Here is a 71,504-nt window from a genome sequence, read left to right as displayed (position 1 = left end):
TTTTGTTCATTCGTGTTTCAACTCCCGCCGTGTTCGGATCGGTCGGATCATAAACCCAGCATAGTGAGTGTATTTACTATTTAGTGACGCACGAGTAATAGAATCGCAGAACAAACAGGTAAGTATTGTTATTATTTATTTAAATAGTTCAAGTGTTTGTTTTGTTTTGTAAGTACTTTTGTATTACCAAAATAATATTTTTGTTTAAAATGAATAGGTATGTTAAAGAAATAAAACTTTTGTTTTTAATCAAATAAGAGAATTGTTAGTGCATAAATATTTACCGATTTCATTATTTGCATTTGTATTGCAGATGTTGTAATAATCCCACAAAAGCCTAAAGTTCTAAACTAAACACATAATATTAAGACGTTGTTTTATGGCAATTTATCTACTACAAATAACACAAAACGTATCCAACCAATCCTACCAAACGTAGTATACAAAAGGACACAGCTATTTTTTCATCATCATCATCAGCCTAACCTAACCACAGCAACCCCCTGCTCAGCATAGGCCTCCTCACTGTTGCGTCAGCTATTTTGTAGGTACTAAACTAAAATACTTACTAATTCTTGAACTGTTTGTTATAGATTTTACAACTAATGAACCAAAATGGAAACTTCCAAAGTTTGGAAATATTTCAAGAAAAATAAGGACGCCTCAAATGCGCAATGTCTAAAATGTCCTAAAACCATAGCCTGTAAAGGATCAAACACAAGCGGACTAGTGAGGCATTTAGCTCATGTACACAAAATTGATGTAAGATCCACCGAGGTTCAAATGGACACAGAAGAAGCATCTACCAGTTCGTCTAGTTCCGGGGTGACGGCACCAAAAAAATTAAGAAGTGATTTTGAAACTATGCACGTACAGCAAACACTGAAATTTGACGTTCAACCCAGAAAATCGTTAGGTGAAATTTTAGCTAAACTTTCAGCCCAAGATGGTTTTACTATAAGAGGCATTACTAAAAGTGAATTTATCCGTGAATCACTTGCTGCCAAGGGGTATAAACTTCCAAAGACCCAAACCGAAGTTATGAACCTAATATTGAAGTTTTATGATGAAAAGGAGAAAGAGATGATAAAAGAGCTTTCTCAGCTTTGCACATCAGGAAACCGGCTAAGTGTGACAATTGACGAGTGGACGAGCATACGAAACAGACGATATTTTAGCGTCTGTGTTCATACAGCAGAGGCAAAAGTTAACAATTTGGGGCTAGTTTACATACCCGGAAAATGCGGTGCCGCAGAGGTTAGAGAAATAGTAGAGGAGCGTTTGAAATACTTTGGGGTAAACTTCGAGCATTATGTCTTGGCCGTAACAAGCGACGGGCCAAATGTTATGAAAAAATTTGGCAGAGAGAGCCCCTGTGAGATGGTCCTCTGTGTAAACCATGCCACCCATTTGGCTATTCTTGATACCTTTTGCAAAAAAAAAACAGTAACTACAGTTGCTAGAAAAAACACACCTGTTAGCGACGATGAACACAGCAGCTCTGATGAAGCCAGCACTGATAACGATGACGAAGAATCTGATGATGAATCTATATTGCAGCCTATTGACGACATAAACAAAGTGCTAAATGAGACCCGTTCGATCATAAGATTTTTCAGAAAGAGTCCCCTTAGAAATATCACACTACAAAAACATGTGAAGACTGAATTCAGGGCCGAACTAGTCTTATTACAGGATGTCAGAACTAGGTGGAATTCAATGCTAACAATGATTGAGCGTTTCTTGAAGTTAAAAAATTCCATGAAAAAAGCCTTGATTGATTTAGATAGCTCATTTAAATGGAAGGAGGAAAATATTCCTATACTACAAAAATTGCGGTTGATATTGACGCCAACTAAACTTGCAGTTGAAGCATTGAGCAGACAAGATGCCAATTTACTAACTGCAGAGGCTATAACAGATGTGTTGCTAAAACAATTAGAAAGTATCGACGACCCTTTGGCTCTTCAGTTAGTAGAATCTCTTAAAATGAAAATATCAGATCGTCGGAATACACCTCTAATATCGCTGCTACGCTACCTAAACAGCCCCGATAATTTTATTCTCAAAAAGAGTGCTTATTTTACCGATAATAGCAAGACATTTTTAATTGGATACGCTGAAGACTTATTCAATCGTCTATACCCCACTGTTCCCACTACTACAGAACCTTCGACAGGAAATAATTCAGAAGTTGTCGAAGCAGGCGTAAGCGAATCAGAAACTGAACAAGACAGCTTTGCAGCTCAATTAGAGAGAGCAATAAAAGGTGTTTCGAGAAATGGTGAATCAACTAATGCTGTGGTGCTTTCCAAATCAATTATAAAAAAAGAGTTTTTGCTATTTGAAAAAACAGGCAAGAGGACCCCTAATCTGGAAACACTATACAAAGCATTAATTTCAGTCAAGCCGACTTCAACAGAAAATGAAAGGGTATTTTCCATATCGGGAAATGTGGTCAGTAAGATTAGGAGCCGGCTGTCTGATAAATCTATTAATGCTTTGGTTTATCTTAAGGCATATTTCATAAGAATTAATAAGCAGGCTTAAAGACAGTTATATTTTTCGTATTAATAGTAGATAGATATCTCTTATTTAATTACATTAAAGCTGCCAAAAATTGTGATACCATACCACCCACATAGTGAGATTAGTGAGTGATCTTTAGTTATGATGAGAAAAATTATGATTGTTTTTAGTTAAGAATTAAGATGTTTGTTTTAAGCTGATTGTTAACAGAGATTTTGTTTTTTATTAAAGATTAGTGAGATTAGTTATAATAAGAAGAAGTATGATTGTTTTTAGTTAAGATGTTTGTTTTAAGCTGATTGTTAACAGAGATTTTGTTTTTTATTAAAGATTAGTGAGATTAGTTATAATAAGAAGAAGTATGATTGTTTTTAGTTAAGATGTTTGTTTTAAGCTGATTGTTAACAGAGATTTTGTTTTTTATTAAAGATTAGTGAGATTAGTAAGTTTTATAAGAAGAAGTATGATTGTTTTTAGTTAAGATGTTTGTTTTAAGCTGATTGTTAACAGAGATTTTGTTTTTTATTAAAGATTAGTGAGATTAGTTATAATAAGAAGAAGTATGATTGTTTTTAGTTAAGATGTTTGTTTTAAGCTGATTGTTAACAGAGATTTTGTTTTTTATTAAAGATTAGTGAGATTAGTTATAATAAGAAGAAGTATGATTGTTTTTAGTTAAGATGTTTGTTTTAAGCTGATTGTTAACAGAGATTTTGTTTTTTATTAAAGATTAGTGAGATTAGTTATAATAAGAAGAAGTATGATTGTTTTTAGTTAAGATGTTTGTTTTAAGCTGATTGTTAACAGAGATTTTGTTTTTTATTACAGATTAGTGAGATGATTGGTTATGATAAGGAGAAGAAGTATGATTGTTTTTAGTTAGCAATTTTGTTTTGAGCTGATTTTTTATTGAGAACTTGTTTTTTTTTGTTAAAAATTATGTTGATTTTTTTCATGTAAAATAAACACAGTTAAATTAAAGACTCTTTTTATTAATTAAACAAAAATTTAGACGTATTTTATTTTTTCTCGACAACCCGAGAAGACCCGAGAAATCAGGCTCGAGAAGTCTCGACACCCGAGAACTAAAAAACCTCGAGAAATCGGAAACCCTAATCCAGTGACATTACTATTAGGTACAGATTGTAAATCATATCAAAAATATTTTATTTCGTAGGTAAATTGCAATAAACTTAAAATGTGTATTTTTTTCATACAGCTCGTTCGGAAGGAACCTTACAGAAGAACGAGCAAGAAACTCTTAAGATTGCTCTTTTCAAAACAGAATGGTGTTACAGGTTATTATTTTCAATTAAATTTACAAATAATTTTAATTACATTATATGCAAAGTGATACAACAAAATACACAAACGTCAATTAATAAATCACGATAAAAAATTGAGTACATATTTAATTAAACCACTATATAGTAGATGCATCAATCCACACATACCGTACATAAAATAAAGGCATTATGCGAGAGTTTTATTAGCTACTAGCTGACCCAACAGACGTTGTTCTGTATATAATAAATAAAATAATGTTTTTATATGAATTTGTCAATAATATACGAGTATCATAACGTCAAAAATTACTTCGTAAAATATGCACCCTGCTGTCGTAATGAAATTGTTTCACAGCAGAACTGTCAAACCGTGCGTCAATAAATTGTCTCATAGAAATTATGTATGGTCACATCAAAGGAAAAACAAATTTGTTATTTTTATTTAATTTAGCAGCATTTTCCTATTTATTCACCTTTTAAACCTTCTCTGGACTTCCACAAATAATTCAAGACCAAAATTAGCCAAATACGTCCAGCAGTTCTCAAGTTTTAGCGAGACTAACGAACAGCAATTCATTTATATATATATATATAGATTATATAAAAAAATATATAACTTTAAAAAATTAAGAAAAGTAAAGGAGCAGATTTAGCGTTAAGCAAGTTACTTCATCAGGAATTTTATTAAAAAATCGTATGCAGTTCTCCATAAACGAGTTGTTCACTTTTGTTAATCTAAAACAGGGATTAACTAACTTTTGCTTACCTCTTATATTTACATTATGTACATCACTTTTCTTTTCAAATTTTTTAATATTTTTATATACGAACATAATATTTGAATAGATGTATTGTGAGGGTACTGTGAGTACATTAATTTCTTTTAATTTATGTCTAAGAGAGTCTTTGGAACCCAACTGAAAAATTGAGCGGATTGCCCTTTTTTGTAACACAAATATATTGTTTATATCAGCCGCATTGCCCCACATGAGGATACCATACGACATGACACTATGGAAATAACTATAATACACAAGACGTGCGGTCGGTTCGTCAGTCAGTTGTCGTATTTTATGAACAGCGTAAGCAGCTGAACTAAGCCTTGTTGACAGAGCTGTTATATGAGGTCCCCATTGGAATTTTTTATCAATTGTTACGCCTACAAACACAGTACTATCAAGAATTTCTAAGGGCTCGTCGTTAATATTTATGATTGTTTCATAGTCTTTCACATTTGGCAAGGCAAATTTAACGCATTTAGTTTTCTTTGGATTAACTACAAGATTATTTATGCTGAACCAATTCATTATTTGAGATAGCGCATTGTTAACATCGCTATAGCTTTGTTTACACCTATCAGTTTTAAAAATTAAAGAGGTGTCATCAGCAAATAGTACTATATCACAAAAAGATTGAGCATAAAACGGTAAATCATTTATATATATTAAAAACAAGAATGGACCCAAAATAGAGCCCTGTGGAACTCCCATTTTCATTAAAGACCCATCTGACCTAGAACCATTTATGTCTATAGTTTGTAATCTTTCACTGAGGTAGGATGACACTAACACGACATGACACATCGCCTCCCTCGACCATATTGTAGGGAAGGGATCGACCCGCCCCATGTCGTCGCCACAACCAGTGGCATTAAGTGAGCACGACGATGCCTGTTACGAGAACTCTACCAAATAACAAAAGATAATGTTGATCTACATATAGCGATACTCACTAAAATGCCTTTACTTACAATTTGACCATTTTGTTTAAGTTTAAAGTTAAAAGCTTTAGGCTTTCTTATCATTTGAATTATTTAACTATAATTACATTTATCAATCTGAGACAGACATGTAACACCCCAGCAGCTCAGTCCCAAGGGTTTTTTATATCCAGATATTCTGATATTTTATAGTACCCTCTTGTATATAACTTTTTCTTCCGATGCTACTTGGACCACACTGCATTGTGATCAGCAACCGTTTGTATTCATAAATATCGTGAATGCATTATTTTAATTACTGATATATTATTGATACGTACTACATAGTTTACCACCACCTACTAACACCTAGCCCCTAAATTGGGCCAATGTGCATGTCCGTTACTCTTGTTATTCCAACCAGCCCAGACCGTCAGAAGTCTAACAGCCTTTTCATATTGTTAAAGGCACGTGGAAGTGATACTGAGGATCGGAGGATTGTGCCCGTTGTTCGGCCATACTCCTGCATTCTTTATGCATTTTGTTCTGGCGTCTCCTTTGCCTTCATGCATCCTCTGCGTCAGGGTCTGTCTATCACAAGTATGGTAAACAGATGCTTGTTTAGGAGACTGGCCGATGATAACACTTACAATTTTTAAGGCGAAACGGACAATGAACAACCTATTATTTTCGAATCGATAGAAAACGATAGGTATGTCTTCCATGGGTACTATTGGCGCTAAGTGTTGGCTTCATAGTACGGGGTAGGGTGAAGACGGCGATCATATTTATTTATTAGCATCGCCATCACAATAAGCACTAACTAATTACATTAAATATAAACTAAATAAGTCTAAGTGTTGTCTAGAATCATTAAGAGAAAAATTTAAAGAAATAAACATTTTGACTGTTGCTTCTCAATACATTTTTGATTATGTTTTGTATGTTCATAAGCACATTGAGGAATTTTCTAGAAACTGTGACATTCATAATGTTAACACGAGGAACAAACATAAACTTGTTATGCCTACTACTCGGTTGGGTCGAGTTAGTAAGTCTTTTGTTGGGCGATGTATATGCTTCTACAATATGATCCCAGAAAATGTACAAAACAAATGTGTTACGAAATTTAAAAGAATTGTTAAAAAACGTTTGTGTGGGAAAGGTTATTATAGCATAAACGATTTGGATATGGACTGGGATTAAAGCTAACACCCTCAGGCTCTTTAATTATTAATGTTTATTGTACGATATTACATTGTAATCCATATTTTATATATAAAAAAAAGCCCGCTGTGTTTCTTGCGCCCATTCTTCTCAGGTCTGAGGCAGTCTCTTTTGAATGGGTGGTAGATTTTGACGTTCAATAAGTGATTATAAATCCTATTTTGAATTAAAATATTTGAATTTGTTATTGCACTTACAGACAACGACCACATGCAAGTAAAACATACATAATTATTGAATTTTAACAACATAAGAACTAATACTAAGATACAATATAATACAATTATAACTTATTTTACTTAAATACGGCAGAGCTAAAATATTACATTAAATGAATAATTTTTGTTGAGTAGCAAATTATATTCCTGTCTAGCAACATATCAATTTCCGAATTTTATACCGATAAGCAGAGAGCTTATCATTAAAAATGTCTATACTTCGATCAAATTTCGGAAGGCTATTTATTATAACTACGAACAATTCTATTAAGTTTTATTTATGAAAGTGACCTAGGCTAGACTGCAGTATTTGTTGAAAATGTATCGTGTTTGCTGATTCTCGGGAGTCTCATGGGAGCGGATACATTAATTAACGAGAGAATTTCGGGGCAAACAAATCCACTATTGAAAATTTTAGATAAAAAGAGACAATCCAATATATTCCTCCTGTTGGCGCAACTAGAACACCTACAGGACCGGTTCTCGCGTCAAGCCTACGTCGCGATCCCCGCTCCGGTACCGACCAGACTGCACCGTACAATCGTAGCGGCGACACGACCCGAGATATTATAATTAAGAGAAATTGTATATTATATTCCTTACATATTATTAGTAATAGTTAATAATAAATTCAGTTCGAGTACTATCCTGAAGTTTTAATATCAAGAGAGCTTAGTTGAGGAGTACACCGAACATATTTGGCGACCGCTGCTTGCTAGACTGCGGTTCTCAGTCGAGTTTTATTACGGAATCACTAATGAATAAATTAGGTATACAGGGTGAGCTTGTCGATACAGTTCGGGTGACGGGTATCAATAAAATTTCGTTTAATGCATTAGAAAGGTGTTGTGTTTCCATTCAACCGCGCCTAGGTAGTAGTAAAAAGCAAATATGTATGCAAGTAAATACCTACGTTATCCCTCAGATAACGGGCCAGTTACCAACAGAAAAAGTAGATGTATCGGATATTATTGTACCTCAAAATATTACCCTTGCTGATCCTAGCTATCACAGTCCTTCTCAGATTGATCTTTTGCTTGGAGCGGATATTTATTGGGATATTATTAGAAGTGAAAAATTAAGGCTTGGTCGCAATAAACCAATGTTGCAAAATTCTATATTTGGTTGGCTGATGGTAGGACCTGTAATAGTAAACAGCAATACTAGTATGTCGCCAAAAGGTACACACTGCAGTTTTAGTATGGAAATTCGCAACCAGCTTAGAAAGTTTTGGGAGTTGGAACAAGTACCAAATGCACCAGTGTTGTCTCCGGAAGAGGAGGCGTGCGAAGTACACTTCAAGCAAAACACACGACGCTTAGCTGATGGCAGATTTTGTGTTACGTTGCCTCTTAGGTATACTCCAAATTCGTACAGGAGCCAATTTCATTCTTTGGAAAAACGTTTTAGACGGCAGGCTCAAGTAAAATCGCAGTACGTAGAGTTCTTGAGAGAGTATGCCAAGTTGCAGCATTTATCAGAGAGTGAGAAGCCAGAAAAAGCTTATTTTATGCCACACCATCCTGTTTTAAAGGAAAGTGAGTCGACAAGGTGTCGGGTAGTGTTTAACGGCTCGGCAAAGACTGATTCTGGCTATTCACTTAATGATATTCTTATGTTGGGCCCCACGGTACAGGATGACATCTTTTCTATTCTTTTAAGATTTCGTGAACATGCGTTTATATTTTCCGGAGATATAGAGAAGATGTATCGACAGATAGACCTTGAGCAGTCACAAAGATACCTTCAAATGATTTTGTGGCGTGAGAACGAAAGCGAGCGAATGAAGTATCTAACGTTAAATACGCTGACGTATGGTACTTCAAGTGCACCGTTTCTCAGCACTAGGTGTCTGGCACAGCTAGGACATGAGAGCAGTGATCCCTGGGTACGAGAAGTGATTATTCATGATTTCCTAGTTGATGATTTGATTACTGGGTTAAACAACGAAACCCAATTAATTAATCTTTACCAAAAAGTTAACAAAACACTAAAATCGGCACGATTTTATTTGCGAAAGTTAAAAAGTAATTCGAAGGAATTTCTAGATTATAGAACTACAACTAGTAGCTGTTGTCAACAGGATAACTTGAAAATATCAAGTCTAAGTAACACTTTAGATGTAGAGTGGAATCCCAATGAGGATAACATTCTTATTAAATGTTCAAAATTGCAGTTGATAGGTAACCATGTAAAGTACACTAAAAGGACAGTCCTTTCTGTAGCGTCAAGTATTTTTGATCCTTTAGGATTGTTAAGTGTATGTGTTATTTTATGTAAAATCTTCTTGCAATCACTCTGGTCACAGATATTGAACTGGGATGATGAAATTCCCCAGGCGCCGAACTGTATCTGGACTAGATTTATAAACAGAAAAGCTTATTTAAAAGAAATAAGTATTCCACGTCACGCAATCTGTAAAAATACAGTGACAGTGGAAATCCACGCATTTTCGGATGCCTCTTTAAAGGCATATGCTGGATGTATTTATTTAAGGTCCATAGATGAGTTAGGAAATTGCACTGTTCGACTTCTATGCGCTAAGACAAGAGTCGCGCCTCTAAAAACCATAACCATTCCCCGTTTAGAGCTTTGTTCGGCTTTATTAGTTTCGCAGTTGTGTGAAAAGGTTGTACAAGCTTTACGATGTAATATCACAGACAGGTATTTTTGGTCGGATTCTAAAATCGTATTGGGTTGGTTACGCATTCCATCACATAAGTTATGCACATTTGTTTCACACCGAGTTGCTGAAATAAATCACAAATGTTCAAATGCCGTGTGGATGTATGTCCCCTCAGCCCAAAACCCTGCTGATTTGGCTTCTCGTGGAGTATACCCGGATGAGATTCAGTCGTTGTCACTGTGGTGGGAGGGACCTGCATTCCTGCAGGATAATACATAGCCATTGAGAAATCGATACAAGTAGTAATAGATATGTCAAGGTATTCAAGTTTTCTTAGGTTGCGTCGAGTATTTGTCTATGTGAATCGGTTTGTCGATCGCTTGATGCATAAACAAATTAATGGTTCAGATTTGATAACGGTGGATGATCTTGAACGAGCAGAGACGAAGCTCGCTTACTTGTCACAATGCGAAAGCTTTCCTAACTTTAATAATAATGCAAGATCCATTCCTGGTTTGTGTAAATTAAATCCGTATGTTGACGGCTCAGGATTGATTCGTGTTGGTGGAAGGTTAGATAATTCTAGCTATAATTTTAACAAAAAACATCCAATCATTTTGGATATAAAGCATAACTTTACAAAGTTGTTATTTCGATATTACCACCTAAAGTTAATGCATGCACCCCCGCTGCTTCTCCTTTCAATAATTCGAGAGCATTATTGGCCTTTAAACGGCAGAGTGCTTGCCAGGCGTATTTATTATGATTGCACACGCTGCAAAAGGATGAAAGGAGAAGTCGCGCAGCAAATAATGGGTAACTTACCACACTAGCGCATTACACCTGGCTACGTCTTTGATGTGGTAGGAACTGATTTTGCAGGCCCATTCTTAGTAAGTGACAGGAAAGGTCGTGGTGCAAAGCTAACTAAGAGTTACTTGTGTGTATTTATAGACTTCAAGGTGAAGGCGGTTCACCTGGAACTTGTAAGTTCTTTAAGCACAGGAGATTTTATTTTAGCGTTACGTCGATTTATATCTCGGCGAGGACCACCTCTAGAGATATTTTGCGACAATGGGAGGAATTTTGTAGGAGCTAATCGCGAGTTAGGAGAATTTCTCAATGCTGCTTCCAATTCTGTGTCAGATGCATTTGTAGATGACAAAATTAAGTTCCATTTTTCGCCTTCTTATGCTCCAAATTTTGGAGGGTTATATGAAGCCGCTGTCCGGTCCGCGAAATTCCATATGAAAAGGTTGATAGGCAATACCCATTTAACTTTTGAGGAGCTAACTACTCTGTTTGTACAAATTGAAGCAATACTTAACTCTAGGACCCTCTACCGTATGTCCTCATCACCACACGACCTAGCTCCCCTGACCCCTGGGCACTTCCTCATTGGGAGACCACTTACCTCATTGCCGGCACCTGACCTGCAAGATGCAAACCCTAACCGCTTGCATCGATATGCCAGGATCGAGCAAGAAAGACAGCATTTCTGGTCAAGATGGAGCCAAGAATACATCTGCGAGCTACAACAGCGCACCCGATCGCAGCAACGACGACCTGATATCAAACCTGGTCAGATGGTCTTGATAAAAGATGAGGCGGCGCCACCACTGAAGTGGCCATTAGGACGAATACAAGCTGTGTATCCTGGCACCGACGGAGCATGTCGAGTCGCAGATATACTTACTGCTAAGGGCACTGTGCGTCGAGCACTAAACAGGATCTGTCCATTCCTCGACGAGGACAAGGAAGCTTAAAGCTGGATCTTTAAGAGGCGGGAGGATGTTGGCGCAACTAGAACACCTACAGGACCGGCTAGAAGCCTACGTCGCGATCCCCGCGCCGGTACCGACCAGACTGCACCGTACAATCGTAGCGGCGACACGACCCGAGATATTATAATTAAGAGAAATTGTATATTATATTCCTTACATATTATTAGTAATAGTTAATAATAAATTCAGTTCGAGTACTATCCTGAAGTTTTAATATCAAGAGAGCTTAGTTGAGGAGTACACCGAACACCTCCTATCAGTCAGTGTGTGCATCTATAATATCGCAAACGTTCTGAATAGTTTTCTAATAGATTGGATTGATAAGAAAGATGCCATATAAAACGTCTTTGGATTTTTTCTAATCTACTATTGTATATTTGTTTTGTATTGTCATCCAAGATAGGTTTGTTACGACACATAGTTATAGGTGAGATAGGTGAGAGTCGCGAGGAGGCGAGAGCGGGTCGCGGCGGAAGGACACCGATTCCAAAAATAACAATAATCGTAACTAGAATTAGATTAATTAATTAGATTGTATAAAAATACGCAATTATTTTTATACTTTTTAGTGCACATTATATCTATTGTTTTGGAATAGTGTTTTTGAAGGCGGTTGTTTTATGGTTAATTTTTTTTTACAATCAGTCGATTTGATCTCCACCCATACATCTTCGCATTTGGATTCAAGATGCGTTAATCTTTGCGATTGCAATGACGTAGTGACTGCGATAAGAACCCCTCCCTCATTTTTTTTACCATGAAACCCTGTGGATTCGCGATTTCTCCGATAGACTACGTATTGATTGACATCAAATTATTCACTGTCATAAATACCGGTATTAAGCCATGTTTCCGACAAGATAATTACATCATAGTCACAACAAGATACATTCATGAAAAAATCAATCGTTTTAGTTTTAAGACCTCTTACATTCTAATAATATAAGTATTTTTAAGGTATTTAATTTAAAATGATAAAAATCAAACTAGAACACCAAGCGTATTATTACAAAACTAACATTAACCTAAACGAGATAAAGTCTGCATATCACGAAGAAAAACATAATTAGTATTTTCATCTTGTCTCATAAATATCTTTCCATTGCGAACCCAAACAGTATCCCAGTTCTTTAGCTTTTTGCCTCGCAGCTCCGTGAAATTGTTTGTTTTCAGGGCTAAGGTGTTCCGTAACGAAGACTGGCTGTTTATTAGTTTCTAGAAACTAATAAACGACTAGCGTTCGTTAGGAAATGACTAGCGTTCAATTTATCAGTCTTGTGCTTCTTATTAAATTTGACAACTCCAGTTAGAAAGTTATCTCGTGTGCGTGGACTTTTTAGCTTAAATAGGATCGAATGAGGACGGTTGCTCTTTGGGTTTGATTTAGCAAGCCTAGACACATAAAAAATTTCACTGTCAGAGACTAAAGAGAGAGAGGGGACATTTAATAGTTTGACTGAGCTGTTTTATTATGAAAAGAAGATTTTCATTTTTACGTTCATGCAAGCACTGAATTTCTACGTTTACATTTCTTGACAGTTGATCTACTTGCCGTAAGCGAGATAAGAGATCATTAATGGAGATAGCGAATCCTCAAAAGTATTCAGTTTCTCTTTTATTTCCTGCAGTTGGGGTAGTAGCGCACTTTGCAATTCTTCCCTTATCACGCATATGCTTGGAGGACACACAATTGCAGTTTGATTTTTTAGAGCGTAGTGTAATGTTATTATCTCGCTTAGGTTATTTGCTTCGGCATACAGGGAGATATTAACAAGGTAGTTTGATAAAAATTAAAAATGGAATATTTTGCGTTACTATTTCAATTCTGAAAGTAAACGTGTACTTACCAGAGGAATCTAAAATATGTAATCATACGGTCCGCCTTAGATCGTTTTCTGATGCGTTTTGTCTATATCTATACTTATTGATCTCGGCATTGAATTCCATGAACTCTTCGAATCGAAATGTTTCTGTTATTGGTACCTAATAATACTAGTATTAATGTTATATCATATCAGACTGCCCTTGTTGTGGCCAATTAATATCTGCTCATATCATCTGCTCGTTCCAACACTCGAGCTTCTTAAGCACGGTAAGTCGCACCCAGCGGTCACCGTTCGATTCGCGTCGCGATCCCTGACCGTCGAGTGTGTTGACATTAGATAGTATTTCAACCAATTTTTTCCTCACTATTAGTAAATAAAACAATTTGAATTAAGTTATTATTTTATTATAATATCCTAAACACAACGCTTAAAACATAATATAACGTTAAAATTCAATAACACGAAGCTTGTTCTATTGCATATCACATTTATTAATATTATTTTATTTTGCGAATATTCACCACTACCTTAATTATTTCAGCGTATGGAACAAAGGCAATGTCAGGTGTAAATTGACATTAAATTATTTAATGTTAGGACAGAGGGCGCCACTATAAGTTACCTATATCAAATGCCAAAACAAACAACTTTTGAAGACAAATATGTAAATTGAAAGAATATTACATAATTTTGTATAGATATAATTACATAAATAACATAATATCACATATTTCCCGTACGTAAACTAACGTAAAAATGATTTATATTATTGATTGAATAAATACAATCACAGATTAAATACATCTCTATAAAATACGGATTTAATGGCAACACTACATATCGTCTACGCTATATGAAAACACTTAAAAGCAGGAGCCAATGCAACGGCAAAAGTGCAATGATTTTATGTTCACAGTCGAATTGGGACGAGTGTTTTTATTTTAATGAAAATACGGGACGAGACGAGCAGGTCGTTCAGCTGATGGTAATTGATACGCCCTGCCCATTACCAATGTAATCAGTGTCACTCCGGATTCTTGAAAAGCCCAAAAATTCTGATCGGCACTATAATTGCGCTCGTCACCTTGAGACATAAGATGTTAAGTCTCATTTGCCCAGTAATTTCACTAGCTACGGCGCCCTTCAGACCGAAGCAAAGTAATGTTTACACATTACTGCCTTCACGGCAGAAATAGGCGCCGTTAACAGTAAAGTAGTAATAGTTACATTTATGTAACTGTTGTGTAATAAGAGGTATTAAAACACGAATATGGTTTCGGTTGGGTGGGTTTTATTGGGTGATAATAGCATTACATGAGTGTTGTGTTTTAATAAGCAACTACCAACTGTTGCATACAAGACTTTATCTATACCCATACGCATAAACCTACTACATAAACACGCAATCGAACACTAGCCTTGTTTTATGAAAATTTTAGGCGCTGCAGTAGACTTAGCCAGCAACCAGCCACAACAAAAGTTACGAGTTATTTATAAACAATCATAATTATATATATTGTAAATGTTAGTACTCAATTAGTTCAGAATAAGAGTACAGATAACACTTGAGTTGAATGCAGAGTAATCTTATATCATGATATCAATTTCAGACTTTACTATGAGCCACATCGAGATGATAACCATAATAAAATAAATTTTACCTTTATTAGCTGATACTTTAGGTAGCTGAATACCAAAAAACGACTAGTACGTTCATGTGGATAAGTTATATTAGACATATTTCTGTATTTATTTATTTTTGTAATGACATAATTGATAAATAATAACTCGATTCTCTTCCAAACTATTTAGTTAAAATTTTTAAACTTTCTCCACTAGCTACGACTCTTCATTTAACTCGTTATAAATCGTAGAATAATATACATAAAATTGATAAATATAAAAGCCATTACCAAATTGGTTGTTCTTCTTTAAACATTGCTTCAAGTTTACCATTTTACACTAAATTAAAATGATGGAAAAAATATTTTATTAGTATTTTCATGATTTTAACCTTTTAAATAAATCTCAAATTTTTGTTCTGGCTTTCCTCTCTCCTCCTCCTTTCCTCTCTTCCTAAAAGCATTTCTCGTGCTTGGCGATGAAAAAAAAATTTTTTTGGAACGGTATTTATGGTCTTGGATCACTCATTATTAAAATAAAAAAAAAAAACATTGGATTCGAAACTTTAGTATTAACGTGATACCACGGTGAGTGACGACTACGACACAACACTACACTCACTGTACTCCTGTGTCACTCCCCAGGCCCCGACTGCATTCAACTCCCGCGACTATTACTGTGGTTGTATTTGTAAATGTGGTCTCAACCACACGCCGTCTTTAATTCTTCTTTTAATCACGTCACCCTTTTTATATCATTTCAATATATCTCCTGTTGTTTTGTGAGTATTTACCGTTACTAGACTATAGTATATTTGTAGCGCGAACAAAAATGATATACCGGGGATGCGAGAAATCATGCGTTATACGGAAAATATTGTAAGAAAAAAGCGTTTTTCCCATTTTTCTTATTCGGGTTTGAATGCTAATGAGAATGATATCGACACGAACTTACTGATTAACGGCGTTCTTACGTCAATAACAAAAACACTTAAAGACATCTATACCGCACTTTGAATATAGTAGCAATGGATATATTAAACGAGAATTATCTACATTGTTGTAAAATACTTTTGATAAATTAATTTGTCTGCTTGCGCGATAACAATGGATTCTTGCATAATAACTCAGTTATTAATAAATATTTCGGGGGGATAAATTCTAGATAAAACTATAACTACAAAATAATATATCGAAATAAACTTAAACATTTCATTTCACGCAATAAAAATGTTCGACGATTATAATTTTGTAAATTAGTCGTTTAAACTCATTTTAAACAATTGTAAAAATAAATCTTAATAATAATAATAAAAATTAATATATTACATAATAGTTCAACATGGAATTCGTGTTATTTAAATAATAATTTAATAAGATTATTCCTATTCGTAATTTTTAAAATGACAATGTAATGTCCAAATAATTTGTAAACCAATTTTTCATATATGTATTATAAAAATACTTTTTTTAACAAAATCTTTTCCAAATTTTGTCCTTTGTCTGAGTGATGGTTTGTGAGGGAGACAAAAGATAACAGATTCCAACTTAAAATAATAATGTGCCTTAGATAATTTATAAGTCTAGATAAAGCCTCTTACTGCTAGACAACCGAAGAACACAGGCCAGATTGATTCCTTTAGTGTGAATGACAAGTTACGTCTTTCTACTTTGTGTTTGTGTGCGTGCATTGCTCAAAATAGAAGTTAACAGTCAACCTTAATTTTTTTGGTCGTTTTCACAGCTGTCGTCGTCTATCTAGACATATAATAATCTAAGTTATATACTTATAACATATTCATAACGTGTGGCGATACTTTGTATCAAGTTATCGTATGGCATTGAAACATTTATTGATATTTCACATTTTCCGAGTTAATCAAATTGGTCGAGAACGTTCTAAGGCACACATCACACAGAACACCAAACATACGCGATAATAACGTAATTCCATAATACTGGTCGCGAAGTAGCACTTAAAACATAGCTCCTACAAAAATCAAAACATGCCCATTAAGAATTTATTTCTTCAAAAGTATTTTTAATTATAACACAACTTCTAAGTCACTATTATTATTATTACTGGTTAATGATAAATACTTACAAAACGGTTAGTTCACAAGCATACGAATCTTAGGCTGGGTTGCACCAACTAACAATAGCAATAACTAACATGTTAATAAAGTTACCGATTAAGCAAAAAAAAATGTGTTGTACGATTTGACAATTTTTCGATGACATCATAACTTTAACTATTAACCGTTCAATCTTCACCGGTCAAAGCTAATGTTAATATTAAATATCTGACCTGCGACCTGTCAAAAGTTTCAAATAAATATATATAAAATTGATATTTCACTTTTTAACTTTAACTATGTCAAGGAATACGATGGTGCAACACATTCCGCAGTCTATGTTAAAGTACACGTTACTGTTAACATAAAATTTGACATAAACCTTTGACAAGAAATATAAATTTAATTATTTGTATTTTTCGTACATACACCAGATTGATATACAAATGTTGCGAATCCGTTTTCTGTGTGTCGATCCCCTTACTATTATAACAGTATTTTTTTTTATAAACTCAAGAGTTTTACAGGTAATACAAATATTAAAACTATTGTTCCTCACATACATATAAGAAAGAACAGAAATATTTTATTGTATGTAACAAAGTATGTAGGTAAATTGATTTTTTTACGCAAATCAATTTTTATATTTTAGTATCCCGCTTACACCCATTATAGGTACCTATTATGGCATGAAAACCTAACAAATTCTAACCGTTCTAAGTACATCGAGATCTTTTCATTCGGTTTTGTTCTCGTTTAACCGAAATTTTACGGTTTATGACGATCTAAAGCGTTAATACTGCTAAGTTTAGTTCACAGTAAGAAACGAGAGTCTATTTGACTGATTTTCTTTACGTGAAGAGATTTTATGAAACTCAGCGGAATTAGCAATGGAGGAGCTCAAGATAACGCTTAATTATATTGATATTTAAATAAATTCTTATTTAAAATAGACGTTCCTTCTTATATGTCTGTGATAATATACTTCATTAAGACTTAATCTTAAACTAAGGTTAATGTGCAAAATACAGTTGTGTTATAATTTCGCGTGTGAACTTAAGTCTGTGTCAGTATTTCCAAGGTGAAAACTATTTTGTCTTTTTCTTACATTTGTGTAACTTTGTGAACTTGGAGTAACTTTACAATGCGTTTATTAATAATACAGGTTGTATTTTATCATGCAGTAATTATAAACTCACGGTGATAAAATACTTTTCGACCAAATTTCTCGTAAAGTGAGCCTTATTACATCGGTTTTAGGGCCATAAACCTAACTAATAACACACTAGTGCATAATAGAATTATCCCTACAAAGTTAGTCGGTAGGTACGTAACAAATTATATGAGAATAAAAAGAGAATTTTTAATTTAACCGGATAATACAGTTTTTTGTTACACCAAAGAGGTTTTATGTCACTGAAAGTCCATTACATTATTGGAATAAATAAATGTGTTCCCAATTAAGGCGAAAAAACATTTATTATTATCAAATTATTAATAATTCACATGCAATATTATATTATAAAATATATATGTACTCAATCATTACGGATTTGGCGCGGTCAGAAAACAATTGGGCGGTATTTCCCACAATAATAATTTTTTAAATAACACAATAAGTAAATGTAGGTACTAAAGAAGTGGCAATGTAACACACACAGTGAAATTGTTATAAAAAACAATCCAATATCGTTTTGAAAATTGTACATTCACCAATTATTGTTTAAATAATTAAACTTAAATGTTTGTTTTTGTGTGTGTGCAAAAGTTCGTAACCAACAAACTCGCTACCAACTTGCTCACAAGACACTCGGCTGATTTACAATTACTGCAACCCACAGCCTGGTGTATACTGAGCGACTTAGCTAACTTCTATCACAATATACTATTTCGATTCATACAATATTTAAAACTGCAGTCCTGCTTTACGACTTGCCTGCACACAAAGTACAGACTACTCAAAGTACGGAGAGAAATTGTCTACGTTTTTCTAATCATCACCAGAATTCATAATGCCTACTACTCGACTAAGTCGAGTTAGTAAGTCTTTTGTGGGGCGATGTATATGCTTTTACAACAAGATCCCAGAAAATGTTCAAAACAAAAGTATTACGACACTCAAAAGAATTGTGAAAGAAAGTTTGTGTGATAAAGGTTACTATAACATAAATGACTTTATTAATGATATTGGAAATGGAGCGACCGCCCTCAGGCTATTAAATAATAAATTAAATTGTACGATATTACTTTGTAAACATATTTTTTTGATGAAATTAAAAAAGCCCGCTGAGTTTGTTGCGCGAATGGGTGGAAGTTTTTGACTTTCAATAAGTGATGTTACATCCTATTTTGTCATTTATATTGTGTTTATATATTACTAATTAGGGTCGAATAACGCAGAGCGATGTCTAGCAGTACATTTGATCACCGTGAGTAAGTGTTAGTCAGTAGCACTCAGCAGGCGTGTCGCAGTTGATAATGAAAGCAATGTTACCACGAGCAGTATTTAGAGCGCGAACATGGAGTCGTTCTCGTCTTTGTTGATGTGCCGGTGCCGCGGCGTCGCGGGATTCTGTGCTCTATTCTCAGCGACACTGGGAAGGTTATCGGCTGCCGCGGCCCGCTCCGCTAGAAACTTGTCGAAGTCACTGCTGGTCACACTCTCTTGGGCACCGTTGGCTTCAGTAGCCGCTTGCTGTGAGATCAAATATATTATGTATTAACGAATAATAAATAAAGCTATCATAATAAATTGTATATACTCCCTATAATATTTATATATTCTATATGAATAATACGGCGTGGCGCTGCCGTGGCGACATTGAATAAACACAGAACTAATTAACTGTAACCATAAAAAAATATTCAAAAATAAAATATATAATGGCCAACTTTATGAATTTTGCTGATCTGAGGCAATTTAATTCAGTTCATAATGTCATAATGTTCCGTTAGTCGTTGCACTCAACCGCCTGTTAAAGAGGATCACACACACACATCACCCAGCTCTGGGAATATTATATCCATAATTTAAGATTAACTAAGCTAAATGCTAGAATGATTCGACTTTTTCACCGTGCTTACTACGAGGAAATCAATAATGCACTGTCCGAATATAATTGGATTGAATTATTGGATGGCCGTGATATCTTGGATGCAGTTAATATTTTTTAAGAAATAATGCATAAAATTGTTAATGATTTTATTCCAGTTAAAATTTCAAGAAGCACTACTAAGTTTCCCTGCTGGTACCCTAGATGCTTAATATGGTTAAAGAACTTTATTCTCATTAAGAACAGAACATATTCACTTACATGAGAAAACAATATAAACAGTAGGTATCTTATTCGTAGTACTGCGAATAATAAAAGTTATTCAAGAAAAATTAGAGTATCATAGGAAATGGAAAATTTATAGCAGAATTTCTGATTATGATACGTTTAGTCTGTTGCGTGATCGCGAGAAAAGGTTACAAACTAAATATTATGACTTGTATATTTCAAATTCTGAAAACAAAATAAAAAATCGTAGCAAATTCTTTTGGTCATTTGTCCGAGCGAAAAACTCTTCCACTAATATCCCTGAGATTATGAATTAAAGCGAATTAACGGCATGTGACGAAAATGATATTTGTTCTCTTTTTAGTAAATATTTTGAATCCGTTTATGAGTCACCTGTCTTAACCAACAACAATAATTGTGTAAGAACTTCGAGTAAGTATAGCTCTGTTAGCATAGGATCACTTTATCCTATTATAGTAAATAGATTCAGACTCAGTAAACTGGATATTAATAAGGGAAGTGGGCCGGATGGCTTGCTGCCTATTTTTTTTGAAGACGTGTCGTAGATCTTTATGTGGTACCAGTTTTTAAATAAGGTGACAAGCACAATGTGTAAAATTACAGAGTCATATAGAAGTTATGTACTATTGCTAAACTTTTTGAAAAAAAAAATATTTGTTTGTGTTTTTCCTATTCTACGACCCATTATTATTCCTCAAACGATACTGGTCACCTGATGGTAAGCAAGTGATCACCTCCAGCCAGGCCTAGCTAGTGGAATCCCAAGAACGTTGCCGACCTTATAAAGAGTCGAATAAACGTACGTATGGATTAGAACATGGAAAACACATTGGTAGGTGGCGGGCGAGGATCGAACCGGGTGCTCTGTGGTGAGAGACAACCGTTCTACTTGTTGCGACACTCACACTTATATAACTGACTAGAAAAATATTTATAAAAAAAATGTGTACAATTGTTATAGCATTATTGTAAGAATTTTACAAACACAATTTAATAAGAAATAAATTAATTACATACATATTAATAAGATTATGTTTTTTAAGAAAAACATAATCTTAAAATAGCATTGCATCAATAGCTTGTCATTAAAGTTGCATAAGAAAATTTATATTAAATAGAGTTAAAAAATGAAAAGCAGGTGTGTGAAACCTTAAAATCTAAATGTTGTTTTTGAAAATGTTAAATATAAGTATTAATTGTGAATAAAAAGTTGATACATAAATGTGAAGTGATTAAATAAAATATGTGAAGAAAATAAAACATAAGATCACCTTTTCCTGCTCTAACCAAGCCGATATCTCATCTATCTCCCGTTGGTCCATTCCCGTGGGCTGAATAACAAGTTCAAATTAAAAATAAAACTAAAAAAAAAAACAAAATAAGAATGTGTTTAAGAATGTATATATATAACCAAGATAAACAATTTGTTATGTTTTTTTTAAAGTACCCTCACTTGTCGGATAAATACACAAATAAAATTTGAGGGTTCGAGTCCCGCATCGCTCATAAAAATTTTGATTTCAAATTTGATTTGTGTAAGGTTAAATAAATATAATTCTTTATTGATGCGAATGCAACCCTCCTCTCCCCTCTGTCACTATACCCTCACACCCCCATACCCGAGTCCCGCGCAGGCGAGAACTTAAAAATGTGATCTCTCTATAATTGCCTGGCCGAGAATTTAATTGATAAAATAACATAAAGATATTATTATGAAGGTCACATATAATATACGTAAAGGCTTCTAACATTCATTCTTGTTTGTATTAGTTGTTGGTACACAGTAAAAAGTATATTACACATACAAATAAAATTTATATTATACTCGATTTATATAGACCCGACAGACGTTGTTCTGTACATAATATATTTTTTTTATTATGTACAGAATAACGTCTTTTTAATGAATTTGTCAATAACATTTCATAACATCAAATTTTTTTTTCGTAAAATATGCTCCCTGTAGTTATAATGAAATTGTTTCACAGCAGAATTGTCAAAGAGTGCGTCAATAAATTCTCTCACAGAAAATATGTCCATACAAAACAAATATTGGAAATAAAAATAATTATGGGTCCCAAATCGAAATAAAAACTATCCTATCTCTCAAGTTGGACTAAACTGCACTCCACGAAGTAATCCCTATTTAAATCCGTTCATTAGTTTAGGAGTCCACCGCGGACAAACACGTAATTTATATATATTAAGAAGATACAACTTATATAACTCACCAGTGGTTGCCCCGGGGCATGTCTCTGCGCAGCAGTGGCCAGACTGGCCGAGCTCTGGTCCTCCAAGTTGTCAGCATAACTACTTCCACTAGAATGTTATTATAAGCACATATAAGTTTTCAATTCAAATTAAGTCCAAAAAATCAAAATTCATTTACTAAAAAATTAGCCTTATGGTGAAATAATAAACTAATGAATGTCTAACAGCCGTTCCCAATATACTATCTACATATAGAGCTAAATAACTACCTTCTACTGTCAGTATATAAGCTGTCAATAATCTGAAGCTGTCCCAATATACCCGATAAGTCATTCTTATCGCCTTATATTGGGACGCGTGAATTGCAATTTCCATACAAACTTCTATCGCTGGTAAGCTATACGTCCTTCCATTGACAGACAGCGTGTACGGATAACGTGAGTTACCGTCGATAAGTTTATTGGGACAGAAAAGTCAACGATAGTTATGATTTTTATCCCAAGTAAGCCACAACACACACAGTTTTGTTATTAGGCGTTCATAGGCGAATATACCTTAATATAATCTGACGTTATGCGCATGACCTATTTATAACACAGACACCAGGAGAATATAAATATGGTAGCGGTGATAGTAATGTCTTTCATAGCGGTTGTAATCATGTGTCATCCGAGCAACATGTACCAGGACTTCATATTATGCAGATTAGAGGTTCATACACAACGCACATATTAAAATTCCTATACAAGTGCTGACCCGATTTTGTTGTTGTAATTAGTTGGTGCTCGTGTTTTTGTTTGCGCTCTACTTAATACCCCCTCCACTCGTATTGACCAAGGCAAACTCCCACAGTTTGCTCGGGCTTGCTTACAAATACCTATTAACAAAGCTTGAGAAAAGAAATCACAGCACCTGTGTAGGTATTACGTTACGTTCGTAGAGATTTTTCATACTTCTTATAATAAAATTCTTCATCACTTTTGAAGGTTTCATAAATTTTGGTACAAAGTTAAATTGTATACTTTAAGACCCAGAAATGAGGGATATGTATATATATATATATATCACTTTAAATATTATCAAACTTACTTAAACAATACAATTTTTTATATAAGAGGAGGCAAACGGGCAAGAGGCTCACGGGACGGGGAGTGGTGAGGCAACCGCCCATGGACATCCGGAACAACAGGTGTCAAGTGTTGCCGCCCTTTAAGCTATATTTATAAGGTATATATATTTTAGGGAGTATGCTCTTTTCTTGGAGATCCCTAAATCGTATCGGTTCGTAAAAACAAATTAGTTGCACAACACGCGATTGTGTAATACCAGACGTCAACGTGATGCGGGTGGTATTTTGCATATCGACGTGGTTGATTGCTGGAATCAACCCGAACAGCACCTCTGAGCACTCCCCGTGATAAATATAGAAGATGCAGAGAGAACCCACATCTATACGCAACGAACATTTAAATGAATATAAATCAGTGCTAAAGAAAAAGTTGTATACAAAAGGGTACTATAAAATATCTGAATATCTGGATCTAAAGAACCCTTAGGACTGAGCTGCTGGGCTGTTACATGTCTGTCTTAGTTTGATAAATGTCATTATAGTTATATAATTTAAATATTAATATTGTTTCTGTTTTTTAATCAATTTTAATAATCATTATCATGATATCATGAAACAAAATTGTAAGTTTATGGCATTTAGTAAGTATTGCATAATATGTAGATGAACTTGAATTGTTTTGTTATTCGGTAGATTTCTCGTGGCAGGTATTGTCATGCTCGCTTAAATGCCTCTGCTTGTGGCGGCGACGTGGGGCGGGTCGTTTCCTTCCCTAAAATATGGTCGAGGGAGGCGATGGCTGGTCCATGCGTCATGCTCGTGAACGGGTGCTACTCGTGGGGGCTGGATGATCTTGTTACCGGGTTGCTTGATGTGTTTTTTTATTATTATTATTTCCTTTAAAGTTAAAGTTATTATATATTTTATTTTATGAAATGCTCACATAATGCCTCTATTTATTTACGGTATGTGTGGATTGATGCATCTACTATACTCAATAACTCTTGTGTTTATAAGTATTAATTTACTTTTTTTTCTTTTATTGGCTTACTCATGTAAGCCTTTCAGTTTTTGATTTTTGAGTATTTTTGTTGTGTCACTTTGTATATATTGTAATTGAAATGATTTGTAAAACAACTAAAATGTAAATCTTGACTTAAAAGAGTGGCAATGAGTTTCTTGCTACTTCTTCTCATTAGCTCAACCCTTTACGAAGTAGCGGTAAATTCAATAAGAAACAATATTTATATATTTTTTTTGACATTCATAAGTGTCATTTTTGTGACCTACATGAATAAAGTGTTTTTGAATTTGAATTTGAACGTCAAACAATCAAGCCGATCGGAGATGACTTGATCGTCTATGATTCGAGCCGCTCGTCGTTGTATGAGATCGTTTAATGATATGTCTGACTATAGTTGTTATAAGTATAATATCTCACCCAGTCTTGGCCGTCTCGTAGGTCACGTTCCGCGACTGTGCGAACATGTCAAACTCGTCCTTCGATCCGCTCGGTGACTTCCCGGCTGGTGTCTCCGTCACACCTTCAACCATTTATTAATGTATACAATTTTGTCGCAATATCTACCCATTCCACATGACTGAGGAATATCCAATAGATGTGTGCTTTCTTGAGTGTATGGACTCCGAGTGTCGTGCCAGAATTTTGCGAGTCAACATCTCCTGAGTATGCCTCGTGTATAGACAAAAAACGTGTCGAACTGATTGAAGACGAACCTTAGCGGAATTTACATCAACCATTACAAGAAGGCGCACAACAATTGGATAATAATGGATTTCCGCAAAATAACGCCTACTTCAATAAATAACTGAGGAAGTAAAGGAATCGCAAGCAACAAACTGGACTTAGTATTTTTTTTACAAATTTATCGACTGTGATATAACGACCCAGTTAGCGAAGTGCTTAGTGTCCCTGCCCGCCGACCTAGAGGTGTCGGGTTCGAATCGCGGTCGGTGCAAACAATTTAAAATATGGATTTTAATAGAATATGGATGTTTGTTTCCTAGTAATGGATTTTTTTTAATGTATATCTTATTAAATATATATTGTTGTCTTGCACCCGTAGTTAGAGGGTAAGCCTATTGTAAAAACTGCACCAATATTATAATTATTAATCAGTTATTTTGTATGGTTAAGGAGGGCAAACGAGCGTACGGATCACCTGGTGTTAAGTGATCACCGCCGCACACATTCTCTTGCAACACCAGAGGAATCACAGGAGCGTTGCTGGCCTTAAAGGAAAGTGTAATCAGTTGCAAATGTAATGAAACTGTGAAACTCACTCAATTTAGCAAGGTCCGGTACATCATCGCTGAGGTCGATCAGGGCATCCTCTTCTTTCTTTGGAGCTGAAATAGATGAAGAAATGAAAGTTTATCATGATGTAAAGTGGACCGATGCATTTTTTTTTATGAAAATAAGGGACGAGACGAGCAGCACGTTCACCTGATGGTAATTGATGCGTCTTGCCCATTACAATGCAGTGCCACTCAGGATTCTTGAAAAAGCCCAAAAATTCTGAGCGGCACTACAACTGCGCTCGCACCTTGAGACATAAGATGTTTATATTATGTGCTACCTGTTGATAGGTTTTAAGTCAGTGCCAAGCCCTTAACAAAATTAATCTTAATGTTACAAACAGCTATCTCACAGTAATTATCAACGACAACTGCCCACTTGAATTGTTTTGTTCTAGAAAATACGCTATACCGCTCAAAGTCACGCGTGGCAAGTGTAGGTACCTACTATCTATTTATTATACGGCTTGGCACCGACGGTTTACATATATTAAAAAAAATAGAATTGACAACCTCCTCCTCCTTTTTGAAGTCGGTTAATAAGATAAAGCGAGTAGTTTTGAGGTTACAATTTTTTCTTTTTATGATTATTTAAAAATTTCATACGACTAGAATGCCCGCGCGCAATGATATGAGAATAATTTATTTATCGATATTTTTACATAATATGCATTGTCATTAAATTACAGTTCGTTTAAATATTTTACAAGCTTATATATAATATGACTACACTGTGATGTCTCAAATAGAGCTATTAGATTAACAATAACTATTTACCTGGTATAAATACCACTGGACAGGATGTTCCAAATGTTTGACAGCAAATTTATTGTGCCTATTTGAAGCGCCACTCGCGAGCGTTTAGAGGACTAATTTTGACGTATAATACAAATGGCTGCGAAGGACCGTACAAAACTCTGAAGTATTTTTACATTTTGAATTAATTTCGTTCGTTTTCCGTGCTATTTATACTTCAAGAAGAATCAACGTAATAAAGTACACAATTTGTTTTGTAAATAGTTTCCCACCACCTATCGATGTTTGCTAAGGTGTTCTTCACTAGTACCGCAGACTCTCGCTACATGGCCAACAGCGCTAAAATGGCGAATATCAAACAGGCACAAAAGCACTTTGATAGCCGCCAGTCCAGTGATATAAAGTAGAGGTCAGTGGTAAGGACTGTATGTTTGTTTGTGTGTGTGTGTTTGCAATGCATGTAGGTAGGACAAATTAAATAGAAGGGTTCATTGTGCGTCGCTCAGAGTCCCGCTATGATGTGAATTAGTGTAGTGTGGTGACGTCACAGCGCTCATCGACCCCCGCTAGCTAATCTACTTAATATTTTGGCTACGAATGTTTTAAATAGATCCTCTATTAAAAACGTGATAATATTCTTCATTGATCCCTACAACCAATACGTAATCTATAAATATTAATTTAAAAATTTGTTAAAACCAATAAAGAAATTTATTTATTATTTTTTATTATTTAAATATTCACAAGAACGTAATATGTAAAACAATAATTGCCAAATTAAACGTAAAAGTACAAATTCAAATTCAAATATTTTTATTCAAAATAGGATGTGACATCACTTATTGAAAGTCAAAAAACTACTACCCATTACAAAATGAATGCCTCAGATCTGAGAAGAATGGGCGCAACAAACTCAGCGGGCTTTTTTTCATCGAATAAATATGTTTACAAAGGAATATTTTACAATTAAACTTATTATTTAATAGCCTGAGGGCGGTCACTCCATTCCCAATCTGTGGTATCATTAAGAAAGTCATTTATGTTATAGTAACCTTTACCACACAAACGTTTTTTAACAATTCTTTTGAATAACGTTATACTTTTGTTTTGAACATTTTCTGAGATCTTGTTGTAAAAGCATATACATCGCCAAACAAAAGACTTACTAACTCGACTTAGCCGAGTAGTAGGCATCATAAGTTTATGTCTTTTCCTTACAATACATACTTACAATCTTATTAATATGCTCACAGCCTTCTAGGGCTGCCAATATGATTGATATTTTTTTAAATATAAGAGGAGGCAAACGGTCAAGAAGCTAACGTGATGGGGAGTGGTGAGTCAACTGCCCATAGACATTCACAAAACCAGGGGCCAACAGATGCGTTTCCGGCCTTAGATGCCCATGGACGGCCGGTATTCAGTTACCACCAGGTGCGCCAACCCCCATTTAGCTCCCTTACCCATTTTTAAATTACTTTTGAACGGATTTGCGAACTCTCTATATTTTAACCGGTATTTTTGAGTTAAAGTGGTGACATTACTATATTATATCATAGTAATATAATAATCATTTATGTTATAATGTTAATTTGATAGGTAAAAACTAACAAAATACAAGTAATAGAACAGTAATTGCGTAACGTAGCTTGAACTCGGACAGCGACCAGTCTCGGCGGTGTACAGTGTGACACTCAATAGTTTTGTCTCCCCAAAATTGCTTAGCGGCCGTGTAAGTCATGTGTATGTGTGTGTGCGTCGATTCAGTCACTCCAGTATGAAGTTAAAGTACTGTTATATTACTGTATTGTGATACTAACGAGCAGTGTTTCTCGGAACGCCCATCGCCGCTCCGAGTATTTCCACCGGCGTAGCTCCGCCCACCGCCGCCTTTCTGCATACAGGAAGAGGAGGAATCAATTAAGAGGAAACATTAGCTGAGGCTTTTATATACCGATGGTAATGAGTTTTACACCTCTCATATTCGGCAAGTAGGTCCTTATTACCCCCAAATGGAACTTGTAGGTGACCAATTAGCGCTCTAGGGTAATAATGTAGCTAGAAATGCCCTAGGGCGGTAAGTAATTAAACAAAACCTCTTCGCTCTTTCAAAAAGTTCGCGTACATATAACCATCATAATGGCAATAGACATCATGCATTCAGCCCAATGACAAAAGAGGTCGCTTCGCTATTCAGCCTTGCCTTCGTATGATTATAATAGTCAGCAATTTTAAATTTCGTTTCAATTTCGTTCTTGAAAAAATAATTAAAAAAAACGATAAAAAAAGGCGGGAATAGAAAACTTTTACTTTAAATATTGTTTGTTTTTTTGATTTTTTATAATTACGTCTAATTAGGAAAAAAACGAGTTCTGCAAGTGATGAAGAAATCCCGATTCAATGAAAATGGAAGCTGAAGCAGCAATTAACAATATTTTATTATTGTAATGCCAGTATTTTTTTCTACTTATCTCACAATCAAGATGTAAAGCAGAGTAGCTCGAGTGTAAACATCAATTATATAAATATCTCGGGCTGCAATTAATGCCTTACAGCCCTTGGCTACTAATCTACTATTACGTTGAATAGTAAGAAAATAAGCTGTCAGACTGTTTTAATTTGCTCGTTCATTGTTGTCAGATTTGTATACTAGGCCTCTGTTTACGGCCTATTAAGACGTTTTAAGGACTCTTCGAAGTTCTCTAGAAACAACTTCCCGGTAACAACAAGGAAATTCATTCCACAGCTTTGTAGTACATGGAAGAAAGTTGCTTGAAAACCACACTGTGGAGGACCGCCACACATCCAGATGGTGGGGATGAAATCTTTATTTGTGGCGTGTCGTGCGAAGGTGGAATTCGGCGGCAGGAATCAGGTTAAAAAGCTCTTCGGAACACTCCCCGTGATAAATGCGGTAGAAGACACACAATGAAGCGACGTCTCTACGCAACGCCAAGTGATCCAGTCGTTCACAGAGTACTGGGTCCCCAACAATTCGAGGTGCTCTGCGTTGCACGCGGTCAAATGGATCGAGCTGATACTGTGGTGCGCCAGACTAGCGGTGACAGCAATACTCCATGTATGGCCGAACCTGCGCTTTGTAAAGCGCCATGTGTGGGCTTGAAGTATTTCCGTGCTCTATTTATGAAACCCAGCTTCTTCGAAGCCAATTTGGCTTTGCCCTCCAGATGGCCACGGAATCGGCAATCGCTCGAGACTTCAAGACCCAGTATTACGATACTAAGCGAGACTGTAAGGTAAGTGTTGTCGAAGAGCGGTGATACGACAGATGGGGTTTTTTTAGTGGTAAACGTGCAAACTTGAGTCTTCTGAAGGTTAAATTGAACAAGGTTAAATTTACCCCATTCCGCGACCATTTCAAGAGAGGACTCGATAGAAGACACAAGTTTCTCCCGGCACTGGTCGACAATTTCCCTAGAGAGACCTGCATGGCCCGTGTATACGGCATCGCCCGTGCTGCCGTCTGCATAGCAATGTATGTTGGAGGAGTCCAACATATCATTGATATGCAGAAGAAACAGTGTGGGAGATAGCACACAGCCTTGGAGCACTCCAGCGTTCACGGGCTTGGGATTCGAGCAATAACCGTCGATAACGACCTGTATGCTGCGTCCAGTGAGGCAGCTGGAGGTCCACTTACATAAGCACTCGGGAAGCCCAAATGATCGAAGTTTTGACATGCCATTCACGATAAATAGCCTTCTCTATACCCATGCTAACTGCCAGGCCTTCCCCCTTACTTTCGATAGTCGCCCATCTATGTGTCAGGTAAACCAGAAGATCGCCTGCCGATCGACCATGGCGAAAGCTGTACTGTCGGTCGTTGATCATATGGTGACCCTCTAGGTACACCAAGAGCTGACGGTTTGGAGAGCAAGGAGGTAATAGCTATAGCTATACCTATAGGCCTGTATCCGACCCGCTCGACTTATTGACGTCCAACGAAAACAGAGATCGCCGAACAGTTTTCTGTCTGAATTGTACTTCAGGCATAGAGCTCTGACACCGCGGGATGGTCGACGGTGTTTTTTCATTGTAGTCAAGAGTCGAGATGGAGGCAAAAAGAGCACACAGGCGATCGGCTTACCCTTTTTCTGGCCCATAGCCAGGGTGTCGTTCCACATGTGCAACGGCGGCAGGTACGGCTGGATGAAGTTACCAAGAGCAGCTTTCGACAACGACCACAGACTGCTTCGTATGGCTTATGTGTTAGTCTACATGCAGTTTTGGACATAACCTTCGCCACGGAAAATCTTGCCAGATATATCCTGAACTGGAAGGTGAGTAATGAAAACTCCATGTCCGACCACAAACACATAACTTTTTCTTTAGCAGCTTCTCTGGACTGCCGAACCATAACCTTTAGGAATCTGAGACGGACTGCCTGGGACCTACCAGGTAAACCTAAAGCGGAACCTTGAATCTATTCCTAAGAGTATTAACTTTGTAGAGTCTTGATCTAGCTGTGTCGGCTCTGACGCAAGGTATTATAGATGCCTATAAAGCGAGCTGTCCACTAGAAACAAACACCTCTAATCGAGAAGTACCGTGGTGGAATTCTAAGCTTGAGAACCTTAGAAAGAAAACCCGAAAATTATTAAACTAGGCTGAAACACCAAAAATTGGTCAGTTTACACAAAAGCCTTGACGCAATACCATAAAGAAATTAGGAGGGCCCGAAAATAATGTGGCTACTGTTAAGCGGCTAATTGAAGAAAACTCGCGGATTACCTATGAGAATTCGAGGACTATTGGGGACTGGTTTGAGCCAAATTCAGAAAATTTTACACGAAGAAAGTTCGGAAACTTTGTTGTCGTTGTATCTCTCATGAACTGACAGCGGAGCAGAAGCGGGCTCGCATGGAATGGTGCTAACAGATGCTAATGAAGTACGACCACGGACATTCTATTGTTGTTGTATATGCTGTTTACGACATTGTCACAGTAGACGAAATGTGGATTTATTGTTTTGAACCCGAAAAAAACCAGCAATCGTGTGAATGGGTGTTTGAAAATGAGAACAGGCCAACAAAAGTGAGCCAAGCGAAAAACGTTAGTAAAAAAATGATCGCATATTTTTCAGCTACGGATTTCATCAGCACAATTCCACTTGATGATGAAAAGAGTATTAATGCCGAGTGGTATTCTACCATTTGTTTACCCAGGGTGTTAAAAAAAGTTCGCGAAAGACGACCAAAAAGCAGCGTTCTCCTACATCATGTTAATAATAATAATAACATGGTGCCAAGACAATGAACTAGCGGTTAATGCTGACAAACCCGGCCTGGTGCCTTTTACCAGGAAGTGTAAGGCTTCATATACCCGCGACTGAATAAAAAATGTATACCGTTTTCCGACAAGGTAAAATATCTAGGACTTCCTTCAAACCAGAAACTTACCTGGAATAGTCAAGTGGATGGTATTGCGCAAAAGGCAAAATTTGCCTTGTAGTAAGCCCAACGTGGCCCTTTGGCTGTACACAGCCATTGTAAACCCACTTATATTATATGGCCCAGTGGTCTGGTGCAGAATAATTGCCCAAAAAACCGTTATTGCCAAATTAGGAAGCCTTGAAAGAACTGCATGCGCCATAACAATAAGAGCCATGACCTCCACACCAGTAGCAGCTCTAAAAGACCGTTATTGCCAAATTAGGAAGCCTTGAAAGAACTGCATGCGCCATAACAATAGGAGCCATGACCTCCACGCCAGTAGCAGCTCTAAAAGACCGTTATTGCCAAATTAGGAAGCCTTCAAACAACTGCATGCGCCATAACAATAGGAGCCATGACCTCCACACCAGTAGCAGCTCTAAAAGACCGTTATTGCCAAATTAGGAAGCCTTCAAACAACTGCATGCGCCATAACAATAGGAGCCATGACCTCCACGCCAGTAGCAGCTCTAAAAGACCGTTATTGCCAAATTAGGAAGCCTTGAAAGAACTGCATGCGCCATAACACTATGAGCCATGACCTCCACACCAGTAGCAGCTCTAAAAGACCGTTATTGCCAAATTAGGAAGCCTCCAAAGAACTGCATGCGCCATAACACTATGAGCCATGACCTCCACACCAGTAGCAGCTCTAAAAGACCGTTATTGCCAAATTAGGAAGCCTTCAAACAACTGCATGCGCCATAACAATAGGAGCCATGACCTCCACGCCAGTAGCAGCTCTAAAAGACCGTTATTGCCAAATTAGGAAGCCTTGAAAGAACTGCATGCGCCATAACAATAGGAGCCATGACCTCCACACCAGTAGCAGCTCTAAAAGACCGTTATTGCCAAATTAGGAAGCCTAGAAAGAACTGCATGCGCCATAACAATAGGAGCCATGACCTCCACGCCAGTAGCAGCTCTAAAAGACCGTTATTGCCAAATTAGGAAGCCTTGAAAGAACTGCATGCGCCATAACAATAGGAGCCATGACCTCCACACCAGTAGCAGCTCTAAAAGACCGTTATTGCCAAATTAGGAAGCCTTGAAAGAACTGCATGCGCCATAACAATAGGAGCCATGACCTCCACACCAGTAGCAGCTCTAAAAGACCGTTATAGCCAAATTAGGAAGCCTTGAAAGAACTGCATGCGCCATAACAATAGGAGCCATGACCTCCACGCCAGTAGCAGCTCTAAAAGACCGTTATTGCCAAATTAGGAAGCCTTCAAAGAACTGCATGCGCCATAACAATAGGAGCCATGACCTCCACACCAGTAGCAGCTCTAAAAGACCGTTATTGCCAGATTAGGAAGCCTTCAAACAACTGCATGCGCCATAACAATAGGAGCCATGACCTCCACGCCAGTAGCAGCTCTAAAAGACCGTTATTGCCAAATTAGGAAGCCTTGAAAGAACTGCATGCGCCATAACAATAAGAGCCATGACCTCCACACCAGTAGCAGCTCTAAAAGACCGTTATTGCCAAATTAGGAAGCCTTGAAAGAACTGCATGCGCCATAACAATAGGAGCCATGACCTCCACGCCAGTAGCAGCTCTAAAAGACCGTTATTGCCAAATTAGGAAGCCTTCAAACAACTGCATGCGCCATAACAATAGGAGCCATGACCTCCACGCCAGTAGCAGCTCTAAAAGACCGTTATTGCCAAATTAGGAAGCCTTCAAAGAACTGCATGCGCCATAACACTATGAGCCATGACCTCCACACCAGTAGCAGCTCTAAAAGACCGTTATTGCCAAATTAGGAAGCCTTCAAACAACTGCATGCGCCATAACACTATGAGCCATGACCTCCACACCAGTAGCAGCTCTAAAAGACCGTTATTGCTAAATTAGGAAGCCTTCAAACAACTGCATGCGCCATAACAATAGGAGCCATGACCTCCACGCCAGTAGCAGCTCTAAAAGACCGTTATTGCCAAATTAGGAAGCCTTGAAAGAACTGCATGCGCCATAACAATAGGAGCCATGACCTCCACACCAGTAGCAGCTCTAAAAGACCGTTATTGCCAAATTAGGAAGCCTTGAAAGAACTGCATGCGCCATAACAATAGGGGCCATGACCTCCACGCCAGTAGCAGCTCTAAAAGACCGTTATTGCCAAATTAGGAAGCCTTGAAAGAACTGCATGCGCCATAACAATAGGAGCCATGACCTCCACACCAGTAGCAGCTCTAAAAGACCGTTATTGCCAAATTAGGAAGCCTTCAAAGAACTGCATGCGCCATAACAATAGGAGCCATGACCTCCACACCAGTAGCAGCTCTAAAAGACCGTTATTGCCAAATTAGGAAGCCTTGAAAGAACTGCATGCGCCATAACAATAGGAGCCATGACCTCCACGCCAGTAGCAGCTCTAAAAGACCGTTATTGCCAAATTAGGAAGCCTTGAAAGAACTGCATGCGCCATAACAATAGGAGCCATGACCTCCACGCCAGTAGCAGCTCTAAAAGACCGTTATTGCCAAATTAGGAAGCCTTCAAAGAACTGCATGCGCCATAACACTATGAGCCATGACCTCCACACCAGTAGCAGCTCTAAAAGACCGTTATTGCCAAATTAGGAAGCCTTCAAACAACTGCATGCGCCATAACACTATGAGCCATGACCTCCACACCAGTAGCAGCTCTAAAAGACCGTTATTGCCAAATTAGGAAGCCTTGAAAGAACTGCATGCGCCATAACAATAGGAGCCATGACCTCCACGCCAGTAGCAGCTCTAAAAGACCGTTATTGCCAAATTAGGAAGCCTTCAAAGAACTGCATGCGCCATAACACTATGAGCCATGACCTCCACACCAGTAGCAGCTCTAAAAGACCGTTATTGCCAAATTAGGAAGCCTTCAAACAACTGCATGCGCCATAACACTATGAGCCATGACCTCCACACCAGTAGCAGCTCTAAAAGACCGTTATTGCTAAATTAGGAAGCCTTCAAACAACTGCATGCGCCATAACAATAGGAGCCATGACCTCCACGCCAGTAGCAGCTCTAAAAGACCGTTATTGCCAAATTAGGAAGCCTTGAAAGAACTGCATGCGCCATAACAATAGGAGCCATGACCTCCACACCAGTAGCAGCTCTAAAAGACCGTTATTGCCAAATTAGGAAGCCTTGAAAGAACTGCATGCGCCATAACAATAGGGGCCATGACCTCCACGCCAGTAGCAGCTCTAAAAGACCGTTATTGCCAAATTAGGAAGCCTTGAAAGAACTGCATGCGCCATAACAATAGGAGCCATGACCTCCACACCAGTAGCAGCTCTAAAAGACCGTTATTGCCAAATTAGGAAGCCTTGAAAGAACTGCATGCGCCATAACAATAGGAGCCATGACCTCCACACCAGTAGCAGCTCTAAAAGACCGTTATTGCCAAATTAGGAAGCCTTGAAAGAACTGCATGCGCCATAACAATAGGAGCCATGACCTCCACGCCAGTAGCAGCTCTAAAAGACCGTTATTGCCAAATTAGGAAGCCTTGAAAGAACTGCATGCGCCATAACAATAGGAGCCATGACCTCCACGCCAGTAGCAGCTCTAAAAGACCGTTATTGCCAAATACGGAAGCCTTCAAAGAACTGCATGCGCCATAACACTATGAGCCATGACCTCCACACCAGTAGCAGCTCTAAAAGACCGTTATTGCCAAATTAGGAAGCCTTCAAACAACTGCATGCGCCATAACACTATGAGCCATGACCTCCACACCAGTAGCAGCTCTAAAAGACCGTTATTGCCAAATTAGGAAGCCTTCAAACAACTGCATGCGCCATAACAATAGGAGCCATGACCTCCACGCCAGTAGCAGCTCTAAAAGACCGTTATTGCCAAATTAGGAAGCCTTGAAAGAACTGCATGCGCCATAACAATAGGAGCCATGACCTCCACACCAGTAGCAGCTCTAAAAGACCGTTATTGCCAAATTAGGAAGCCTTGAAAGAACTGCATGCGCCATAACAATAGGAGCCATGACCTCCACACCAGTAGCAGCTCTAAAAGACCGTTATTGCCAAATTAGGAAGCCTTGAAAGAACTGCATGCGCCATAACAATAGGAGCCATGACCTCCACGCCAGTAGCAGCTCTAAATGCACTTCTGAACCTGTCGCCCCTAAACCTATATCTACAAAAGGAGGCGAGGGCCAGCATGCATAGACCCATATGTCGCAGAACTGGCTGTGGAATCTTAGGACACTGCCCCAAATTTGGCAAATCTGTCAACTTGAGAAATCTTGCCTCCGTTTTTTAGTCGGACGCATAGCCATAATAGAATGTGCGGAAACCATCCTAAATAAAGGTTACGTCGGCAAGTGTATTTATATCCACACAGATAGTCAGGCGGCTCTGTTCGCTATAGACTCCAACAGAACAGTCTCAAAGCTTGTAAACAACTGTTGGACTATACTGATTACTCTGGGAGGAATAAACAGAGTTACACTTCGATGGGTGCCAGGACATTCAGGGATCGAAGGCAATGAATACGCCGACGGACTTACAAGAATTGGTGCTATGAGCACTCAATTTGGCCCTGAACCCTTCTGTGGTGTCCCATGGAGTTTTGTTAAATCAACCCTTGATACACCATGTTCACAAGAGTGTATTAAACTCTGGAGCAGCACTCCGGGTTTAACCATTTCCAAAACCCTATTTAAAAAAAGGCTGCGCATGAGGCAATAGGGCTAAGTAGAGAAAACTTACGCATTCTAACCAGAACACAAACGGGGCACTGTAGATTAAACAAACATCTCTCAATCTTAGGTCTTAGAGATTCCAGAGCGCGTAGATTCTGTAATAGGAGATGAAACCTTTAATGCGTAAACGTAGCATGTCTCTGGGAAGTCCAATTCTTCAACTAATTGAGATACGTAGGCTTATTGCAAAAGATATAATAATATTCATGAAAAGAATAAATCTTAACAGTGGCTATCACAATAGATCACATTGGTAGAAGTGAAACAATAAATAGGCTTTGGTCCAGTTCAATGCAGCCCGCATTGAACTGGACCAAAGCCTATTTACAAACCATAACCATCCATAACCATAACCGTCTACATGCAGAATGCACCTTAGGAGTTCGGTGAGCCAACGACTCCTGAGTATGTCCCGTGCAAAGACAAAATCTGGTCGTTCGGTCGAGGGTTCAGCGTGCGCCTATTCTTCGGTGAAAGACGCATATAATAACCCCTAAAACGGCGATTGGGCTTAAGGTGCACTCTGCATGTCGAAGAACAAATATTAGCGAAACTAACACTTAAGATAACTCATAACATTATGATAATTGTGGATTTCCGTCTGGATAAAAAAAACGCTTAATTCAATAATGTAGTGTAGTGTTACCGGTTGCTGTCGAAGCGCGCGTGTCGCAGCAGCAGGTTGTGAAGCTGGTCGTTGGCGGCCAGCAGCGCCGCCGTCAGCGGACACTCGTCGGCCACGCGGCCTGCCAGCTGGGCCACGCGGGCCTGCATCGCACGCAGGGTCTCCGCCAGCTCCTGGAACGTGAGAACAACACCCCACCGCTAATACAGCTGGAAATAATAACGATCAGAGAAAGGCACGTACACCCTGAGCTCGCTTCATGTCAAGTCAAAGTCGGTGCCCGTGGACATTTGAATTGCGGGATAGTTCTGTCAAGTTGTATCCATTAAGTGATGTTTGGGAACAGGCAGAAGCAGAATCCATTAAGAGATGTTAATAGAGTGTGCAAAAAGTTTTCTCGCGGGTATGGAACTCCAGACATTCATGTGATGTGGGTGAAATCACAGAACTGTGATGTGATGTCGTGGTAAAAGTCGGCTGCTAGTTTGAAATAGCTTTCTCCTGAACAATTCATCCAAAGATGCAAGGAAATTCCGCCTGTCTACGCAATTTTAAAACGGTTAGGCCGATCGGCTTTAACGTCTCTATGCCCACTTTTCACAAAGCAGTCACTGCAATTTTGTTGAATTTAATTCCTTTCATTCCATAATTGTAATTTAGTATCAACTGCGAAAACAATATTTAAAACGTCAGGAAATGAAGAAATGAAATAATGTTATAGTTAGTTATGATCAAGTTAAACGGTAAAGTTTTTTAAAATTAATAATCATAAAAGCAATTTCTTCCAGATAATCTGTACGATATACATACTATTTATACATTAAAATACAGTAAATTATAGCTAGAAAACAACTAATAAATTTATCAGTGATAGAAATTAAGGAGCATTGTCTTGAAAGATTGGAAATTTTGAGCCTTTCTCATTTCAGTGCGAAAAAAATTCCATAAGTTAACAACTTGCACAGTAAATGAGAAGGAAGTTTTATGAAGAGGAATACAAAGGTAAAGCAGTGTATGGACAGACTGAAGATTCAAATGGACTCACACTTTGCGAATGGTCTGTACACGATGACACTATGGGAATAACTTTATGTGTATAGAGTTAATTGGAAATTATACTTACCCCTCTCCAAAACATTTATTGATAACCTGATTTAGAAAATTACATGATTCAACTTCAAGTTTCTAACATAATAAACGCGTTCCAAATTTAAATAAAAAAAATTAAATACGATTTTTTCAAGTTGTCATAAAAATAATAACACATACACTCAGATTCACAAGTAGTTCGTTCGGAGAATCATAGTGTATTTCTCAAGAATATCTCCTGCAAAATGGCAGTATACTCACGTTAAGGAGCTGTATGTCGGAGTCGTGATGCTGGTTGTAGGGCTGCGCTGTGAGCTCGTTCAGCATGTCGTTCATCACGCCAATGTTGCCGTCCACCACGGCCAGGTCAGCTCGCAGCTTGGCGATCTGACTCTCAGATAGATGCTGTTCAAATATACGAGGGGCACACTGAAATAATCGGGAATAGAATATTTCCAATTGAGTTACAATAAAACCTTTTTTAGAATTTGAATACTGGCCTCTTAGAACATTAATGACATTCATATAATTAAAAAAAAAGTTCAAAAACAAAAAACTATGCTGGTTTAAAGTTGACACGTCGTTGACAGAAATGGAGCTCACGCGTGAACATTTACGTGCCATAATTTATCACAATTTTCGTCGCGGCTTATCTCAAGATAAATGTATCAGCGAATTTGTTTCGATTTATGTTGTGTTGAAGCACCGAGTCAAACGACAATATGCCGCTGGTATGCCGAGTTCCGACGCGGTCGTGTGTCGCTCAGCACTGTTTCTTCTGCAGGTCGACCAAGAACAGCGGTCACGCCTGAAAACATCGCAGCTGTGCGAACTATTGTATTAGTTGACCGTCATGTGACATACGAGCAGATTCAGGCTGTTATCAGTTTCGGAAAGAGTGCAATGCAGTCGATATTACGTAATAAACTTTGTGTAAGAAAGCTAATTTCTCGATGGGTACCCCACAATTTTTCCGAAGAGCAAAAGGCGGCTCGTGTAGATTGGTGCCGGAATACTCTGCAACGCTTCAACGGAGGGAAGTCAAATACCGTTTCTAATATCGTCTCATGTGACTTATCATGGATTTATTCATACGAACCTGAAAGAAAAGTTTGGGCCTTCGAAGACGAGGTCTAACCAACGAATGTGGTTCGCTCCCGCAGCGTGTCAAAGAAAATGTTCGCTACGTTTGTCTCGAAAAAGGGGCATGTTGCTACAATTCCTTTACAGGATCGCAGAACGGCTACCGCTGAGTGGTATTGATATACCAAACAAACCTTGATAGGTTTGTTTGTAAGACATTATAGCCGAACTCCGAAAAATAACCCGAAACGTCGCATCATCTTACATCACGAAAATGCGAGCTCCCATACGGCTCGGAGACAAATGATTTTTTGAAGCAGGAAAACGTTGAGCTGTAGGCCATCCTCCGTACAGTCCTGACCTGAGCTCAAACGATTTCTTTACATTAGCTAGAATGAAAGATTTATTACGCGGTCAAAGGTTTGAAGACCCCGAAGCAGCTGTGGAAGCGTACAAATCAGCCATTTTGTCAATATCAACTTCAGACTGGAATTACTGTTTTAACGATTGGTTTGCACGAATGGAAAAGTGCATTAAGTTGAACGGAGAATACTTCAAAAAACAATAAAATACAATTTAGCTATAACGTGCATGTGGTTTTTCTTATTCCCGATCATTTCAGTGTGCCCCTCGTACCAATCTTAAATTCTATATAATAAACCTTTTTGTTGGGCGATGTATAAGCTTTTACAAGAAAATTAATTTGGCATTTTTTACCTTGTCTCCAACCAGATCCCAGAAAATGTACAAAATAAAGGTCACTGGGCGTGACCTTACGAGCGTAAGGAGCAATCCACATTACAAGTTTAAAAAGATAATAGATAGAAAGGAATAGATACACCAGCGAGGTTTTTAGACAAAGTCGCGATTGATATTAATGAAGTTGAATAAAATGTTTAAAAAAGTGTTTCACTTCTAATCGTCCTACTTCTCTCTAAAAATTATGTAGTCAGGTAACCATTGTTCAGAGATTAATCATCCACTAGTTAAACTAATTATTTTTTTTATTTGACTTATACAAATACACCAATAAATAATAATAATAATTTAAGTTTCCATGAAAGGCATATTTATGAAACTTGTAGTTAGACAAGGCAATTGAAATTCTCTACACATCAATCCATGCTATCAGGGATGAGGATGTTATCTGTAGACATGAATGTAATTACCGTGCTGGTGTTATCTTCGTGGATAGTTCTGAGTGGTGAGTTCTGTGGCAGCGCAGCTCGTTTCGGGGACCCCAGACCAGGCTCCGCACCGTCCGGGACACTCTGAAACATAAATTGTGAAGTGATAACTTCTTATGAGAGTTCTTCGTAACGTAACGCGTTACGGCGATAGTTTTCTCTGTCTTCCCTTCCTCTCTCGCATACGGCAGCGACAGGCAGGCTCCTGCTCTCTCACTTTAACCAATTGTTACTTTTATAGGATTAAATAATGATACTACTTATGTACCTACATACACAAAATAAATCAATAAAATATTTTATTAACGTTCCCTTGATATAAAATGTGTGATATAAAGTTTTTGTTACCAATCTCCTCGGAAACCGCTAAACCAATTTTTTAAAATTTGTGTGTATATCGGGTAGATCTTAGACTCGGCCTACATCTATTTTTCATACCCCTAAATTTATTTATTTATTTATTTGGATCATCAACATTACATATATTACACATTTATATAAACCTATGCTAGGTACAATTATTCTGATATATGTAACAATTAAAGATGAACACATCATTCAATGGTAACAGTGAATAGTGTGATTTATACAGTCAAAAATGTTTAAGTACTAAAATGTATATAAAGTAAGGATATAATTTATATGGTTTTATAATGAAGAGGATATAGGTACATACTACTTGGAAAAAAAAAATCACAGGTTAGCTTGATGTGCGAGAATTTTTACAAACTTTCTTGAATTATCGTTGAAAATATCGATTTCTGAATTTTTTGAGTTAACTTCGTTGTATAATCTACAAAGCCTGACGATGGGGGCGTTGAGTCCAATGTTTGTTTTGCAAATGATAAGGGTACCACATTTTTTTTTTTTTTTTGTGACAATTTTTTTAATTTTAATTTTATTATGATTCAGCATTAAAATTACATACAAAGTTATATTTTCATCCGTCTAGCCGATCAACATCTATTTTTGTATCGCAATTTTAATTTTATTCTATTCGTTGCAAGTTGCAAGAGTTGCAAGATGGCAATAAAAATAATGAGTATTGTAGTACGATATATTTGGTAGGTCTGAGAATCGGTTGCATCTATTTTTATACCCCATAAATTTTAAATATTGATTTTTTTTTACTTTATATGACAATATAACGTTTGCCGGGTCAGCTAGTGATACATAAAATTTAAGTATTAATCTAAGATTTTCTCAAGTTAAACAATTTCAATATTAAATAGTTTAACTTAGATTACTTAAGTTATCACTTCTGTCGGGCGTGCCGAGATTTTATTGGGTTTTTTTAATAAGTTCAGCCGGCTGCAGTTAGCCGGTATTTGATTACATAAAGTGGCTGTGCGAGGCAATAAGTTTCTAGCACAACGCGTGATTGTGGAGTGCCAGACTTCAACGTGATGCGGAAGAAATTTCGCATGACGTCTCGTGGAGGAATGCGGCTGCCGGTATCAACCCGAACAGCTCCTCTGAGCACTCCGGTAGAAAATACAGAGAAAACCCACATCTCTACGCAACGCTCAAGAATCTATCTAGCCGATCGGAGATGTCTGACCCGCCCAGAGGTGAGAACAGAACTTGAAAATCTTATTTAGTTATGAATATAAAACAAAAACTTAAAAAAACGATAAAACGAAAGTTGATTATATTAAAAGAAGGTTTATCTAACGCAGCGGTAATTTAAGGTTTGGCATACTAAGGCTTCGCTTTGTTAAATCGCCTTAATGTCGTTACATGATATAGATCGTCAAAATAAAATTTTAGATTATATGTATTAGGTAATAAGAAAAAAACAGGGGTTGTACTCCCGGAGTGCCGGCAGAAGTGAAAACTTGAACAGTTACGTTGTGCATTTTTGAATATTTTGGAACGGTTAGGGAATAATTTCGAACGAATTGATTTATTTATCAGTATAAAAATATTAGCATTTATGTGGTTAAATACAAAAGTACCATTTAAATTACATAAAAAATTGCACTTCAGAACTATTACAATTATTTTGCATTAAAAAGTTTATCACTCAGAAAAATCAACTTCCATCCATAATTTCAACGACTGTCTTACGAATTTATCGATCAGGTCACGTTCCTTGACGCGAGTTAAACATTTTATACCCATTCCTATAAAAATTGCACAAAGCCGCTAAAGAAGTTTTCACTTCAAAAACTCTAAAAATGTACCCAAATACGTTTCACCTGCGCTTTCAAACTTTCCTCTGCCAGCACTACTGATCCGGCTAACGTAAATAAAAAACTACGTTTAAAAAAACCGTATAAAAGAACTTAATAGAGGTTTAATTTAACACACCTTATGCAAATCGTATACCTTTAATACTAATAAAATACTATTATTTGTATGTGCTACCTATTGATAGGGTTTAAGTCGGTGCTTGCCCGCTTGGGTTGTTTGGTTCTAGACGAAGCTATCCCGCTCAAAGACACCGCGTGGCGTGGTATTTCTAAGTCAAGAAAATATAGATTTTGGATAAGTAATCACCAAGATATCACATACAAAGACCTTCTCCGAATCACGCTGCATCTTATGGTCTGACAAATCAATCATCCACATTAAAAACTGCATATTTAAAATTTTCTGCGATACTAAAGTCACACTATGACTCAGGGATGAAACAGATGATTTCAAATATCAGTAAAGTTTCTGGCATGAACTCTTTCGTCTGACATCTTGTCGTCGCAATCCGAATTGAATGCGAGTTTTAATGTCTGGAGCCACGCAGTAAACAAAGCGTGCAAGAGACAAATCATATTTTACGCAAAAGATACAACAATATAGAAAAGGTAAGCGAATCTGTTGTAACCGATTTTAATTGACAAATCGTAAACAGCCAGCCACGCTTGGCATTAGCTCCTTGGATTTTTGAATTTTAAAAATATAAATAAATATAATATTGACACACTTTGACACAAATTATCTAGCCTCAAACTAGGCATAGTCTGTACCATGGGAACAAAACAACGATATATTTAATACAATATACTTACTTAAACATACATAAATACATATAAACATCCATGTCTCGAAAACAAACATCCATATTCGTCATTTAAATGTTTGCACCTATCGAACCCGGGACCTCTAGCGCAGTAGGCAGGGTCATGGGCTATATAGGTCGTCAAACTAATGCCAAGGCTAATGCACACATTGACAAAACAAAATTGGTTATGAATTTAATATCGGGCTGTCGTTCTTGTAAGGTCTATGCTATTTTTAAACAATAGGAAGGAAAAATTGAATTCGCGCGCGTTACGTCATGTCCTTTTCGATCCGCTTTCCAAGAAGCTCGTTGCCTCATTAATATTGTTGTTTGGCACAATGTAGAAAAAATTATATTATGAACTTGAGATATTAATTGTCACTATTCTTAAGAATGCCGAAATGCGCAAAAGTGGGTAGAATTTACTTATTTAAAAGTTTAAGTTTCCTTATTTTAAAAGATTATTTTTGCTTAGTAAGTGAGTCAAATTCAGTAGATTACATATCTCCCTCCTCCAATATTATGTCGTATGACTTATGAGTGTAATACATACCCTCTGCGGTGTAAATATAGGCGCCATTGCATCTAGGTCTGTCATCGGAAACTCGACGCCTTTGGTCCGCAGCTCATTGTATACTTGCACAACTCCCTAAAATATTAAATTACGTTATAACATGTAAACGGTACGGGCCATAATCGCTTGACAAGGTTAGCTCGCGTGTCCAATATCGGACGGGCGCGGTGAACAATGTTCTGTAAGTAATATCGGATTTCATTTAACTTTACGTAAGTGTATGAAAATAGAAATTCAAATACCTTTGGAGTATGGAGCCATTTAATAGTTTTTGGATAAAGCCATAAAAAGGCATTTATTTTCTCGAAATTGATTCCTTTAGAATTCTTTTTGATGTCATTTCTTTAGTATTTTTTGTTATTAGCATTTCTTAAGTACTTTTTGTTAAAGAAATAAACAATTTATTATTATTATTATTTCTAATATACTAGATACTACTACCGGTTCGGAAACAAATGGCGCTCTGAGAGAGAAGAAGCGGCGCAAGAAACCCCAGTATACTTTTTTGCGCTCTTTTTAATAAAATATACAATATTGTACTGTCATTGCTATTGCTATAAAATAATCATAATCTAGTCCCAGGCTGTCGGATCACTAAGATATTTAGCTGCGGAGTAGTAGGATTTACGACGGAGCCATTTTTTTATACTTAATACACTTAAATTTATTTACAGACGAGTAACCCCTTTCAGTTTTGTGATTTATTTGTTGCACGTCAATGTTGTAGCTGTCTCATCCCAAAATATCTACTATATAGTCTCTCAAATCATTTACTGTGGTTTCTTTAGAAAGTCTCCAAATATGGAAGTACTTCCTTCGTTCGACTGCCTTGATCCGTTGGTTAGACGTATTATTTCACCTCCTAATTGTAGTTATTTAGGTAGGTTATCTGTGTCAAATTATCGGTCCCGGTTACATTAATTACATCCAAGTCGTTCGCTAACTCTACATAGAATACATTTATCAACCAAGTTTCACCAGTATAGTTCTTATAATTTTGGAAAAATGTGGCTGTGACATACGGACGGACAGACAGACATGACGAATCTATATTCTATAAGGGTTCCGTTTGGCTACGGAACCCTAGTAAAAATATGCCTCGCTCCGACAATGTTTCCTAATGTCCACGTCGATCAAAGTTCAAACCACGTGAAGCATTTCCAGGGTACTACATAGATGGCGCTAGCTATGGTTAACATCGCCCTGATTATATTTATTTTCGTTTTGTATTATCAAAACTTGAAAACATAAAATTAAAAACCGTCGGTTTCGAGTAAGGGTAGACGATGCCATTTCAGCTTCCAAGATTATCTCTGCTGGCGTACCGCAGGGGAGCTGTCTCTCTCCCCTGCTGTACGCAAAATACACAAATGACATCCCGCTCGAACCGTCGGCGACTCTGGCGCTATATGCAGATGACGCGGCGTATATTACATCGTCACTCAACCTAACGCACGCCGCCGTGAAGATGCAGCGCCAGCTGGACACCCTGCCAGAATGGCTCAAGAAGTGGCGGCTATCGGTGAACGTTGGCAAAACCCAGGCGCTCGCGACTGGGAGTGTGCACACTGGCCAGCATAGGTTGCAGCTAAACGGACAGGACATTTCGTGGTCCCCGACGGTAAAGTACCTCGGGGTCACCATCGACCGCCGGCTCAACATGAACGAGCACGTCACGAAGACCATCGCGTCGACAAACGTCGCGATGGCCTTACTTCGTCCAGTGCTCTCCTCAAGCCTCCCTCTGAGGGTGAAGGTCTTGGTGTACAAGACCCACCTACGCAGCCGACTCACGTACGCCGCGCCTGCATGGTACGCGCTCGTGAATCTAACTAACCGGAAAAGGTTGCAAACCGTGCAGAACAAGATCCTCCGCCGCATCACGGGCGCACCATGGTACGTGAGGAACCAAACAATCCAGAGGGACCTAAGAGTCGAGGGCTTGGACGACTTCACTCGTCGTCTCGCCGTCAACATGTTCGCGCGTGCCGACTCGTCCGATCTCCATCATCTGCGAGATCTGGCCCCCTGGCACGCGCGGCCACCTGACAGCCGCCGCTACCCGCGTGATCTCGTGCGGGACGAGGATGTAGAGTGACGTGTTTGCGCGCGGCTCGGCTGATCGCCCTCCCTCTTCTTCGGGGCTGATCGTCAAGGCCCGCGCAAACCGGCAACAATCACCGGATCTCAGCTGAGGGAACAGGCGCTCCCTCAGCTCCAAAAAGATGACCACAAAGGGGGGGGCACTCCCCCAACCATACCATAAATTAAAGAAGACGACCGCAGAGAGCAACGACTCTCACCCCCAATGACCCGCCCGTTTCAACGGGCGGCGAGTGATCCTTGCTGCAGGGGACGAAAAGTCCTGATCAGCATTCCCCCACCGCGCCCATGTGGGCGCGGCGAGAGAAGACCACGAAGAAAATTAAAAGTATATATTTATGATTTGTAAATGATTTTTTGGGTAGTGGTATGTTACTTGCAGTAATTTATCACTTTGATTTTAATTATTAATACTAATGCCTAAACAGTGGCTGAGAATTTAATACAGACTACAGAGGGTACACTGTGTCATTGGAGGTTTTTAATCTACCAACTATTAGCTAAATTTAGTTTATTTTTTACCTCCTGAGAGATAGAAAGATATATTATAGATTCTAATTAGTTATTTATTTAAAACTATTCTTTCAATTTGATTTCTGAACGCCCCCGTCGCTCAGACACATCAAACTTAAGGAAGAACAAATTTTTTGTTTATATTAATTTTTATTGAGAATTTTCTTATTTATTCACCTTTTAAACCTTCCTTGGACTTCTACAAATAATTTAAGACCAAAATTAGCCAAATCGGTCCAGCCGTTCTCGAGTTTTAGCGAGACTAACGAACAGCAATTCATTTATATATATATAGATTTAGGTTTTTATTTCGTCAATATAAATAATATCAAGTTAACGTTTTCGTTCGTAAATTCGTCAACTGTTTTAGTGAGGCATTTAATTCCTTCATTTATTGTGAGTTACGGGCCAAGACGTTGATTCAATTTATTAGCCTATTTTGTTCAACAGGTTTTTACGTTGAAGAAAAACAGTTAATTGATTTAACGACCACCTCTACTTAACAGTGGCTGAGAATTTAATATATAAGTGTAAGTGTATACATTTACCCTTTCAAGTTTAAGCTATTATGTATCTTATGAAGTTAGGATTTCTTTCAATAGAATGAAAGGACATGTTTGATGCATCCAACATACTAAAATAATATACATTTATATAGTTTTTTTTATTCATTTTTATGAAAGGTTAATGCTAAAGGTTGATCCATCCAATATAGGGTAATTTATATTTCAAAGTAAAAAAAACTTTATTAAATTAGGCTTAACCAAGCGCTTTTGAATCGTCCCTATATTTCTTTTAAATAACTGAATCTACCATATTATTATGATCGTATAAAAGTAGAGCTCGTTACATTTATACAGTTTATTCTTTAGTATTTTATATGAAATATTTGATACTTCAAATGCTTTTAACTGTTTACACCCTTCATATATTGGATGCAGCTACAATCTAATTTGTTTTGTACATTACAGGCATTGTTAAATACTCTATTGATTGAAAAGAGTGGCCGTTGAGTTTCTTGTAATATTATGTTCTTCTCACGAGATTAATTTTTATATGATATATTCAGTAATTTATAGGTAATATATGGACGGAAAGCGCTTGGTTAAGCCTAATTTAATGAAGTTTTTTTTTACTTTGAAATATAAATTACCCTTGGATGCATCAACCTTTAGCATTTACCTTTCATAAAACTTAATAAAAAAAAACTGTATAAATGTATATATTATTTTAGTATCTTGGATCAATCAAACATGTCCTTTATTCTATTGAAAGAAATCCTAACTTCATAAGATACATAATAGCTTAAACTTTAAATGGTAAATGTATACAGTATACACTTATATATTAAATTCTTAGCCACTGTTTAGACATTAGTATTAAAAATTATAATCAAAGTGATAAATTACTGCAAGTAACATACCACTACCCAAAAAATCATTTACAAATCATAAAGATATACCTTTAATTTTATGTTAGCGAAATTATTTTCAAGTTTTGATAATACAAAACGAAAATAAATATAATCAGGGCGATGTTAACGATTGCTAGCGCCATCTATGTAGTCCCCTGGAAATGCTTCTGGTGGTTTGAACTTTGACGTCATTATAAAGACGATTTAAAAGCGCTTAGTTTTTGATATTGTTGACATACAAGTAATTACATTTGTTAAACCAAAACCTAGTAAAAACACGAACTTTCATAATTATCATGCAAATATGAAGAACCAAGACTTCTTATAAATAGAAATACTAATAGGCATTCACTAACGGCCGTTCCCAATATACTATCTACAGATAAAGATAAATTACTACCTTCTACTGTCAGTAATTAGCTGTCAATAATCTGAAGCTGTCCCAATATACCCGATAAGTTATTCTTATTGCCTTATATTGAGACCCGTGAATTGCAATTTCCATACAAACTTTATATCGCTGGTAAGCTATACGTCGTCATAGCTATACGTATAAGTTTATTGGGACAGAAAAGTCAACGATAGTCACGATTTTTATCTCAAGTAAGAGATAGACTGAATATTGGGAACGGCCGTAAGAGATTTTATGACCCTTAGGGTCAATAACGAAATAATAAAAAGATGATATTTATACGGCGTACTAAGTATTTATTATGACAAACAACAGAGAAGGAAAAACCAAAGAGGAGGCGATAAAACCTTCTTCAAGTAATGATAGCATTGTGATCTAAAGATTATAAGGTATCGGTTAAATTGACCTTGTTCTTAACTTTTCGTTTTGTGCTTAAAAACTCTATGGAGAAACCTGTCTTGTGTGAATGTTATTTACTGTACAACTGCATACTGTTTATTTGTACATTTGCAACTGGTGGGATTTACAAGAAACGGTCAAGACATGAATTTCAAATTTGTTGTTTTTAAAAGTGATAACTCTGACATCTATTATTAATACACAAATAAAATATGAAAACAAAATTTAATGAACGATGCGGGATCCACGACCTCTTGCGTTCCGTGCGAGTGCTCTTCCAACTGAGCCAACTGTTCGTATCGTTGATAAAATCTTGTATGCTTTGTTCAACTCTCAGGTAGCGGTTTCATCTGCTGGTTCTAATTTACAGGTGATAATTATTGGTCGGGTTCGACTCCCGCATCGATAATAAAATGTTGTTTTCAAATTTTATTTATAAATTCCCTACTTTACGGTTTTTGAGGCAGGGTTCCGTACTCAAAGGGTAAAACGGAACCCTATTACTAAGAGTCCGCTGTCCGTCAGTCTGTCACCAGCCTGTTTGTCATAAGCTGTGATAGTTAGACTGTTGAAATATTCACAGATGATGTATTACTGTTGACGCTATAACAACATAACTAAAAAACAAAATAAAATAAATATTTAAGGGGGCTTCCATACAACAAACGTGATTTTAATTGATGATGTTTTAATAGATATTGGCGCGGGTACGACACGCACTTGACCAGTTTTTGGTTTATATTAAGAGAGGGAGACGGGCGACTCTACTTAATTTAATAGGGAGAATGACCGCCCACGAAACCTGCACCCGAAGATCCTAAAGGCTCGGTATCCACCAAAGCAGAGAGGAGAGGAGATGTATTTTGATAACCAATCAGATTTCGTCATTTCCACATCTCCTCTCCTCTTAGCTTCGGTGAAAATGGATGAAGCGGAGAGGAGATGTCTCATTATTCTTTGAGCGGAAATATGAGATGTGTGTAGTGTAGTAGGACGGCCGGCAGCGCGGCGCACTGATATTCAATTGACTGATCTTGAATACAAAAGGCGTTCCATCCGTATTTTTAACTAACTTTAGTAGTTTAGCGACGTATTTGAACTCAAAAAAAGGAGGACGTTTTCCTTTTGTATATATATCAGTTGGCTGATTTCGAGCTCTTACAGCTCACATCTCCGCTACTCTCAGCTCACATCTCCTCTCTGCTTTGGCGGAAACCGGGCCTAACCGTGAGTTAAAATTTCAAATAAGGATTTCATTCTCGACAAGATTCCTCTAAAACTTAACGAAACGTAACGAAATTTTGGAAAGTGAATAGAAAGTGGTAGTATTAGATATCTATCGGACTGCTTGCTGACAATCTTATTAAGACGATTAAGAACTTTTTCAAGCTCTAGCACTTATAAAATGAAATAAACAGAAAAATGGCCACTAAGTTGAGTCGTAACGTTAAGAAATACTGAAGCCGTCATATTATGTTACCACAGATGGCGGTGCGAGACAAGTAATTGAATACCTATCTACTTATTGTTGTACCGTTAACAAATATTGATATGCTGAAGTTTCACAAGAGTGTATGTACACGCGTTTTAAGGTTCCGTACCTCAAAAGGAAAAAAACTGAACTTTTATAGGATCACTTTGGTGTCCGCCCGTCTGTCTGTCGAGACTATCTAATTGTTATTTGTAATCTATTAACGATATACTTAGGTCTAAACAGTTTCATGAAGCTTTGAAAAATGCTTCCAAGTTTACGTAAAAAAAGATACCGCCGTTTATGTCGTAACGTAAGTATATTTGGACACTTATGGGAATCAAAGTTTATAGGGTATTATCCGTTTACATAGAACTATAAAGTGTGGCAAGTAATAGCGTCTTAAGATTCGTTTATCTGAAAACTACACATTCGTATAATCATAGAAAATTTGTACGGAACTCTTGGAGGACGAGTGCGACTCACACTTGTCTGGTTTTTTAATATAATCTATAATTGTGTCATGAATAATATTACGAATATTTACCGAAACGTCAATGACGGTTTTCGTGTGAATGCGCCCCTAACAAAACGAGAGGAATCATTAGCGCACGCCATTTATTAAAGTTACTTATATATCGATCTGTAAACAACGCTAAAGACAGTTCGGTTTAATTATTCGATGACTGTGGAAGCAAGTTTCAACACGTCCAAGATTCGTAGCACGTCCATAGACTGAGGATCGTGGACGGTGGATTGTAACCACAATACGGTGAGAGAACAACAAGCTATAATGTTCCTCGCCTAATTAATCAACTACCCTCATTTCTGTCCAATGCCACTGCACCCAAAAAAATATTAAACAAAAACTGAAAGAATATTTCCTAGGTATCTATGAGGTATATCTTTGATCGCATTTGTAATTAATAACATGGTCATGGGATGCCTGGGAAAAGTTTGAAATATCTGTTTTTTGTTTGCGTGTTGAAATATATATTAGTAAGGTACATATTATCTGTAGTTGATTTCTTGTAGATATTATTATGTAAGTAATGTACTTGTAGCAGATTGTTACTTTCTATAGATATTAATAATTGTATGTAGGTATAGAATTTAATGTTAAGATTATATTTATTTTGTAAAAAACTGAAATAAGGCGTAAACTATGATAATGCATTGAGGTCAAACCTCTGTGGTTTTTACAATGTATATTATTTGTTCACATTCTGTAATATATGTATTTTGATAAATAAATAAATAAAAAAACCAACCAACCAACGTAGCGGAAAAACTAACATACAAAGAATTTATTTCCAATCATATCAATTGGTGATACTATTGTTTATATCATGGTAGAACAATATTTATAGTTATAACAATTGTATCTATACATAGGGAATATTGTAACTTCTCATAAATAATTCCACATTTTCTGTTAATAATTTTTTGTTGTGGGTACCTATCCTTCAATATTTAATTTGGAACCATTGTATAAAGCAGTTGTTCCAGTTCTCCCGAGGGACGTCTTTTTTATTATAATACGGGACAAGGCGAGTAGAACGTTCAGCTGATGGTAATTGATACGCCCTGACCATAAAAATGTAGTGCCACACAGGATTCTTGAAAAACCCAAAAATTCGAGCGGAACTACAATTGCGCTAGTCACGCTGAGACATAAGTTTAAGTCTCATTTGCCCAGTAATTTCACTAGCTACGGCGCCCTTCAGACCGAAACACAGTAATGTTTACACATTACTGCTTCACGGCAGAAATAGGCGCCGTTGTGGTACCCACAAACTAGCCGACAACCTGTGTAAAGGACCCTCCCTCGTCTTGAATGGCGTTTCTATATCTTCGGCGTCTTATATTATAACATCTTAAAATTTTAATAATATTAATATTAATGATAGAATTGTGAAATCCGACATGTTTCAGTATAACAGTAGTGTGTTGGTATTTAGACAATTTTATAACATATTTTGCATGTCAATTGACGAAACATGTTGGATTATCAATAATATTATGATAACATCGTTAGTACAATGTTTCTTGCAAATAAAATTTCATTTCATTTATATCATCAGATCACTTACATGTACAGTCATATTATTAGTATATCTACCATTATCAATACCATCGACTTATATCAGCAACTTGTGTTACCTGTAACTCTGGTTGGGTCTGAAAAGCATCGGCCCAACATTGTATAAGGCTCAGTACTTTGTCTTGAACAACTGTCGGTGGATCGTTTTTTGGTCCAATGAGTTTCACCTGCGAACAATAAACATAATATTGAATTATAGCTCTTTACGGTTTCAGCCAAGTATACATTCATTTAATGTAATGACCATCTAAAAGTTTTGGTCTGAGCCTATTTCAATAAACATGAGTGTAAAAGCTTTTTTTATAATAATAAGGGTCGAGACGAGCATGAGGTTTAGTTGATATGGTAATTATTATGCCCTGCCCATTACAATACTGTGCAGCCACTCAGGATTCTTGAAAAGTAGTCAGTAGTTTCACAAGCTACGGCGCCCATTAGACTGAAACACAGCCATGCTTACAAATTACTGATTCACAGTAGAAATAGGTTTTTGGAACTGGATGTATTCACAAACTAAGCCGAAATGAGCATTTCACACTTCATGGGACACACACAACTACATGTCTACATGTTTGTTTTTACTCCTCGAACAATTATTGGTGCTCTTAAGGCTATGTGCGCATGAAACCAGTGCTGCACTCCACGATTGAGAATACGAATACGGGACAGCTGTACCTTGATACAAATTCAGATTTACACCCGCGGGTATTCGTACACTTCATTATAATATTTTTTCGCGCCTTAAAGGCCACGCGCTGAGGTCGGGCGAAATCATATCAAACAAGGGATTTCGTAATAATATCTCACTTTATTATGATAAACCAAGGCGTTATTATAAAACTCTTCAATGATGTATTTTAGATATTGAACACGCGCCGCAAGATGGAGCGACCAACTGTTTGAGCTGGTGTTCATGTGACATAAGAAGGAATACTACTAATTATGTACTATATTAGTGATTGCTTATCTACTATTTAATTAGGCATTAATTCAAATTCATTTTTTTATTCCAAATAGGATGTGACATCACTCATTGAAAGTCACCCTGACAAAAATGGCGCAACAAACTCAAAGGGCTTTTTTTTTCATAATTATTATTAGTTTATTATTATCGTACAATCAAACTATTATTTAATAACCTGAGGGCGGTCGCTCAATTCCGAATCTGTAGTATCATTAAGAAAGTCATTTATGTTATAATAACCTTTACCACACAAACGTATTTTAACAATAATTATTTTGAATAACGTAATACTTTTGTTTTGAACATTTTCTGAGATCTTGTTGTAAAAGCATATACATCGCCCCACATAAGACTTACTAACTCGACTTAGCCGAGTAGTAGGCATTATAAGTTAATGTCGGTTCCTGGTATTAACATGGATATGACAGTTTCTAGCAAATTCACTTTTGTGCCTATGAACATACATAACATTATAAAGAATATATTGAGAAGCAACAGTCAAGATGTTAATTTCTATAAATTTTGCTCTCAACGATTCTGCTAATGATATATATAAGGTAGGTACAAACGTAATGATAGTTAGCAACAACGTATTACTGTGGCTTATCTTAATTGACGGAACACGTCAATGACGCCGAATTAGGAGGCACAGGGTCAGTGTAGTTCACTAGACAACAAATATACAGTTTTTTTTTAAATATATTCACAATTAGTCAAATAGCTATGAGCAGATGTTACAAGCATTGGCGTTACAGATTAGTTTCACTGAAGTCCGGGCGCTAAGCAGGAAGAATTTCGTAAGTTAACCTGTTACTACCTGTCCCTGTCATATAATGCGTCTCCCTCGCACAGATGCATGGCTGTCGTCCTCACGGATTGTAAACCATTTAAAGGTGATTTAGGTTAAGGCATCTTTCGGAAATTGTTGTGCCAGATGGAACTAAAAGCATAATTTTGCATTGGCGTATGGTCTGTCCCAATTGGTTGAGTCGCCAACGCGGGTCCCTGATGTGGATAAATACATGCCGCTCTTATTACATCTTCTGCTGACTACACATCCCGATGGTTACCAGGTCTCTGTCGGCGCCCCTCTCGGAACGCCGACCATTGCCTGGTCAGGAATGTAGGTCCTATCTGACGCCCACGTCGCAGACCACCAGCGACCCGCCGCGTTTGGCACTACAAATCCGCAGGTTGGGATAGGTTTCCCTTCCCTTCGGATGATCCCTGTGCTTGCGCCGTTGCAGCAGCCGATGTGATACTGCAGGGCATGGATATTTTTATCTCTGTAGTACCGATCGGTGGCAGATCGCAGCCCTGGTTCGATTCGTCAGTCAAAGCAGTATCTGACTGCAAAAAACAGGCATATCGAACTTGGGCTGCGGCGCGGGGCACAAAGGATCCGAACTGCAAAGTTCTAAATAGAAATCTGCACATGAGGAATGACACCTTGGCCCATACGGTAAAAGAGAAAGCCGATCTTCTCTGCGCTCTTTTAGCGAGGATGCGAGAATCTTAGAAACAAAGATATAAAAGGAAATTCTTTAATCAGGACAATTTTATATTATATAGAAACTTGTTGTTTTGTGCTTCAGTAAACTTACTATTCATTAGCCACTTATGTGTGAACTGAAAAGTTTATTTAAGACTCTTCAAAAAATTAAAGAACTAAAAACAACCATAACTGAACATAGCTGTCTGCCTCTTTGTAAAAGGAGAGAAAGGGTTTGCAAATCGGCGTTTTTTTCAGTCCGGCCAGATCCGTCCGGGTTTCCATCAATCCGGCCAGATCCGTCCGGGTTTCCATCAATCCGGCCGGATCCGGCCGCATTGATCAAATCAGGATAATTTTCACTTTTCGGTTCAAAATGAACTGTTACTAAACTAATAAAATGTTAACGATATTACACGTAGCTCAGTCTAGATTTCACTTTCACAAATAGATATTTTTTTCGTAACTTTACAAAATCTTATAATTACTTACACATATAATACTTAATTAACCTTACGTGATTTACTGAGATGAGATCACAATAATAATATTATTGAGGTATTTGAAAATGCTAACAAACAAGGCTCATATAAACCGCTAACGAACTGCCGATTACCAATACCTCGCTTCTAAATGAGCTGCCCTTCATTGAGCGGCAAAATTTAAATACTAAAAACATTAATTACAGAATAAAAGATTATCTATTAAAACAACTATAGCAGACAAGAGAATTTGAACCTGCTAAGTTACATTTATTCGTTTTTATATCTTTAAAAATATTTTCACTGTTGTTACTTTAATATATATATATATATTTTTATGGAATAGGAGGACAGACGAGCGTACGGGTCACCTGGTGTTAAGTGATCACCGCCGCCCACATTCTCTTGCAACACCAGAGGAATCACAAGAGCGTTGCCGGCCTTTAAGGAAGGTGTACACGCTTTTTTTGAAGGTACCCATGTCGTATCGTCCCGGAAACACCGCACAAGGAAGCTCATTCCACAGCTTTGTAGTACGAGGAAGAAAGCTCCTTGAAAACCGCACTGTGGAGGACCGCCACACATCCAGATGGTGGGGATGATATCCTAACTTGTGGCGTGTCGTGCTAAGGTGGAATACGGCGGCAGGAATCAGGTTAAACAGCTCTTCGGAACACTCCCCGTGATAAATTCGGTAGAAGACACACAATAAAGCGACGTCTCTACGCTACGCCAAGTGATCCAGCTGTTCACAGAGCACTGGGTCCCCGACAATTCGAGCTCGATTCTGCTCTGCGTTGCACGCGGTCAAATGGATCGAGCTCATACTGGGGTGCGCTAGACCAGAGATGACAGCAATACTCCATGCTAGGTCCGGCCCGACCTGCGCTTTGTAGAGCGCTAGAATGTGGGCCTTGAAGTATTGTCGTGCTCTATTGATGACGCCCAGCTTCTTCGAAGCCAATTTGGTGTTGGCTTTGATTTCGAGACCCAGTATTCCAAAACTAGGACACGCTTTAAGGGAAATGTTCTCGAAGAGACAAATGGGGTTTTTTTGGTAGTAAAAACACAAACCTATAGCTTAAGTTGTGACGTATTATTAGCATTAGTTGTTAACCTTTGTGGATTTTTAGATGCTAAGTTCACCTACTTTTTATATCCGTATATGTAATATGATAAATAAATAAAAAAAATATATATATTTTATGTTATGACAGATACCATCATGATTTGATGCGTAATGCACAATTATTATCACAATAATGAGTTTTACTATAATTACTACGCTTTAGTTTAATCACCTTACAATAAATAATTATTTTATCTAGAATTTTAAGTAATAATTGTCTTAGTATTTATTCATTGTATATTATAAGAAAGTCAATCTTGATTTTGAAAAATGGATCATAGAAAATCATACAAAAGCTCTATTATTTTGTTTAAAATTGCTAGCACCAGATCCGGTATGTTTAATGATGCCAGATTACCGGATATATATTTTCTGGATTGCAATCTCTAGTGACATGTCTGTTAAGAGACAAAACATAGAATAATAACTAGTGTCATATTATTTCATAGTCCCTTTTTAGTTACTTGAAAATGCTGCACTCCTACTAGGCATGTTATCACACAAGTTTATCTAGATATAACATATGAATACTTTATATATGTATCATATACAATATATATATTAAAACATGTTTGTAGATATATTTTTTTAATACTTAAAGGCCATAAATGTTCAAAAACTTATTTGTTTCATAATGTTAAAATAAGAATTTCACAACAAATACAGTTATAAACTAATATTAGCTATAATATTGAAGTAAACAAATACAAGGATATAAATGAGGTGTGTTAATTATTAATGGTCAAGGTGACATTAACATACCATGTTCTATATTATAGATACTCTAATAATTCAATTAATACTGGGATATTCAGCAAAAACATTAAAATACTCACCAATTCAGATATGAATTCCTTACTGCAAACCATCACATGAAATGGTCTTCCACAATTTTTTACACAACTTTCTAGCACAGTTAATGTGTACATGACAATTGTATAATTCTTTCCTGCACTTTGGGTCAGCCTTTTTCTAATAGCTTTTATGGCATCTTTAGGTCCATCAGGAGTACTATTAATTATATCACATATTTCCATGTTTAGAGCCCAATTCTCAGACGGAAGAGAACCATCGGTAGCTTGTTCTGTAATGTTTACAAACTTTTCAATTTTGCGATCTAGTGAATTTACCATTGTATAGAGATAGAAATCATAAAAAGGAACTTTTAAATAAAAAAATATCTAAAAGAATAACAATTGAACTAGAGACCAAGGTAAGAACAAAGAAATATTAAGAAATTATCTACTTGTAACACTAGTGCGCAACAAAATTAAATTAGGATTTTATTTTTTAACATAATAACAAACTATTTACCTATTTTTTGACCAACAGGAGAGGCAAAAGGATTTCCTACACCGAAAAAAGACATCTTTTATAAAATCTACTAGCTGTAAATGATTATTTTCAGATTTCACCGACTTCACTCAGTAAATAATTTGTAATTCCAAGATAATTTGATAACAAATTTAGACTTCAGGACTGTCATTTGTAACTTTTGACACAAATGTTTTTTCTTATTTCATTTATTTAGTGCAATGGTTACAAGACCAACAGCTCAAACCTTTATTTATTTACGGTATGTGTGGATGGATGCATCTACCGTACTCAATATGTGTTTATAAGTATTACTTTACTTTTGACGTGTGAGTATTTTTGTTGCGTCACTTTGATATATTGTTTTTGAAATGATTTGAAAAGTGCATAAAAAATAAGAACTTATAACAGCTATTTTTTTTTTAAAGAGCAACCTTAAAAACCTTTCTTGTTAATTCTTCTCTAAGAAGGCAGGTGCTTCCAAATGAGCTGTATAAAAAATGTAATATGATTTACCTATGAAATAAAAATATTTTTGATTTAATTTGATTTGACCAAAATATAATTAAAAAAGAACTTAAAAAACCATTTTTAATGTACTCGATTACAAGAAAAACCCCGTTTGGTTTATGGGCTAAAAAGATAATATAAAGCCGCTTGTGCGCCGTGTGCAAGCTAGTGCTTGCACACAATATTATCGATAAATAAAATTGTGTGAATACAAGGCATAATATAGAAACATGTTATTTTGTTTAATTAATGTAGCTCTTGATGTAAGAGCACTGTGACTATTTTCAAACAAAATTCACATAAACCAGCCAATACATTTTAACATAAAAGGACAAACAAGCATACTATCACATTTTGTAATATTAAGATTCAACGTATAGATTAAAGGGAAAAGTTTTTATTCACATCTGTAACTAGAAATAAGGTAATACATAAATAAATTTAAATTTTTAACACGAAATTTAAATTTTTAGAACTCATTTTTCCACTTGTCTACATGCTGTTAGGTTTATATGTAGGTATTATTATGCATTACACATATTACACATTCTACATTTAAAGTATAATTATACAGTGTTCAAGAATCACTCAAAAAACATAAAGATCTGAAACCTCTAGAAGATACCCGTAATAAAAAAAAATTAAGAAGAATTGTTGCCAAAGAGATGATTCCGACTGATTGCCGCCAGCTAAAATTGCACTTGAATGCCAAAAAAAAGGTTTTCGAATTCATAATAACGTTTATTCACGCTAGCCCTTCTGCCTCATGCATAGCCAGGGTATATTTTCAGAGGGACTGCAGCATCATCCACCAGAAGCGTAGCTACCGCTGTATCTGGCGTATCAAGTATCCCGCCTAAAATAAATAGTTAACTTTTGCTGCTTGCCGAACAAAACGCAAGAAGAGCGTATATTTAATTAGAATTGTTTGTAAAAAATTTGGAAAAAGTGACAGATAGATAATTATGATCTTTTAATTTTATGCAAACATTGTTTTTCTTTTGTGAGAAATCTTTACCCTTTATAAGGGCCCTCAAGCAAAATTTTATACCCGCAAAAGCACCCTACGCCACTGTCAGCCATACTCCCTCTTGTAGAATAAAATGGTATGTGCTTTTTTCTAATTCAGTAGGTACAGATCGAGCAGTTTTAAAATGCCACCTTCCAAGCGCTCCCATTTGAAATACTCCTTCCACGTTGATGTACGTAATAAGAGTTAGGGGCCACCGGACTTCCATAAATTACCTCACACGTTGAGGGAGGGGGTCCCAAATTTTTGACATCACATTTTTTCAAAATTTAATACTTTATACATAAGTATTACAACAATAAATTCTAACTACATACCTATTAAAGATTAACAACAATAGTTCAATTCTGTCTGCATAACTGTAGAGTTTAATTTGTTTTGTCTGCAAATTTTGAAACAATGTTGTTTTATATGTTCTGCTATTTTGTGATTTTTAACTTATACAACAATTTTTAATTAACCGTATATTATAATTTATGAATCATACAGAGCTGCAGCTGATGCTGATAAAAAATTAAAATATTGCAAAGAAAATAGAATTTAACTAAATGGAAATAAAGCTAATTTGGGATCATAACTATTTAATTATTGTAAAAATTTATAAGACGAACCGACCTCTTTTAAAATATAGGAATATTAATATGAAAAAGGAACTAGCAAGATTATACTTGCAAGAAACAAGTAAATCAATGCACGGAGAGACACCCAAGTAAATACAAAGAGAGGTTTTAAGGAGCAAAGCATTGATAAATCGTGGATACCTAAATTAAAACGACAGTCATAAGTAACAAGAAAAGATGTTATTAATTAAAAAGCCCTAGGCTGAACGGACTCATCAACGAAGTTATAAAACGAAGGACATACTCGTATGATATAAAAAAAACAGGGACTGAACCAGCACAATGGTGTAAGTCCAACATCATACTGCTAATCAAAAAGGGCGACCCATGTCCAATGCATCGGAAATTACAGGCCAATTTGACTACTAAATAGCGTTTACAAATTATTGTCTTGTATAAATAACCAGATGAATAGGTAACAAAAAATATTGAAATTTTTCCATTTTTCCAATAGAGTAAGCAGGCTTCCGCTAGGGTTTCAGCACTACCGACCACTCCCAGGCTTTTTTTTGTTTATTATTGAACCAACAGCATACAAAATTAAACTAATTACAAAACTATTATACGATGGCCGACTGCCAATTACAGGTTCACTCTATTTATGATACAACATTAAATGCTCTTATCACACTTTAAAACAAATAGAAAAATTAACTTATACAGATTTTATGTTGTGATTTTATGTTTGTATGAGTGTATTTGTGTATATTGTGAGTTTAAGAGACCACTTATATGGCTTTTATAGACTATAGTAAAGCTTTTGATAGCATTAGTCCCTATTCAATTTGGAAGGCATTGAAAGCTATCGGAATCGACCAAACATAATATATTATAAACATTTTAAAATATATTTACGAACAAAGTCAAAGTTACGTGAAACTCGAAACTAGGGGAAAACCTATTAATATAGAAAGAGATGCAAGACAAGATGATCCTTTATCACCGAAACTATTCATTACCGTGCTCGAGAACATATTTCGAAACATACACTAGTCACAAAAAGGGATCACAAATTTATTCCCGCAGGTATAGCATCTCTGACAAAGGTTTTGTTACGTTGAATATTATTTAAAACTCATGATAACATATGATCAAAGTTTTCTGCTGTCATTGTCATAGGCAATCCAATATTCAGTATCAGTACTTAAAATATTAGCGTTAATATTCTAAAATTCAGTAGGATATTCTGCCTTCAGTTGCAAAAGCATTGCTGAACCTCCTTTTTGATGTCTTTTATTTTTTGCTGATCCGTTTTCTCACCCAAAACCATTCCTTTTTTAGCACCATTAGTTATCAACCTAATCTTTAATGACATCAAAAAGAATTCTAAAGGAATCAATTTTGAGAAACTAAATGCCTTTTATCACTAAATTCTTGTAACACTCAATGTGGATGTTTAATAACGAATCTCAACTGCATTCTTGGCATTCATTTTCTCAAAATTGATTCCTTTAGAATTCTTTTTGATGTCATTTCTTATACTACTACCGCTTCGGAAACAAATGGCGCTCTGAGAGAGAAGAAGCGGTGCAAGAAACTCTCCCAGCATTCTTTTTTTGCGCTCTTTTCAATCAAAATATACAATATTGTACAGTCATTTCTATCGCTATAAAATAATCACAGTCTAGTCCCAGGCTGTCCGATCATTTAGATATTCAGCAGTGGAGTAATAGGATTTATGACAGAGCCATTTTTTTTATAAAACATTTAAATTTATTTATAGATAATGCCTGAACAGTGGCTGGGACTTTATTATATAAGTGTATACATTAACCCTTAAAGCTATTATGTATCTTATGAAGCCTACTAGAATTAGTTACAAGCAATCCCTTATTTCTAGTGTTATAATAATGAAAATCACTATTAAGAGCAAAACGGTGACGATTTTTGTGAACATATATTAAATTTTCATTAATGTACTGACAATGAACGGTCATAATATTTATTTCTTTAAATTTTTCTTTGAGAGACTGTCTATAACCAAGCTGATATATAGCACTAACAGCTCTCTTTTGCAGAGCAAACACTATATCCATGTCAGCAGCATGACCCCATAGTAATATACGGTACGTCATGATGCTGTGAAAATAACTGAAGTACACTAATCTAGCGGTCGCAACATTCGTGTACTCTCCAATCTTTCTAACTGCATATGCCGCAGAGCTGAGTCTATCTGCTAGATGGGCAATATGTGGACCCCACTGAAGCTTTTTATCTAACGTGATACCCAAGAAGACCGTAGTGTCCACAAGCTCCAATCTCTGGTCATTTATTAGTACGTTGGTTTGTACCTCAGCTGTGTTTGGTGTAATGAACCGTAAACACTTTGTTTTTTTACTGTTTAAGTGCAGATTATTCGTCTCAAACCAACGCACTATCTTTGAGAGTGCATTGTTTACCTCGTCATCAATATCCGCAGGTCGCTTCACCTTAAAAATAAGTGTAGTATCATCAGCAAACAATACAATCTCATGGCTATCATCTACCACAAACGGTAGATCGTTAATATATATAAGAAACAAGAAAGGACCGAGAATAGAACCTTGTGGAACACCTATTCCCACAGGTTTACCTGAAGACCGTTTGCCATTTACATCGACTATCTGAACTCTTTCGCTTAAATATGATTTTAACAGATTTAGGGCTCTATTTTTCACTCCATAATGTTTTAGTTTTAGGAGTAAAGTTTCATGGTGGACTGATTATGTTCTATTATGATTATGTTATTACAAACTGATTTATGTTCATTAATTTACAAAAATGCATTAGTAGCTGTTGAAGCAAAAGTTTTTCAAAAATTTTACTAAAAACAGGCAGCACTGAAATAGGTCTGAAATTAGCAGGGTCAAAAGAACTGCCCGATTTAAACAAAGGTATAACTTTGCTATATTTAATGAGGTTGGGGAACACACCCTCATCTATGCATTCATTAAATATTATTGCTAATTCAGGTGCTATAATGTCAAGTATGTATTTAACAATATTAGTCGAATGGCCCCACAGGCCTTTTGTATTTTTTAGGTTAATTAATTTGAAGATTTTTATTATATCGCTACCTGTAACATACTTAAATTTCAAATCAGTGGATGATACTGGTACGTGTAATTTAAGCATATCATATGCTGCTTTTGGGGAAGAGTTAAGGTCTTTGGTCGTGACAATCGGGATTTTGGAGAAGTATTTATCAAATTCATTTGCAATTTCTATTTCCGAATTTATAACGCGATTATTAATATTTAAACAGATAGAGGTGTTACGGCAATTCGATCTACCAGTTTCATTGTTAATTACACTCCAAGCCACTTTTACTATAAATTGCTCTAGTTTTATACAAGCTATCTCAATTAGTTGTTCTATAGAGAGATTAACAATATCTCTTCTATTTTTAAATTTTAATCTATTATTAATAATAATTAGGGAACCTCCATGTATTGCCCTACTTCTACAAAACGAACTGACTACTTTATGTTCTCTTAAACTAAACTGGAGCTGATGACTCTTACGCCAATGTTCTGTAATACATAATATATCTATATTACAGCAGCTCAAAAACAGTTCAATTTCTAATTCCTTACTTGAGATACCTTGTATATTCTGGTGAACAATATTTATGAGCTTTATATTATGATTATCCCTAGCAGCAACATTTATATTTGGTGAATGTTGCCTATTTTGTATGATATTGCAAGAGTTGTCTTCCCTTGTCAAATAAATGTCACTGTAGCCTATACCATTCGAAAGCTTTTTAATGAATTGAATCTCGTGTTTATGGTAGGGGAGCCCACGATGCTAAATGGGGATTTACTCGAGCGTCGTAGAGACGTATTGGGTTGCAAAGCTTAGATGATAAGAAGAAAAAAATGTTATATGATATATACCTTTTCATCGGTGGGGGAAGTGGCTATAGATTTTTAAATATGTAAAAAAAACTGTTGCATGGACATCCTCGATATCGCGCGTCAGATATTGATAGCATCAATGCCCTACGTATTTTTAATAATGTACGTATGTTAATCTGATCGTTTGCATGATGTGGGTGGTTGTATGTAAGGGTTCAAAATTAAAAAAATAAAATTTAAACGAGCGCGTCAGATTTTCTAACGGAGTGTTAAGTGCACCAAAAAAAAGCTATCATTCACTAATCTGACGATTTCGATGGGACGCAAACTCGCGGCCATTTTCATAATGTGCAAAAAAATTCGCCATTTTGAAATACTCAAGCGCGTCAGATTAAGATATATATGGTTCATGTTCATGTTCATGTTCTAAACGTACTGCCTCATAATCTGACGATTATCTAGAGGGATTCGCCTGATCTGACAAAAAAAAATTAGAAAAACGGTTCACCCTAAAGGCCATCCCTGCAACTTCCCGCTAATTCCATTCCTGGGCGCTTAAAATTGTACTTATGACATTATTGAGATCAAAATATAATTTATGTGATATTTTGAGGTCGCTGATTTAAAAGAAATAATATTTTTGTGCATTTGAGCTCTCCCAGCTCGAAAGTCTGATAGAAGTTTCATAGAACACTATTTTTGGAATTTTCAAACCGCAATAACTTTTGAATGGATCTAGCAATTTTCACGTGGTTGGTGGCATTTTTATCATCCTCATAAGTAATTTTCTAGTTTAAATTGATCGAACCAAAAAATTCGGAATAATCCCGAAAAAACACTTTTTCGGGTTTTTTCGTTCACGATATCTCTCGAACGAATCAACCAATTTTGACCAGCTTGGTGGCGGTCGACGTGATTTTTTAAGTTCAAAGGCGGATTAGTTTTTGAAGTTGATCGATAAAGCCGTTTGAAAGTTATTCCAAAAAAACCACTTACAAAAAAATATTTATAGCACTGTGCGTGATATAAATCATTCAATGATGATTCCATCGACAATTCGAGGTTATCATAATATGTTCCTCGAGACTTTCGGATAACCGGCTAGCTCCGACTATATTCCAAAATATTTACACATTTTTTAAATGTTTCTACTGTAAATTTAATTGTTTTTTGTAAGGTACTTTCACCACAAAATACACATTATAAATTAATATCACTCATATTAAATATTCATAAACTTTAATTCTCATAAATAATATTAAAATAGCAAAAAAAGCCAAAACGTTGGAAACACGTTGTAAACAGTATACTACGAACGAGTCTTTATCATCAGCTGTGATGGCGTCATGACAGCAGAAACCAGAGTGGAGACGGAGTGAGAGAGTAATAGATAGAGAAAGAGTGAAGAGGAATAGAAACGCGGAGAAGGAAATGTAGGCATCACGCAGCTGCACGCATTTAACATTATCGATGAATTTTTGTTATTTCGGCTTGCGGAAATCGTCAGATTATATATTTTTTATTATTCTTAAATTATTTCCTTCAAAATAAAAAAAAATTTAGCTACGCTCGAGAATGTCGAGATGACGTTTTTTTTTACAACTTTGCTGCCCTCCCCTTTCTTTACGTTACTCTCAAATTGTCAGATTAGTGGAATGTACACTTTTTAGGATGTAATTAACTCATCCTACCTCAATCTGACGCGCTCGAGAATTTCTGATGGTCAATTTTTTTTTACTAATCTGATCCTGTATCCTTCACGGGCTGCCTTATATATGGGCCTCATGTTTGGTGGAGGTACTTAATCGGGTACAAGGTATCCCCCTGTATATTAATCTGCCGCGCTTTAGTAAATCCCGAAATCCCCGCTTGGGCTCCCCTACCATTACAATATCACCAGTTCTGGCCATTCCAGTTCTGTTATACTAAAGGACTCGACTGGAATAATGTAAATGGACTCCTCATTCGTAAGTAGGTAGGTAGGTAGGTATATGAAATAACAAGATCTAATCTGTGGCTTTGGGCTCATAGCAACGCCATAATCAACTTGTTTTAAATAACAACAACAACAAAATATTTATTTTAGTGGCAGAGAACCAAAATGAGTGAAAATAAATCATTGAATACATTTATTATACACCCCGAAATTGAACCAGGTGTAATTGACAATGCAATGATAACGAGATGCATACTTGAATATGGTATGTTAGTATACTAAGCCTCTGAACGTCTGGTAATCCTGTCGTTCTGAAAACGAAAAATTATTGTTACTTATAAAGAAAACTTTAACTTTGTGACATGTTTATCCGATGTTTTTTTCTTAGCTAACACATGAACATAGTCACTTCTTGTAAAGATCATCTATACATGCTCGCTGCAGCTGATATCATGAACTGTAGGCGCATTCGGATAGACGAAATATAAATCTCGAAAGCGATTCTGAGACTATTGCACTCGTATAATGTCGACTATACTGGTGGCGCCACACTTTTTGGTGCGGAAATGATATGATGTCATCATCATAATAATACCTAGATACTATATTTTGTTTCCTCGGAGTTTTATCGCCCCGTTTGTTACTTTGCGCATATTTCTCTTGTTTGTTCAAATTTCATAAAAGGTTTAATGCATTTTGAAATGTAATTTATCTCATACTTATTAAAATTAGCATATCTTAGTTATTAGTCTCATTACTAAGACTTTTATAAAAGTGGAAAGATTTTCGGCGGCACTAAAGCGCTTCATTTTTCTACTGAGATGATTCATAACCATCATTATTTTAAGTTTATACTTCGTCGTAAAAGTGATGCTATTAAAATTTTGGGATTTTAAGAGTTTTGAGTTCACCTACATTGCGAACAGAGCGAATTACTTATCATTGTGTGATAATAATTGTTTAAATTAAGGTCCAACCGAGGAAGCTGGAAGACTATTCGCTGAAGAAGGAGTTCACTTAGACGAAGCACCAATAGTTAGATTAGAGTTTCAAAACATACTGAGAATTGATCACCTTTGGATGCTTAAATCACTTCGCAAACTTACACTGGCTCACAATTTAATTGAAAAGATCGAAAATTTGGAACAGTTAACAGGTCTTAATGAACTAGATTTATCTTTCAACAAAATAGAGAAAATTGAAAACCTTGAAGCTCTGGTTAACATAGAAATATTGACGTTGTTTCACAACAAAATCAGGAAGTTGGAGAATATGGAAACATTAGAAAAACTTCTCGTCTTTAGTATTGGTGATAATCTCATAGAAGACTACAAAGAGGTAAAATTGACTCTAATGAAGACTTAGGCTTAGGAACGATTATTGTGAAATGGTTATTCTGAAAATTGGTTCAGTATATCTCCTAACCCTTAGCGACAGCTGAAGGAATACATGCGTCCTGCCTAATTCGGATCTTGCACGTTAATGCCAATTATACTCTATATTTAGTCATCCATCTGACCAGGAATAATAATTATTCTAGTACTAACGAGTTTGCGGGTCACCCGATAGTAAGTGGGAGCCACACTTTCTTCAGCAGATCGGTTTAGCTCTTCTTAAATTCTTGAAAAATCGTCTAATATAAGCCTCCATACCATTACTCCCTAAATTAAGATATTCAACATCATTGTTATTCAAATGGTCTCTTATCCCTGTCACAGTTACTATCCTTATTTCAAAAGACATCTAAATACGTAATCCATCTTCAAGAGAATGTTGCCTCTTAGATGCACAGTTATGAGACAGTGACAGATAAGACACATTTATTCGCGAATTATGAATTGAGACACCTTCTAGAATACGGACCTCAAAATGGATAATTCAGCTGATGGGCTGCCCCACTAGAAAAAACCGCTAGCTCTACACTAATGCACAAGAGCATTGCCAGCCTTGTGAGTTGGGTGTACGCGCATTTCATATGCCATGGACATGCGAACGGTATTATATTTCTCATTCCCATGGAAGAGAGCTTACAATTTTTTTTTATTACCGACCGATTTTTAGTATAAAACCCAACATAGCAATACAAAATATAATTACGCGCCCGTTACGTTACTTGTACTATTATGCTTATATATTCTTTGCCGTTGGGAAATTTCTTTATTATTTAATAATTTAGCTAATTATAAAAATAACTCATTACAGATGGCATACTTACGGCAATTTCGTTTTCTTCGTTCCGTCAGCTTTAAAGGTAACCCATGTTGTGACGATCCAATGACAAACGCGTTTCTCAAATCAGCTTTGGTTCGAGTAAGCTACTTAGATTATAAACTTATAACAGACGAGGAGAGAGAAAATGGAGCAGTATTATTCCGGTAAGATACTGCATAAGTGCCTACTGTAATGCTTTTTAAAATATTCTGAATGAAAAAAAAAGGATATTTTACAATATAAAACATCTTATATGAAAATGGAAGGAATTTTAAATGAGCTCCATCCACCCTTTTGCATTAAGCTTATGAAAAACCACTTATTCTGATAAAAACATTTGATTGATGTGATAGCTAAGTTTTGATAGCTTATCATCTTTCGCCACTAGTTTGTATCAGTTCTTTCGTTCCGTAATAGGTAGAAATAGTAAATTATTGACAAGGTCTGTGCTTCCCCGGGGCGTAAAGAGAATATGGTAGTCCCAGGCCCAAGGGTGTCGTAAGAGGCAACAACGGGCTTTCTGATAGTGGGAGAGTCACGCTGCCGTCTTTTGACGTCAGCACAATCGGGCCAGACTCGTCCGGGTTACTTACCACACACGCACAGAATACCGGCTCGAAGTAGCGGCCTAGTGCCGCTATGTTATGCATAGGTTAGAGTCGAGGACCGGAGGCAATTTTGAGGGCAGGGACCTGTTTACTCTCTGGCTCCGCGTAGATTTAGAGGACCGCGTCCGCATCTATGCGTGTGTTTACAGGTCCCATAGTGGTAACGCGGAAACTCACCTCATTTCATTGCCGCGTTCAAGCGGCATTTGATGACGTGCTTGCACAGATCCCCTCCGCTGAAATGTAGTCTTGGGTGATTTCAACGGGCACAATGCCGAATGGTTTGGATCACGTACCACAGACTACGCAGGGCGATCTGTGCATAATTTTGCATTGGCGTATGGTCTGTCCTAATTGGTTGAATCGCAAACGCGGCTCCCGGATATGGATAGCCAAATCCCGTCCTTATTAGATCTTCTGCTGACTACACATCCCGATAGTTACCAGGTCTCTGTCGACGCCCCTCTCGGGACGTCCGACTGTCCGACGCCAACGTCGCAGACCACCAGCTAACTGCCGCGTTTGGCACTACAGGTCAGCAGATTGGGATAGGATGCGTTCCTTTTTTACATCCTACCCTTGGTTTGTTTTCCATCGGATGATCCTAGTACCTGCGCCGTTGCAATAGCCGATGTGATACTGCAGGGCATGGATATTTTTATACCAAGCTATCGGCAGTACCGATCGGTGGCAGATCACAGCCCTGGTTCGATGCGTCAGTTTAAGCAGCATCTGACTGCAAAAAGCAGGCGTATCGAACTTGGGTTGCGGTGCTGGGCTCAAAGGATCCGATCTGCAAAGTTCTAAAGAGGAAATATAACCATGCCTCCAGATTTTTTAGCGGCAAATCGCCCGAGCGTAGTCGAAGCACGTCGTCAAATTCGGCGAGGAGCTTTCCAGTTACCCGACCGGAACACGCAAGTTCTGGTCGTTGTCGAAAGCTGCTCTTGGTAACTTCAACCAGCCGTCCATGCCGCTGTTGCACATGAGGAACGACACCCTGGCCCATACGGCAAAAGAGAAAGCCGATCTCCTTTGCACTCCTTTTGCCTCCAACTCGACTCTTGACGACAAGGGAAAAACACTGCCGACCATCCCGCGGTGTCAGAACTCCATGCCTGAAGTACAGTTCAGACAGAAAACTGTTCGGTGAGCTCTGTTTTCGATGGACGTCAGTCGAGCGGGCCGGATGGCATTTCTCAAATCGTGCTTAGAACGTGAGCCCCTGAGTTGACTCCGGTGCTAACACGTTTATTTCGGCACTCTTATTCAAAAGCCGTAGTCCCTGACTCATCGAAGTCAGCCCTTGTCCATCCGATCCAAAAAAGGAGACAGTTTGGATCCGGCAAACTACAGACCTATCGCTATTACCTCTCCGCTCTCCAAAATCATGGAGAGCACAATTAACCGCCAGCTCTTGGTATACCTTGAGGGTAAACTGTTGATCAATGACCGGCAGTACGGCTTAATTTAACACATAAATGGGCGGCGGCTATTGAAAGCAAGGGAGAAGGTCTGGCAGTTAGCCTGGATATAGCGAAGGCCTTTGATCGTGTATGGCACAAGGCGCTCCTCTCAAAACTACCATCATTTGGGCTTCCCGAGAGCTTGTACAAGTGGACCTCCAGCTTCCTCACTGGGCGCAGCATACAGGTCGTTGTCGACGGTTATTGCTTGAATCCCAAGCCCGTGAACGCTGGAGTGCCCCAAGGCTCTGTGCAATCTCCCACGGTGTTTCTTCTACATATCAAGGATATGTTGGACACCTCTAACATACATTGCTATGCAGACGACAGCACTGGTGATGCCTTATACACGGGCCATGCAGGTCTCTCTCGGGAAATCGCCGACCAGTGCTGGGAGAAACTTGTGTCTTCTATCGAGTCCTCTCTCGAGAAGGTCGCGGAATGGGGTAAATTGAATTAACCCCCAGAAGACTCAAGTTTGAGCGTTTACCACTAAAATAACCCCATTTGTCGTATCACCGCACTTCGACAACACTTCCACTGGCCATCTGGAGGGCAAAGAAAAATTGGCTTCGAAGAAGCTGGGCGTCATTAATAGAGCACGGCAATACTTCAAGCCGGCCCCCGGCCACACATGGAGTATTACTGTCATCTCTGGTCTGGCGCACCCCAGTATCAGCTCGATCCATTTGACTGCGTGCAACGCAGAGCAGCTAGAATTGTTGGGGACCCAGTGCTCTGTGAACGCTTGGATCACTTGACGTTGCGTAGAGACGTTGCTTCATTGTGTGTCTTCTACCGAATTTATCACGGGGAGTGTTCCGAAGAGCTGTTTAACCTGATTTCTACTGCCCAATTGGACCTTCGCACGACACGCCACAAGTTAGGATATCATCCCCACCATCTGGATGTGTGGCGATCCTCCACCAGTGTGTTTTTAAAGAACCTTTCTTCCTCATACTACAAAGCTGTGGAATGAGCTTCCTTGTGAGGTGTTTCTGGGACGATACGACGGCCTTCCTTAAAGGCCGGCAACGCTCTTGTGATTCCTCTGGTGTTGCAAGAGAATGTGGGCGGCGGTGATCACTTAACACCAGGTGACCCGTACGCTCGTTTGTCCTCCTATTCCATAAAAAAAGGTCCTTAAAGGCGAAGAGATAATTGACCTGATTAAATGCACTGCATCTGGAGTTGTGGAGTGCTTCACAG

At 37.0% G+C, this 71,504-nt stretch overlaps 2 protein-coding genes across 4 annotated transcripts in view; one reads left to right on the top strand and one right to left on the bottom strand.

The window, feature by feature from the left end:
* Positions 1-13,583: 13,583 nt before the first annotated feature.
* LOC126972457 (TOM1-like protein 2) lies at positions 13,584-58,210 on the bottom strand. 3 transcript variants are annotated; one of them, XM_050819239.1, is made up of 13 exons: positions 58,076-58,210; positions 57,598-57,845; positions 52,754-52,861; positions 44,258-44,353; positions 40,686-40,787; positions 38,695-38,862; positions 37,366-37,517; positions 28,370-28,443; positions 25,779-25,844; positions 24,916-25,018; positions 22,426-22,513; positions 21,466-21,525; positions 13,584-19,587 (listed from the first exon to the last, which is right to left on the bottom strand). In XM_050819239.1, exons 1-13 carry the CDS (start codon positions 58,128-58,130, stop codon positions 19,399-19,401), a joined length of 1,509 nt encoding a protein of 502 aa, XP_050675196.1. In that variant the 5' UTR covers positions 58,131-58,210; the 3' UTR covers positions 13,584-19,398. The 3 variants fall into 3 exon arrangements, with proteins under 3 accessions (XP_050675196.1, XP_050675197.1, XP_050675198.1); XM_050819240.1 differs by having other exon boundaries at positions 38,695-38,838; XM_050819241.1 differs by lacking the exon at positions 21,466-21,525.
* A 7,921-nt stretch (positions 58,211-66,131) lies between these two features.
* Positions 66,132-71,504, top strand: part of LOC126972450 (dynein regulatory complex subunit 3-like) — a 16,703-nt gene continuing 11,330 nt past the window's right edge. Inside the window, exons 1-3 of the mRNA XM_050819227.1 lie at positions 66,132-66,275; positions 66,981-67,348; positions 68,213-68,385. Of these exons, the coding sequence (XP_050675184.1) occupies positions 66,176-66,275; positions 66,981-67,348; positions 68,213-68,385 (641 nt within the window). The 5' untranslated portion in view covers positions 66,132-66,175. The remainder of the gene's footprint in view (positions 66,276-66,980; positions 67,349-68,212; positions 68,386-71,504) is intronic.

Source organism: Leptidea sinapis, chromosome 26 (assembly GCF_905404315.1).
Source record: "Leptidea sinapis chromosome 26, ilLepSina1.1, whole genome shotgun sequence".
In the NCBI taxonomy this organism is placed as follows: domain Eukaryota; kingdom Metazoa; phylum Arthropoda; class Insecta; order Lepidoptera; family Pieridae; genus Leptidea; species Leptidea sinapis.
This window is presented reverse-complemented; position numbering and strand designations above follow the sequence as displayed.

Coding starts and splice junctions, on each gene's coding strand:
- LOC126972457 (XM_050819239.1), bottom strand. CDS start 58,130: ATGTCTTTTTTCGGTGTAGGAAATCCTTTTGCCTCTCCTGTTGGTCAA. Junction 57,846..58,075: donor TCCTGTTGGTCAAAAAATAG/GTAAATAGTTTG, acceptor TAAACATTACAG/AACAAGCTACCGATGGTTCT. Junction 28,444..37,365: donor GCGCGCTTCGACAGCAACCG/GTAACACTACAC, acceptor TCCTGTATGCAG/AAAGGCGGCGGTGGGCGGAG.